This window comes from Sylvia atricapilla, chromosome 1 (genome assembly GCF_009819655.1).
Source record: "Sylvia atricapilla isolate bSylAtr1 chromosome 1, bSylAtr1.pri, whole genome shotgun sequence".
Taxonomy (NCBI): domain Eukaryota; kingdom Metazoa; phylum Chordata; class Aves; order Passeriformes; family Sylviidae; genus Sylvia; species Sylvia atricapilla.
This window is the reverse complement of record NC_089140.1, coordinates 121,707,175-121,779,263: the sequence shown is the minus strand read 5'-3', so window position 1 is coordinate 121,779,263 and position 72,089 is coordinate 121,707,175. Positions and strand designations below refer to the sequence as shown.

Below are 72,089 nucleotides of genomic sequence, written 5' to 3'. Positions count from 1 at the left end.
TCAGAAATCCTACAGCATCTAAAAGCTGCAGACAAGTTTTTCATATGGAAGCTGGCAGAAGTACAGAATTGTCTTTAAGGCTATTAAAGGTTTTCAGAACACACTAATATATTTTTATTCCAAAATCCTCTAGTAGATGACTGGTCCTTCCTCTGGACAGCAATATAGATATGCTGACACATTACAAGGATTTTCCTCCATGTCAGTTCAATGCTTTTCACTTAATAACCTAAAACAAGTAGAAAAATGTTACATCAATGTTGGACTTGATTTCAGAGTCTGTTTTCCAGAATAATTATTCTAAAATTGATTCTATGATAACATCATCTCAACCACAATGAGCATCTAAACCTGACTTCAAAGGCATGAGACAAAAATACATCATTTTCTCTAGTAAACTAAATATGGACCCAGGTTTAATGCTCTAGCTCTGAGGGCATGCTGCACAACTCAGCCTGAGTATAAATAATTTCCTGTGTTTTTTAAATCTGTATGTCTTTCCTCTCAAAATACCTATTCTCACTTCTCACTGGGAATAACCTCTGAACAATTATTTTCCCAATATTTCACCAAAACAGTATCTAAAAAGGTCCTATCAACTGTTAGGAAGAGCAGTGCCAGAGCCCATGACCTGGCCAGAGAGTAGCTACACCTGCAAAAACAGTAACAGTACAATTTGGTATATAACAGGCACATAATACTTCAATAGTTTACATAATACATTGCAATGAAAATAGTGGCATATTAGTGTTAGATTACACACAGGAGTTATGGAAGACTCTGTACCTCCTCTCCCAGGATGTCCAGGAAGTCCAAAGTATCCTAAGTGTCACCAAAAGTGAATAACTACACTCCTTGGGAATAAGGCAGTGGGTGTGCACTTGGGGTGAACTGCATCTCTTTTGTGGCTTTATTAAACATGTTGAAGGATTCTCTAATGCTTTTAGTGGGACCTGGCAGGTATACAGAAGTCTCCATATAGACACCTAAATTTGTGTCAGTTTAATTTAATCTAACCCACAACTAGAATAAGTATTATCCTTATAAAACAACCTGCAATTATTCAACACAAAAAAAATATTTTTCTCAAGAGAGCATCCATATTTTTTTCAACTATCATTGAGCTTCTATCTTTGTCTTAGTTTCCAACTTGGAATTTTTTAAAAATTATTATTTACTTGAAAATTATATGTATATAAAATATGATCTATATGAGATATAATATATAATGTATAATAGTACATATAATGGCAGAAAGCAACACTGATCTAGAGATGTCCCAATCCTTCTAATGAGCCAAATTGAGCAATATATTCAGAGGTTATAGACTATCATAACTTTACTGACATTTGCAATTCCTTTACATTATAGAAGTGCTGTGTTTGAGCCTGTTTCCCTAAGCTGGAGATGCTAAGCACTTTAAGCATAAGCACAAGATCCTTGGTGGCATAATGCACCACATCCATCTAAACCACAGTTTTAGTCCAGCATTTTTGTGTAACAAATACTTTCAGATATCTGGCAGGATAAAGTGATCAAGATATTAGGCAGTTAAAAGCACTGATAGTCATCGGGTCTTCAATTAATCTAGATTTTGTCAGGGTAAATTTGGGTTTTTTTCCTCCACATACTTGTTCTGAGTGTCTAAAGAAATAAAATTATACAGCCCAATACATCTTTTTGGACAACAGAAATTCTATACCTCGTGTGAGGCTAAATCAAATGAATACCAACCTCAAGCCAATTATGCAAAGATGAATAGGTTGCCATATGGGTAACTGACATAGTAATTATTTCTCTTACTGGAGATACTGAGCATGTTTACACTCATTGTATGAGAAGTACGGCTTGCTGCACATGTTGGTTTGGGGTTTTTTGAATTCTTTTATGCCCATAATAATAATAAAAAAAAATCTTTTAAGACAATTAAAATATAAACCAGAAGTTGTTTAAAAAATTAATATTTAGCAATAACTCTCTGCACTATATCTCCCTTATATGTGTGTGGAGACAGTTCTAATATGAAAAAAAAATATCTGTATCATACACCATATCCTTAAACATTTTTTTTTAAATTGCAGTATTTTTTTAACATGGCTAAAACTGGTAAACAGTTTGTTATATAAATAATCCTCATAGAAAGCAATTTAAGAATGAAATTTATGGCAATATCATTAACCCTCTGTATATATATGTATGAGAGTGTAGCTACACAAAAGGAATTGATTATTTAGAATTATGTTAATATTTATCATCGTGCCGAATTAGTCTAAGACCCATGAAATACTTAAGCCCAGCCTGAGAACAGTTAATACAAGGTAAGTGGCTTTAGACACTCACATCTTTGTAGATAAAGGTGAATTTCGCGCACGAATGTAAATATACATTGATTTTGCCATGCAGTCATTTAAAATGTATAATGAATTATCCTTAGAGACTACAGAAAACAACTGCTGTGATTTAAGAATGGAACTTATGGGTCTTTACCAGCAATATAAAATAAGAGGCACTCTCCAAGGGAACAGATAGTATAAAAATTCCAGAAATAGCCAAATAAAACATGAACTAAATTATTCTTTCTTGTCTCCCATACAAAAACAAGAAAAAATGTTTTGAAATAAAAACCTCCTTTAGCTTTGGTTTTTTGTTTATATAAAGGCATACAAGCAGGCATGCAAGCAATCACTAGGTAAGGATTTATGTTGAGATGTATGCAGAGAAATAAATGTGAGTCTCACAGAGGGTACTTAAACAAGTTTTAAAAATATATTTCTTATAAATTTTCTTTCCTACCCTAGAATCTATTTAGTTATACTCAAAGAAATACATAAAATGGTGCGAAAATCTGCTTTTGTAAAATTGTCCAGTGTCAGGTATTGAATCATAATATTTGTTATGTCTTTTAACCTTAGTCACAGCACGTGAAGAGGCAAAGTAGATTCATGGATGGACATTTTTATAACAGTCCTTTCATTTTTCTTATGGAATGATTAAGATTTCAATGATGTTTTAGTATATGTTTCATTAATATAAAAAGGGCAAGAGGCAAAGTCAAAGTTTCACGGTTTGATTGCCCTCTCCAATCAAAATGTTCAATAACTGCAATGAAGTGAACTCTGCTAACACTGCTCACCTTTTTTCATGGGACAATAAAAAGACTAGAGATGATGTTTTGCTTATTAAGACTAGTAGTGCAAGCAGTAGTGCAGTCTTTATGCTTGGTCTCTAAACAGGGTGAATTTCACCTGCAGGCAACCTTGGCCTTTTGTACTAGCAATTATATTATTATAAAATATGAGTTTTGCAGATGAACTAAATCCCATCTAGAGTGTTCACCCAGAAAAAGCAGCACTGCTGTGCCTTGTTCAGAATTTTTCTATTCCAGAGCTGGCATCCAGGTGTGTACTTGAAAAATATATTTTATTTTACATCTCCAATAAGCATAACACAATTTAAAAGCATAGATGCCACAGAGCCTTATTTAGAAACTGCTGCTTTATTAAATTTAGCTACTGTTCCCCTGCAGCTTTACATCAATATTGACTTCAAAGTGCTAGTAGCTTTCATTAAATTGAATTATTTTCTCCTTTAATTTGAAATGTAATGAGGCAGCTACTAAATGAAGCTGTTGACAAGAACAGAGGCTATTAAAAATTACATGGAAAATTGTGAGTCATAAGCAATGATGGTTAGTGTTCAAGGATGGTTTCTGGATAAAATTGCTCAAAATTCACAAAATAATTCACATTTTTTCTAAGTCATCTCCACTGTGCATCTAAGAAATGTGAATTCTACTGGATTAATTATATTTCTGTTCCATTTCAAACAGGTTCTATAATGATACCCCTGCTCATTGTATCTGAGTACCTTCCAGTTGAGCGATAAGTGATACAATTAGTATCTGCTATCAGTAACTTCTGGTTAATGTCATGTGTTCTTTTATTAAGGGTTAGACTTGATGACCTCGGACGTCTTTTCCAATTTCAGTGTTTCTACAGTTCTGTGGTTCTACCCAGAGAGAGAAGCAGAGATTGCTACAGAAGCATTTTTTTGTTTTGATGTGCTTTGTAAATGCCTTTCACTTTCCAACGGAAATTTTCTCAGTTTGCAAACAAATGTGCAAATATGATGTTCTATAAAAGTGATTAAGAGCACAGCAAAAAGAAAGTAGAGGAAGAGGATGAGTACATGTATTCTACAATGATTTGCACATAGCAGCATTCACCACAACTGTAGTTTTCAACATAATAAAGCATTTATACCTGAACTTTATTTTCCTGGATTCTGTAATACTTTTCAGACCTGCAGTAATGGGAAACTGAGTCCTGTTTTACCAGGTGACAAAAAATTGCCCTCTAAAAATAAATAATCTGAGCATACTCTCATTTGATCTTGCTTCTGTCTTGCTTGTTTAATGCCAAAATTGACTTTATCTTTGCAAGTTGTCACTTGATTGTAGTATAGCAGTCCAGTACTATAGAACTTTGTACCAGTAGCTCATGATCAAATTGAACCAAATGGAGAAATTCCCCACTGGTACTCTTTGGATGTCTCCCTTTGCAAATGGTGCAGACAAGAGGCTTGATTTCCTGTGATCTGTTTTCAGGATCAAATGCCTATATCACATTTTTGACTGCAGGGAAGTTTCTGTCAGTTCCCAGTTCTATTTCATACCACATATTAATAATGAGAAAATGGATTAAAAACTTTATGTACACATTGGAAGCAGGGCATTCTAGATAGCACTTTGGTAGATGGCTTCAACCTTGTTTCCATCAAAATGCGCATCTTTGGAGCTCCAGTATTACACTTCAGAGTCTACAGAAAGATTCCAAGTGGAGCTATAAGGAAAATTCACACCAGAAATAACCCTTCTCTGCACTCTGTTAATGCAGCTGTGCCCTTTGTGAATATTCCTTTAATAAAAATTCAATTTATCATAATACATTGTCTAAACAATTCACTCATACATTGTCTAAACAATTCAGTATTTCTGGAGAACCAGAATTCTTCTATAATTAAGTGTGAAAAAGAGTTTTCAGAGATTAAGAGTATATATTTGCCATTTTTTAGCTGATAAAGAAGAGATCTATTGTGGTAAATAACTACTGTGTCCTGGCCAGGAATTTTGGTTTTTTATGAAATTCTTGTGCTTACTATTTTGGGTGGCCAGAACATAGTGGGCACCAATGGAGAATGTCCCTCACGTGAAGTAATGCAAGAGCAGCAGTGGCCTGACCAGAGCTGGTTTTGCTGCCCAATAACTTCAGGGCAATACATCACCTCTCCTGTCCAAGTGATCCACATAACTGATAGAGACCAAAGTGGTGAATTAATTCCTTGTTTCGGTTAGCTTGCTTGTGTGGCTTTTGCTGTCCTTATTAAAATGTCTTTATCTCAACCCTCAAGGTGTCTCAGTTTTGCCTTTCTCATTCTGTCCCTTATTCCATTGCAGGGGAGTTAGTAAGTGGCTGTGTGGTGCTTTAGCTGCCTACTGGAGTTAAACACAACATACACAAAACAAATACAAGCTTTAAAAAATCAAATAAAAACAAATGTTTATTTAGATTTTCTTACTCTTATTTTTGTTCCCATAAAAATTTAAATTCACGAAGAACCCCCAGTGCTCAACAGCAGTGAATGTTGAGTAAATCACTCAATTGCCCACGTATGGATTCAAATAGGCTATTTTCAACATTTCTTTTAGAAAATGTAATATTCTTTATCTTGCTTTAAGAGTTTAAAGTGAGGTCAGTGTCTTGCTCAAAAGCAAGGATCAGTTGGTGCTTTTCCATTAACTAGTGCTAACTAAAACCTCTAAGAGAAGCAACTCCCCACAGCTGCCCCCACCCCAAGTATTCACATTAATGTTTAAAAGCCCTATTTAGTAATGTGACTGCCAACTCAGACCACTCAAAAATATTTGAACTAAAGGCAGTAAATGTTGTACTATTAACTAACTCTCAAGACCTTGTCTGTTAAACAAGAAACCTGTTCATGACTTCTAAATAAACTTGTATCACAAACGAGTCTTACGAGGAGGTATTGCATGCTTGGCATTTGTCTCTAAAAAAATCTCTGAAACTGGCACTGAGCACAGTAGTCAGTAAGTATCCTTAGTTTTTGGGCTGCAAGGAGACTTAATTATGAAAAATGGTTCTTAATTAAATATTTCATGGGTGACAGCCAACTCTACTACAACTAAATGAATGTACATGGCAGTATTATTGACTCTTCTTTCCAAAAGACCATGTTAAATGCTTAGTGTACAGCCCTGTATCTGTAAAGGGCTATGGATCTGACAGGAATTTCAATGATTTTTCAGTAGCTGCCTCATTCAGCAGTGCAAAGTAATAGAGCTGAACACAGCTGAATGCCTGGTCAATGCACGCCTTCCAACCTTATGGGTTAAAGTACCAAAGGGGGAAAAGAAAAACTGTCAGTAGTGTCTAATCTGCCTTGCAATGACTTCAGTGAGATTGCAACTTCAGTGCAATTTGATAGTTTGTATTATTTATTTGTTGAAGTTTCTCCGTATTAGAGGGGTTTTAACCAGAACATCAAAAATTCTTGAGAAACTTTATATTCAGTGAGAACTCAACAAGCTTGTAAAAAACTCCACCCTTCTGCTAGCTGGACATGACATGAAAGTAATTGGTTCATTGAAAGGGTCTGGTTGAATACACAATATTTTTACACTTGAACAAGTAACTGCTACTCTCATAGCACAATATATTCTGCAAAACCTGATTCTTTGTCATATATATCCTCCTTTTTTTTAATGTTATAAGTCATAGGAGGTTACAGTGTAGATAGAATGAAGAGGAGAGAAAGGAAGTGCAGATTTATATATGGAACTATTTTCCTAGTCTTGCATGAAGTACAAGAAGATACTAGGAGGTAAATATTAATAACATACTTGGTCCAGTTTCAGAACAAAAGCACTCTTCAAGGGACTCTGTTGAAAAATTATATCCTGCAGAAGTTGCAGCAGATAGAATGGGAAAAGTCAATCTCCAAAAGCAAAGCACTTTTACTGAGTAATCTTTATTAGGAAATTTCTTATGGCAGGAAAAGAAATTATTTCAGATTTAAAACTAATGCATTTTGAAACTGCTCCAGCTCCCCATGAGCTTGTTGCCTTTTTGTGGTCCTCCATCTGAGCACAGCCTCTAGGGAACAGCTGAGATCCTTTTCTAGACAGCTTCAAGACCAATACACCTGTGGTCTGACCATAGGGGATGAAATCTGGCATGATGCAAGAAACTTTGCAGTCCCAGTGTCACCATGCTCAGCCTAATAATGCCTTGCTCCCAGATAGGTTTCCAGGCCCTGCCCTGCCACCTCAGGGAGCCTCCACTGTCCCCAGCCTCCTGCATCAAGGAATTTTCTGGCTCATGAATGGCCAACAGTCTGAAAGCCCAGAAGTTGACGATTTCCAGGTGGTTGGATAAAAGGGAGTGGTGAACACCAGTGACAGCCTTTTGACCCACCAAGGTGTATGACACCTTTTCTATCTGAAGCAGATTTGCTAGAATTAGGGAAGGTGTGTCTTCAAATGACACACCTGATGGACATACTTATCCCTTCCCAAGGTTCTTTAAAGTTTGCTTTTGAAGTTATTGAAGGTAATTTTAATTATGCCAAATTCAGGAATCTCATTCTCAGATAAGGGTGGGAGAAATAAATTAAGATACTAGTAATTCAAACATATCAAGATAAATGTTTTGTTGTAGCCCATAAAACTTTCCTAGCCAAGTTCCAGTCAAACGTCAATTTTCATTTCAATAACATTTCTTCTTCAATAACAAGTAGTAGTTTATGCAGAAACTGTAAATTTTTCTTCTGTATAAAATTTAAGGGGTATAAAGAGATCATTATAAAGCCTAGTATACTTTTCCCCCCTCAAACATTGTTAGAGGCTCATCTTATCCCACTTACAAATGATTTTGACTTCATTCAAATTTGCCTATTCACTTTTACCTCTCATATTAATACATCTGTTTTTGCTGTGCATAAGAACTTTATAGCTCTGATGTTATTTTTACTGAGCCTGGCAACAACAAATCAAAATTATATTGGATTGCTTATACATTCAAATAGAAAGGAAACACTGCCTGTGGGGATAGAAATAATCATCTGCAATAGAAACTACTCCTTCAGGACCCTCCAAATATAGAGGATGCTAAACAATAATATGTGGACAAAAGACGGTGGAAGTGATGACATTTTAGAAAAAGCAAATGTTGGCATGTGAGTGCAGTCAGTAAAGGAAAAGGAAATAAGTAAATTTTAGTTCAAAACTGATCATAAGCTCCCACTTATTTTTCAAGCAGGGAAAATTTTTGCTTTTGCCCCTTGAAAGTGGTGGTGTGCTGCATTCATTGTTTTCCAGTGTATGTCAGTGTAAATGATGGGGCAGTGTCACAGGTTGCCCTCAGAGGTTGTGGAGCCTCCAACCTTGAAAATATTCAAAAGCTGTCATGGTCCTGGGCAACAGGTTCTAGATGGCTCTGCTTGAGCAGGGGACCAGAACACCTGCAGAGACCCCTTGTGAGCTCAGCCTTCTGTGATTCTGTGAAATGTGATGTTAATTGTGCTTATATGAACTATAATATTCCATTTAAAAAGTTATTACTGAAAACCGACAACCATCTTGGCAGATGATAGTATATTTTTCCAGTGTTCAAATGGTTTGATTTCATACAAGTAAATGCCAGGCCAATTGTTAGCACATTTTACTTACTTTCTGGTTAGAAAATGAAGTACCTTATCCATTCCAACAGAATGCAAAAATTGTCACAGTTATTTTAATATAGAAATAAATCTTCCTCTCTGTAAATATCTCCCTTTTTTCTCTTTTTCTCTTATTTTCTTCATTTTTCTACTCCTTAATATCCTCCTCATATTTATAGACATGTATCTATATATATATAGATACACATACACTGGTTTCCTAAAAGGTTGATGGAAACAAACAAGAAAAAATATGACTATCACATTGTTTCATAATGTAGTTTAAATATGTTAATAATTTAGTAGCTATTTTTCCCCAGAGTCCCATACTAAAATGATGAGGTTTTCAAAATACCTCTGATCTTATCTAGCGCCTTCTACAAGGGACAGATTTTTCAAAGGACTAGGTGCATTCAGTAGTTTTACTCTGATTTTATGTACCTACTTGTAGTTCCTAACCCTGCACCCCAGAAATCAGTTTTGAATTTTTTTCAGTAAATGTACAGCTTAAGCACCAACAAACATATATGAGTACCCACATGTGTACCTATTAAATAAAAACAGATCATTTTTACTTAATTCAGGGTAGTTTAAGACCCTTTGCATCATTAGACCTTTGCCCTGATTAGAAGAAAAAAAAGAGGTGTGTGTATTTTTTCTCTGAGTGTTCCTGAAGCAATGCTAAGGAAGAGAAGCTTGGATTCTGCAATACCATACATATTCATGGGATGTTATCTATATTCCACCAAATAATAGCAAATATTAAATCCACAAAAATAATTTAAAGACGTTCTTGTTCAGTCCCCCTAAATATTCGCTAGATGCAGAGAAAAATATCAGAGCACTCCCAGGGGATTTGAGACATTTTGGGGCCTGGCAAAATATCATCTAGAACTAGCTCACCAGGACACGCCTATAAAAAGTTCCTATTAGTTTGTATGAGACTGCACTACACACCTGGTTTTTTTCATTACCCATTATATTCACTGTGCTTAGCTTAAACTCTGGCTCTGAGTACAGCCTGCAAAAATGGGTTGTCTGCTGGGGACCTGCAGGGATTGCCAAAAGAGCTTCTTTCTCATTCAAAGAAAATTAATGACAGTAAAATTACTTCATGGTGCAAGCTAGAGTTTCTGTCCCATCCATGCAGCAAATCCAATTCTCTCCTGCTTTATTTCCTGAAACCTTCATGCTGGAAGAGATACACTCCATTGTATAACCAGATATTTACGAAACATCTATTTTAATAGCAGTAACTTTTAAAAAATACCATAAATTTAATGAGAGTTTTGTTTGTTTCCTGCATTACCATTTTGTGGTGTTGACCAGGAAATGAGCCTGGGAGCAGGAAATCATGCATGCTCTCTTGTATAAATTTATGGAGGTGACAGACTATGAAACCAGTTTAGATGTCTTTTTAAAAAGCTTTTCCAGTGTTTATTTTCTGTGTGGTTCTGAAGACTGTAGCTTTAGAATTCCAAACTATACCATGAGTAAATTAGCAAATATTCCTTGAAGTCAAGATCGCTGGCCTGATTGATACCAGCTAAAAATTTGGCTTGAGCTTTTAAAAATCACTGTGAAAAAATGTTGGTGGTGTTTTTCTTGACTAAGATTGTTTGCCAAAGTGGAAAATGAAGCAAAAGCTTCAGAGCTAGAAGAGTTTCAGCTATGCAGCTCAAAGACAGCTGGGACAATGAGCCATTACAGTCAGTTGCTTCTTCCACATGACAGTGAAGTTAGCTGATCCTTTTTTACTAAATCTGTGTCCTTTAAACCAATAAATCCTGTTCATTATGCCCTGGCAGAAAGAGATAATGGGAGCTTTTGGCTGTGTCAAGCACAGAGATTTTCTGAAAGCCAAAAGAACTGTAACTTCATCTCCAAACTTGAGACCATGCCAACCTTGGGACCAGCCCGCATAAGTGAAGGCAGGGAAGCTCAAGCTTTACCCGGGGCAGAAAGGCCTCTTGCAATGAGACCATTCCCTGTTTCATTCCTTTGGTTGAAGTAAATGGTACCTTGCTTGGAGATCTTCCTGTGTCTTTGTGTACTATTCTTATTCATAGTAGTAGAGGATAACAAGATTAGAGAGCTTGCTGTGCAAAAAAGCTGGCATACAGAGAGATACACCCAACTGGATCATGGCAAAGCAACCCCCCCAAAAAATCCCCCAATAATTACAGGTATGGGACTGTTGAGGAAATGTGTGTAGTGGAGAGAAAGGAGCAAGATCTAAGGTTAAGCCTCCCCATGGAATTATAAACACTTCTACTCAGGCTGTTTGAAGTGAAAGTCAGTCATTCTTATATGACAGAGAAGCAAAGTAACAATGTATCTTGAATAATCTGTACACTTCTTTGCTAGTATTTTTTTCTCTCTGAAATAATTTCATTAATGTTCTATAATTCATGCTACTTTCTCAAACATTTCTAAACCAAAGTGCTTCACTTCCTCTGTTCCCCATTGAGCTGTTCTGGTGAAATCAGACAAATAACGTGGTTTTGAAATCAGATCATTCACCAGACTCAAATCTCTCTGCTTAGTTTATGGATATAAGGTAGAAAAAAATGCTTTTTACAAAGTTTTGTCTTATCTCATGGTACTGCAAGACTTCCCACTTTTACATTGTCTTCTGAGTTGTGCCTGTAGCTGATGCAAGTAGGAATGAATAGACTTACACAATGCTTTAAGTTTGATTATGTCTGTCAGTGATTATAAGACTGAGTAACAGCCACCTGAAACAGCAAAACTGGTCATCACTTTCAGCTTACTGTTCCATTTTTGTAAAGGACATGTTCTGAGGTGGATATTTTGGGCTCCTGATAGTGGTAATTTGAGACACTGTTTCGAAACAGATGAAGGTCACAGACATACATCCAGCTTGCAGAATCATATGATGAGACTGAAAAGGTTTTTTTATGGAAAATAATATGAAAATATTCCTGCCTATATACATATATACATATATATATATATATATATATGTATATTTATATTTATGTATAACATTAAGAATAGTGTTTACCAGTGTCTGTAGACTGCCCCCACCTAAAGAATGAAAAGCATCAGCTAATCCCTACTAATCCCTGCATTAAACTTCCTGATCCTGCAGCCACTGGTTGAGCAGATTAATGGTAGACTAGTAAAAAGCACTACAGGCAAGACATAAAGAGGATACTTTCTGTCAATAGATCAACACTGTTTCCCTTAAGACCCTTGCAGAGAAGCTTAATGAATTACGGCCTTGATGAGCAAACTGAGGTAGATTAAAACCTGGATGAACAGCAGCACCATGAGAGTCATGATCAGTGGCACAAAGTCTCACTGGAGGCCAGTGTTCTCCATGGATCTGTACCGGATCCAAGCCTGTTTAATATCTTCATTAACAATCTAGATGAAGGGGGACAGCATATTCTCAGCAAGTTTGCTGATGACACAAACTGTGAGGAGTGGCTGAAGTGCCAGGTCATACTTCATAGTCCTACAACTGAAGTGGAACAACTCTGTGCACCAGTATATACTGGGGGGCACCCAGTTGGAAAGCAGCTTTGAAGAGAAGAACCTGGGGGCTCTGGTGGACAGCAACTGGGACATGAGGCAGCAATGTGCCCTGGTAGCAAAGGCCAATGGTATTCTAGGCTGCATCAGGAGGAATGTTGCCAGCAGATGGAGGGAGGTGATCCCGACCCTCTAGTCAGCCCTGGAGAAGCACCAGGGTCCAGTTCTGGGCTACTCATCATAGGAGAGACATGGACATAGTAAAGAGAGTCCAGCAAGAGGCCACACAGATGATTAAGGCACTGGGGCTTCTTTCCAATGAGGAATGGCTGAGAGACTTGGGAATGTTCAGCCTGGAGAAGGCTCAGAAGGATCTTGTCAATGTCTATAAATAGCCAAACGGAGGGTGAAAAGAGGACAGAGCCAGGCTATATTCAGTGGTGCCTGTGACAGGATCAGAGTTAATGGGCACACAGTGAAACACAAGGGGTTTCCTCTGAACATCAGGAAACAAATTTTTACTGTGAAGATGACTGAGCACTGGCACAGGGTGCCCAGGGAGGCTGTGGAGTCCCCATCCTTGGGGACACTCAAAAATTGTCTGAACATGGTTCTGGGTAACCAGCTCCAGGCGGCCATGCTTGAGCAGCGGGGCTGAACTGGATGGTCTCAAAAGGTACCTTCCCACCTCAGCCGTTCTGTGATTCCATGATCATGCTCCACTTGAAAGTCCCAGTGAAGTGGCCTGGCTACCTTTTTATAAAGATCTCTTCATATCAAAGCACCTAGTACCAACACCAGACATCATTCAAAACAGGCAATGTTGACCCTTCTTCCACTAAAAACATTTGAAACATTAACATAGCCAAAATTTTATGATGATGTCATGATTTTTTAACAGCTAAAGTATTGTAATTATTAGGGAAAGAAAAGCTACCCTTATTCCAGTTTTTGAGGATCATCACAGATATTGGTGTGATTATTCTGTCAAATGACTTACACCAGTTTAACTAAGAAGATAATCCAACCTCTCATTTAGGAAATTTGCACAATTATATCTAGCAATAAAGAGCTTGATTGCTTCATAATACTTTTTGCTAAATTTCCTAGTGCTCAAGAACTGTCTGTTGTCGTTATTATTACAATACTGAAGATGCCTTTGTTATCATGCTTCCTTGTACATGCTCCTGCTATGGCAGGAGTCCTTCCCCCCCTCCCTCTCTCTGTGATTTCACATGAGCATTTCCAGTGACAGAGCCCTGCAAGGAGCCTGCCATCCCTCTAGCCCTGCTGTGCAGAGCGATATCACCACAGACATCCTCTCAAGATTTTCTCTTCTTTTGAAACTCCCACCTTTGACTAGGAAGGAAAAGAGGCATTTATGCTCTTGCTGAGACACAAAGCAGCTGGGTTAGGTGGGAGGAGAGACACTGCCTCTATTTCACAGCCACTTCTGTCACTAGACATGAGTTATAAGAGTTGGGTAGCAACTTCAACTGTGCAGATACTTTTTGTAACTCTGAGGTCAACTCCAGAAGTTCTACTGAATAAGAAGTCCTTCACTAACACAAATCAGTCAGTCAGTAAGTTGAAAGATGCTATTTCCTTTACACTGGCTTTTGGGAGAAACAAACTGCATTCCACACAAGCAGATTACTTTCCTTGCACTGTGAGGATAACCCACATATTATTGCAACTTTTATAACTTTTTAACAATGTATATTTTCTGGATTTTCACGCCTAACACAGTGCTGCCTAGAAATACATATATCAGGAGGGTAGCACTGACCAAACTGGCACAGATACATGGTGAACTAAAGATTGGAAAGAACAAGCGAAAAGTTTTGAGTTGAACAGACTACAGGAATATAAATTCTATTTTAAGTTCTTTTAAATTATTTTAAATAAAATCACAGGTTGGCATCTTTATATCTACAAATTTAATTAGTTAAATATCTAACTCCAGAAATTAAGAGATTGTTCAGTTTAGAAGACATGAATATATACTTGCTAGGCAATTCAGGAAACCTATCATGGCAAAATTATAAAACAAATAACTCTCCACACCATCTTTGGCATCCATCACCTCCTGACTCTTAGAAAAGCTCTTAAAGGTGGAAGATCCACAATAGTCTTTATTTCATCAGAGAATATTGAGCTGTAGCTCTGTATTATAAGCAGTTTCAAGGCATAAGGAAATATTCCTGAAATATGAGGGATATTTCTTATTTCAACTTACAGCTAGCACTAAATGACTTCAGACCCACATTTGTTAAAATTGCAAATCAATTTCTTGTGCCAGTCCTAAAAAACAAGGAACTATAACTCAAATGGATACTCATTCAAGTGTTTTCTTGGCAATTAAAAAACCCAAAAAAACAAAAAAAACCCCAAAAAAACCAAAAAAAACCCCACACCAAACAAACCTCACAGGAAAACTGAGTTTGAGTACTTGTGAGTGAACTTTAAAATTTGCATCTCATTTTTGTGATTCTCATTCTCAGTCCTCCTGACCTCAGTATTTGCCTAACTAAAAAAAAAAAAAAAAAAAAAAAGAAAAGAGCTTTGAGATGTTACTAAAAGATTTTTTGGTTTGAGATAGTAAAGAGACAGTTTTAAGGTACTGAGATAAATCTTTATTAATATTTAATAATAAACTAATTTTATTAATATTTAATATTGATTAATATTAATAGGAGCATCTACCAGTTCTACTCATAGACCATGTGATACAAGCACATAAGTTCATCTCCTAATATATCCAAGTGCCCTGTTTTCCTTAAGAGGCATTTCTCATAATCTCTGATATCTCAGCTATTCTAGCTTTTACTGCAAATTTGCCTCACCTTTCCTATTTACCTGTTTCCATGCCTTTGATTTATGTTAAATAAGAAGCTGGTCTGGAATCTCAGCCTTCTCAGGAGCCACAGACTGACATTTTCACAGGAGTGGTTCTGAGTTGCTGTTTTGGTGCTGTACTGATATAAGAAAAATAACAGCCTAATGTCTTCTGAGAGACTTTGGTAGAGATTATGATTTTCCTCAAGTATATGTAGGTGTTTTAACTGGACTGTACTTCGCCAGGACTTGTAATGAAAACTACAAATTGAATTGAAGTATTAGCAGAAAAGAAAGATCAATACTTTTATTTTGTAGATGCAACCGTGCATCTCAGTCAAGGTTTGACTTATGTCTAGGACGAATCTTTACAAATTACAAAACAATAACAAATCAGAAATTAATTGCTTTGTAATTTTAGAAAACAGATTTAAAATGCTTTAAAAGCTGCAAGAGAAGTGTTCAAATTTAAATCCTTTTAATATTAGTGCCATGCAAAAAAAATCACAGCATCTGCACCATCTGCACATCACTGAACGTTTGGTATACTATGCATAAACCTTTAATTACTGGCAGGAGGTCATGTCTTTATTAATAAGCCACCAAACCCATCTGTCTAGCTATTCCTGTTATTTTAAATGGCAAACCAATCTACTTTACCCTACAGCTCTTATTGGATAAGAGAGAAGAGCTCAGAGTATTTCACAAAATTATTCCTTGGTTCAATTTTATAGCTGTGCTGGAATAGGACTATCACCTCCTGTACAGTAAGCACTAAATCAATTCATACAATGCACTTCTTTGTGTACTGAACTGAGCTAAATCCAAAATCTGAGACTAAGTCCTTTTGCATAAAATGATTGCTCTGTTTCTGTGTGCAATGCAGCCTGCAGCCTCAAAGGTCTTGGAGTTGTTCTGACACAATGAAAGAAATACTTATTCAGAGGACATGATCTTCAGTAGGCAAACAACCACCAACAAGAAACAGATGGATTTCAACAGACAAATACAGAATGAAGACTGAGCTGACTACAGGGAGATTTATTTAGCAACTGTTTCCAATTTATCTTTGGGATGTACAGTAGCAGCAATTTATAAGAAGTCAGAGCCAGCTTGCTATTTACATTGCATATAAACAAGCCTAAGCGAATAATTAAGCCACTGAAATACTTGTTTATCAAACTGTGTAGGTTGTTTGGAAGCCCTACTACCTCCTAGCACTTCTAATTTCTTGAGGATTCTAAAAAATAATTAGTGTTACTACAAAGTCTTATGAGGTTCGCAGCTTGCAGATATGTAAGCCAATCTAAATGCAAGCTTTTGTATTTATTCTAAGATTATACTCTTGATATGGATATTGTAATAGAAAAGCATTCATTCAGAAGTAACTGTAAAAACATCAAATAAAGTTTTTTAAACTGCATAACCAGATTTTATAATAAATAAATTTCAATATTATTGCTAATATTGTTATAAATGATTATGCTTTAAATTAAATTTGGAGATTTAAAAGCCCAAGAGTTATTCATAATGGCAACAAAGTCTTTTATGTGCCTACTAAGACATACTGGTTTTTGCCGAGTGTATCTCAGTTTTTAACCAACAGCATTGCTGCCTCATTGTTAGCAAAGACAAAACCAATATCAGATAGAGCACTGGGCACACATATTGAATTGAATAACTGGGGTGACTACTGCAGTAATTGATGCAGATAGTAACACATAGGAGCATCATGGCTGTTTTGGTTGCGTGTTCTTGACTTTCCTCCTTCTGTATCTTATATTTTCCTGTGCCTTATTATACCAAGCTGGTCCGACTGCATGATTTGCTAGCTTCTGAATATTTAACACTCATTATTAGCACTTTTTACAAAATGCTATGATGGTTTAATGATGTCTCCCAGCAAACAGGCTAAGATGAACATGACAGCACAGATCATTGAACAGCTGATGGCAAATTTCAGGCGTCACATTATCATCCTATGCTAACATGGAGCAGGAATCACATTTTATTGTATTTTCACTTGTCATGTCAAAGACTTCTGCTTTAATAACAATAATATCAATAATATAAATAATGACCATATATAAAATACTATTTCCATAATTTATTTCCAACAGCAAAGCCTGGCTAAAGTTAAGACTGACAGCATGGCTTCCCATATTCACAATGCACATTTTTATAAAATCATGTGCAATTTTCTGAGTGTTAAAGTGTGCTGCCATTTGTATATCTAAAATTCTCTAAGATGCATATTATACACTGAATGAAACAAAAATCCTCAGGCTTTTCATTCCTTGCATAATTCCCTAGAGTTCCTTAAAAACCCTTAAGCTGTAGAAGGGTGACAGTACAGTATTTCATACACTATTTATATACATTTCTGAACAGAATATTGCACTGTATGAATAATCTTTTTAACTTCCAAATATTTACGTTTCTAAATCTTGCCCTTTGTATGACTACAGAAACTGCAGGAAATAAACCCTCCCTCGTGTATTCACAGGAATCTGGGTTATCTGGCTTTTAAACCAAATTCAAAACATACTTCAAAAGCAATTGCCACACAGAAGACACTGTCAATGTGAGTAACTTGGTTATGCCTCTGCCATATGAAGTAAAGCATCATGCATTCTCCTGAACACATCTATCAATACATGCAAAAAAAGCTGATGTTATTTTCCTCTTTCAAATCCACTGAGAATCCATAGACAGCTGACACTCTTGACAATTACATAAAATGTGAATCTATTTCTTCAGTTAAAAAACTCTAAATTTATACACAGCTTATCCCAACCTCTCTTTCAGACTTGGTTTCAAAATCACTTTAAGTAAAAATTTTAGGTCAGACTGTCCTCTATGTTGAAATCAAGACACAACAAAATCTGTGAACCCTTTAATAAAAATTCCTCATCATCCACATTAGGAAAGGTTTGTTTTTATGTTTCCTTAGTTTATGTCCAGCTAGTACTATGAGTATATATCCCAAGTTCCCCAAAGCCAAAGTATCCTCCCATAGCTCTCAAAATGGTGAGCAACTGTTAAAAGAATCATCTGTTTGGCTCTGACCACTTTAGTTATAAAATCAGCTACTTTGGCTGGACAGGACACAGCACAGCAGAGCAATGCATCAACTGGTCCTTAATGAACACCTCACCAAACAAATGGCCAATGCTTGACAAATGCTTGATTCCTCTCCAAATAATACCCATGTACTTCTTGGAAAAGATTCCTCATGAAGCAAGTCTTGATGGGAAATGCCACAGGATTTCGGGAAAAAGTTATTATGTACCCTTTGCTGCTTCATGTATGCTTTTAGGGGCCTACTGTATTTAGCAGGCTTACATTTCTTGGAATTTTAGCCCTTTCAAAAATTCTAAATGACAAATATTAGAACAGTATTAGTGTATTAATACATTAATGGTATCAATGTATTAATACACGTTTGTTATGTATAAGTTGTAATAATTCTTGTTGGCTACTTCTAGGTCTTCCATGAGAAGAAAGCTAAATATTACGAATAGCATTAATTGAGCTTTAATATCTTACTGATTATCCATCCTTTATTTCAAGTTCAGAACATATTTAAACTGCTCAGGTAAACAAACATTCTTCAGAATTTAAAAATTGACTTTTCTGTATGTTTTTTTCATCAAGTTTTCCAATACTGCCAGTTATTCTTTTGGGCTTTGTGTGAATTAGTTGTGAGCATCTGGCCTACAGTAACTTCTGCTGCAGAAAGAAATACCAAAGTGTAGCTCCCACTCTACAACTTTCTGGAAATGTCTTCTCATTGACTTATTACTTACAGTAAATACAGAAGAAAATTTCTCAAAAAGCCAGTGTTAGCTGGAATGTTTAGATAAGAACAGGATAGTCATTGCATGTGGGAAAGCAACAGAACTCCAAAAATTTGAGCAACAGAATATGTGAGGAGAAAGGGTGGTGAGCAACTTTCTTCTTGTCACTGTGTTGATTAGTAGTGATGCCTTAAGCTTTAGCTTTCATATTTTCAGATTCTATGCTACTTAGGTGTAGTTCTGAGCCTCATATTAAGTGCCAGTAACCTCTCTTCACAGAGTAGGTAGACAAAACAAATCCTTTTCCTGCTGAGGACCAAGGATAACAAGTACAACTTTCAGGCCCAAAAGCATAGACAATGGTGGACTGAAGAGAGACAACAAGAAGGATGAGACCTCACAACCTGAAACTGTAACTGGACAATTAAACCCCAATATGCAAATGGACCAAAACTTATAAAAATGTAAGATTTCATGACTCCTTAGCTATTTTGTGACCATTCTTAGTCCACCCTGGGTGTAGCCCTGGTGAGGCTCCTATCCTGCCCCAGGTGGATCCTGGACACCTTTTAATAAATATCTACTTTATACTCCAGCTCTGTCCAGACTCTGTTTCAGGTCAGCTTTCCCAAGGCATCAGTAGAGCTGCTCACAGCAATTATTTACACCTGGAAATGTTGGCGGTCTCTCTTTCTCCTCCCACCAAACACTAATTTTATTTTATGGCCCCAAGGGTCCACCAGAAATAAAATAAAAAAAAAAACCAAAAAATCAGGGGAAAAGGGCAGAAATTTGGTGTGGCAATTGTGTTTCCATGCAGGACTCCATCCACCCATCTACCCAAGGGAAGGAAGTTGTGTTCATGCCCAGAGGTGTGGCTGCCTTGCCCTTCTCCCCACAGGCTCTTGCTCTGCCTGAGGCATGCACCAGGCTCAGCAACCAGCCCCACAGCACCCCACAGGCTTTCCAGGGCTTCTGAGGAGCCTGCAGGGATCACAGGCTGGGCTGGGGACATCGAGAGCTGCTGCATGGCAAGGCCAGGCTGCAAGGAAGAGCATCCTGCCTGTTTAGAAAGGGGTAGCACTGCTGCAATCAAAACGTTTTGTTTTGAAAGCCTCCCTCAGTAGTTATGTGTCCTGAATTTCAAGGGTTTGCATTTTATGTTCTGATCATCCCAACTGCAGGTACACAAGATCTTCCTGTGTTACTGCTTTGGTGCTTTCAAGAGAAGGTGGTGCCAGTCTAACTCAAGCCTTTGACTGAGTTGGAGATTCATCACAGTCAAAGTCTACTCGCACTTTGGTTTCAATCCTGAAAAATGGTTAACACCAGTATTGCAAAATCTATATAAAAGCTTTTTTAAATGGCCCCCACTTGCAGAAAAAATAGGGTTATAGAAATAGACTTGATTTGACTCTGGTAAAACTTGAAAAAATTACACTTATCCATAAAACTTCTGATGCAATGAATGGAAATTTTGAGTCTAAACTGCCTTTACAGTTTTAGAACCTCAGACTATGGCTGTTTACAATGTTTAGGTCAGAAGAACAAAAACATATATTTAGAGTGGCTGTTAATTTCTTTGTCTTGAATCAGGACAAAAAAATAAAGCAAGCTGTGAAAGGTATTACAATGTAAATTAATTTTATTCAAAACAGGTTAAAAAAACTAACAAAGCTTGCCTAACTACATGAGGTAGTACATGTAGCAAAAGAGAAGGCGGAGTATAGTATTCTGAAATATGAAGAATATTAATATGTTTACAAGTTGGAATGAAATAAATTCAACAACAGAAACAAAATATACCAAAAATAAAGTTTAACAGCTTTTCAGTCTTAAAGCACCAATACACTTTTCATAGAAAGAAACATAGTATCACCACTACATGTTCTTCATATACCATAATATGGTAAAATTAATGTACCAAACTGTTCACCATAAATGAATTCTTTAAAATTGTGAAGCAACAAATGACATAATTGCCACTGAGCTTCATACCACTATACTTCCTGGCCTGCAGGAGTATTTTGCCAGGTTACAAGGAGCAAGGTTAGCCTTTGTTACCATTTTCTTTGGTTTCTTTGAACATTTACTCCCATATTAATGCTTAGCATATTGATAACATGTAGAGCTCATGGCTATAAGCTTGCAAATTTTTTTGTATGTGTGCAATTTTACATTTTTTCTGAACCCAAATTTAGGCAAATTAAAGGAATCAAATGGCAAAAATAAAGCATATGTTTGGGCAGAACTGCAGGCTTGTGCCTTAATTTCAGGTTACTGCACTTCTCAATACAAAGATTTTATGAGATCCTTCAAGGTTATATATCTGTTTCACACACCCATCCCAAGACAGTGGAATATCTGTGAAGAACTGGGCCATAATGAATTATGGTCATTTGAACTAAAGAGCTTAGCAGCATCCAATAAATACCTTATTAATCTATTTTAAAAATAATAGACATGAATGGCCCAGCCTCTCAAGAATATTTTTTAGAGGAAAACATGCTAGCATGACCTAGGGCTTCTTCCTATGTCTTATATTTCCTATTTTATTTCAAAATAGGTAAGTGTACTTGTTATGATTAGTGTGAAACTGAGAACAATCTAGTTGTTCATTTATGCTTTCATTGCTAACGCTACTTAAAATCATCAAAAAGTTATATATATATTTATTTTGCTTTAAGGCATGATTTATTTTATCAAGATACTGGGATGAATTCTTTTATGTACAGTGAAAATAAAAACTCAGGCCTCCCTCCGGTATAGTTTTAAGGTTACTGTTAGTGGCATATATAAAGCACCATATAATAATATATTCAGATGAAGAAAACAAAGAACATTTATGAGCTTTCAATTAACTGTATAGGAGTAACTGCTAAGAAAATATAGCAATATTTAACACAGGATTCAAAGTATTGTTATATCATTAAAGATTTTCAAATGATTTTTTCTCCCATGTTTAATTTTACAAATTTTTTCATTAAGATTTATATGTGATTTAAACTTTTTGGTGGAGTGCAGTATACATCTTCTGTACAATAATGTTACAGCTTTATACAAATTTTAGGAATCACAAGAAATGGCCTACATTAATCTTTTCCAAGGGCTCTTGTTTCACTTGCCTGTTTTATGTTTTACTTGCTAGATTCAAACAACGGCAAATACTCTGAAAGCCTTGCTTCCTGGAGGATTCTGTAAACTGAAACATAAAAACATTTCTTACGTTATTTTAAAGACCATAATACTCCAGTAACAATTTTATAAATTTTTAATTGTAAATTCTTGCAGCACTTCTTATGATAACTCATAAATTCTCTATCTATGATATCTTTAAAGCTGCTACAAATAAAGACAACATAAATTTCAGACTTTTTTCCAAACAGCTCAATAGGAACAAAATACAACATAAAAAAATTCAAGTAATCCTTTGTGCTGAAGGGTTCTAGTTTAAAGAATTGAAGCAAAATATAAAAAGTGTTTTGGAAACAGAGAAAACATAAATCTTATGCTTAGTATTCTAGCCACTGTATTTGGAGAGAACTTGAAGACCCAGGAGATCATTTGTTTCTTAGTAGCTTATAAGATGAAGAATAGATTTCTACAGAGACCTAATGTCTAACAAAACCAAAGGGAATGCCTTCTGAATGGGTAAGTATCCAGCTTCAAAAGAAAGTAAACAAAATTACCCAATTCCAATGAAATGTTAATAGAATATGTGTTTTTGCTTTAAAAGTTGGACCAGCATCTCCAATTTAAAGGCCCATTGTTTTTTCTTTAGCAAACCCTGTCCGAAGGTTATCTGGGAAGAAGAGGGAAATGGAGTTGGAGCTAGGGAAGGAACTATGGAGCAGGTTGGGTGCAACAGCATTAGAGTTCATCGTTTTCTGCTCCACAGAAAACTTGCATGGCACTCTTTTCCAAATTACTGACCTCCCAAACTTTACTAAGATGATTTATATGCAAATATACATCTTCATACATATTTTAAAACTTGTATTTATAGATAGTATATGATGTAAAGTATAAATAATGATCAAATTTGCAACATTCTTCCTGTCTGCCTCTCTACTCAAGAAGATTTATATGGAGAGCAAAAGTGTCAGTAAGGAAGCATTCTAAGGGAATTGAAAAAAAAAATCACAGAAATCACAGAAAAAATTAAAAAATATGTAAAACAAAGAAAAAGAGCAAGGAAAATCTGTATTTTATAAGTTTCCAGATTTTTTGAAAGATCTGAGAGAGAGAAGACATTCTCCTATCCACAATTAAAAACTAGAAAAAAATACTCAATGTTTTCCTACTTCTGAGTTTTCTACAGAAACCTTTTGAGGTTTTTTTTCCCACTTGGATTTCTTGGGAAGACCATAGTCTGTTTAGGTAACAATAATTTTTAGCCTAAGAAATATTCTTAGCTTTACAGGACAAACAGAGTGGTACAATGTCTTTAAAGTAATTTCTCTTTCTTTAATTAGAACCTGAAGAACCCTTTCGGGGATTAAATTTAATCTGCAACATATGATAACGTGTTATCATCACACAGTGCACAAATACACATGAACTTTCACAGCACCTCTATTGTCTTTCAGAAGAAAACTGTTAACAACAAATTATTTTTGAAAAAGGACATCAAAAATATGTTTAAGTGTTTGTGAATTCTAATGTTTCTGGGTATTAAGTATGATTCAGGATCACTAGTTCGATACCATGTAAATCACTAATGAACAGTTCATCAGGAACCAAGGAACCTGCACCATTAATGCCAATTTTTTTAAAATCCCTAAGGAAGTAAAGGTAATTTTCTTATCAAATATTGAGTTAGTTGCAACAAGAGGTTTACTTTATTTCATAAGCAGCTTTTCAGGGTAATGTTTTATGAGCTTAGAGGAGGCAGGCAGCTCCACTGCCACAGCTTCTCCAAAGTCACTGCACTGCTGTTACACAAGCTCTGTAAATCACCCCTGGTGGCCTGTTTGTTTGGCTTCCAGCACTGCCCCAGGTACAAACAGACACAAGACTGTGAAACTTATCGAGGTCAAGAGCAAAGAGCAACCTTTGCAAACACGCTCTGTACCTTTCTGAATATATCCCATTTTGAAAGGAAGCAACGTAGACCTTTCTTTTGTCTACTGGCATGACATCAACATAACCGCCCTGGTTGCGCACCACCCCAGCGTGCACGGCCGCCCGGCAGATACTGGAGATCTGAGAAGGAGGGAAGAACAAAGATTAGCTTTGCATTCATCCTTTCATTTCATCATTTTTAAGAAGAAGACAAATAAAGGTATTTAAACCAAGAATAGGAAGCATAAAATAATTATATTTATTGCATGACTAGTTGTATTAGTCTTACAGTATCTAAATCAGCTTCATGAGGAATTAGGCAATTTTATAGGAATGCAGAAAGAGATTTCTGATCACTTTCACCATGATGCGAAAATCATTTATTTCAGGTTATTTCAGTTCAAAGATCAGGAACATGTTTGAATTCTTCAGCCTTTCAAAATGAAAGGATCTATCAGCCAAAAGCTCAAACATCAGTGAAATGATCCATAAACGGAGCATCACAGTTTTCTATCCAGGCATGGGTAAATACTAAAAGCTAATTAGATGAAGGGTATAATGTAAGCATCAGACAGAAGACAGAGGTGTAAAATGAAAGTTCTCTGTGAAGTTAACAGTACTTATAGCTGTTTGAAACCTCTGTTTTCTGGTCATGAATTCCCCTCGTGAACCCATGAGGAATCAAGAATTTCTCAGTGACAGTCTTGATAATGGTAATTTAAATAATTGATTTAAACTTGCAGTACTCTATTACTCTTTCAGCATTTTAATAATTGTCAAAAGAAGGAAACTTCTTAGAGATTCCAGAAGGTAGGACCCAATCTTTAAAGCACAGCATAGCAAAGCACAGTTCCAGCTTCAGTCTATATCCACTTAGAGACAATATTTTCTGGTGGGAAAAGTTTTCAATGCAACAGGTTTCTCCACAAGAAAACTTAAAAAATTTAGCCAATATAAATATAAATAGCTGGCCAAGCAGGCCATGATTTAAACAAAAACTTCATTTCATCCAGTTATAATTGGAATCATTTGTATATGTTATCATATCCATTTTCAATCTCAATGCTATGCAAAATCAGAAATTTTAAATACCATTAATTTTCCTACTTTCATTCTTAGCCCAAGACTTGCCAGGGTCACTCATATATAGTTTGTCTTTTAATGTTACAATATTTAAACCAGTAAAGATATGAAACAATTTATGCAAATAATCTCTTGCAAAGATGCTTTAGAGTTTTTCTTTCCACACTGCTGGGTGCAGTTTTTGAACATGCCAGAAACAATGCTGTTTATATCCCTCTGTACTTTTCCTCCTCCCAAGCTGGCAAAACTTTTTTTTATACCCTGAACATGAATAGATGCCTTATTGTTAAGATTATTGCACCCCTTATTTATCCATACTGTGGAGTAACTAAAGAGTAGACTGATCATGTGCAATTTCAAATACCCAGGGGGAAAATGGCCTCTGCAATACAGGATCACAGTCAGAAGAAATATAAGATTATATTTACAAGGAATTAGCTACACTGAAGAACTAGAAGAATACTGTTCATTCTGTTCATTCCTAGTACAATAACACAGCAGTAACTTTGTTTTCAGTTCCCACTGGAGATATAAAAAAATAGGCTAGAGGTAAAATTGGGGAAAAGAAAGATCAGCTTTTTCAGCTCTATAATAGTAACCAAAATGTTACACTCTTTAGAGATAGGGATATACCTTCATAATTACATTTGAGGGTGTCTAAGATACTGGTTGTTACAACATTATTTGGAAGCTTCTAGTCAAGTAAAAAGGAAAGGAAAGGAAAGGAAAGGAAAGGAAAGGAAAGGAAAAGTCAAGGGATGAAGATTTTAACAGAAGAGGCTCACTACTTCTTGGAAACTAGCTCCAGCAAAGGATGGAGCCATTGTTAGGGTTGGCACAACTGGACCAATCAAATATGGCTGGACTAGTGTACAACATTTTAAAAGTGAAGGCAAGGCACTTGAATGGAGTATGTGAAAAAGGAGAGGTGAGAAGACTGGGGTTCATAAAGCCAGCTCAGAGGCTATTTTCAGATAAAAAACAAACTGATACCATGATGCTACATTTCAGATGAGACTGGAGAACAAATGCACATAGTTTTTGAATAAATGAACAATTAAAGGAGCATAATTTCATAATTATGAACTAGTTTGTAGGAATAGCTATGAATAGCATATAGTTTTATAAACATATACAGAATTATTTTTTTTAATGAAGAATTATCTGCCCTTATCTCTCAGGAACTTCTCGTTGTCTTGGAATGAGACTATTAGACATGCATCTAAATGGAATCAGATTCCAGTAGTGCTGCCACAGTATTTCCTGTGCTCAATATTATGTCATCCAGACCACACTTACTTGAAGCACTGAGGCAAGCCTCCTGCTGATTTAAGTAAAATACGATTTCACTATGTCTGTCAGAAATTTTAGCATATTATTTGTGGTTTACATCAACATCCTTGTGTCATTTTCTGGAAAACTTCTAAGATCTGGGGTTGTTTCTTGAATATTGATGAAGAAATTCCAAAGGATATATAAGGCAGTGTTTTTAAGTTAGTATGAACACTTCATACATCATTACACGGCTGTGCTTAATTACTATGTTGTGAACCCTTGTTACTATTTTTAACAGGTCATAGGATATGAATACCAAGTCAATTATTTTCCTTCTTCAGATATTCCACAAATAACAGTTTCTACCACAGCATAGCATTAGTCCACAAAGGCATTTTAAACCACATGTGTCTTTAACATACCATCATAGGAATATGGACCTGTTTAATAGCTTTCTACATCATATCCTCTATATTTTATCATAGCAGAGAATTATGAATACTTTTGTTAAAGTTTCAGGGAATATTTCCATATATGCTTACTGAAACAAAAATGAGTATGAGCAAAGTCCTCAAATGGTATAAAAATATACAAATCCATTGAACTCTTTAGTTGGTCTCTAGCCCCTGGAAGAAATAAGGTAGACACACTGAAAAATTCAAACGAATTCTGCTCTGCAGATACCTATTTATCTTGTTTACCACTATACTCTCTGTATACTGAAAACTACTAACAACATAATCTAGAACAGCACCTTCAGTGTAAATATCTACTCTAACAGCATCTGAAGCTGATAAGAAGACTCCCATGTCTGTTTTTTTAACTTGTATTTATGTCCATTTTTTTCCTAAAAGTGGTATGGCTGCGTACATTTCTGTATAATGAAGATGAATATTGGGACAGTACACCTAAAATAATTTTAAAGTATACCTTTAAAACACTAATTAAAGTCACCTGGCACGACCTCTCCAGCCAAAGGAAATACATATGCTGAGATTTCCTCCTGTCAAGGCTAAACAGAAGCATGTCTTCTTTCTCTTACAACAGTCTCTTCTAACTCACTGGGAAACTTTGTCTGTAGCCCTTAATTGCAACCACAGAGCTGAGAGAAAATCATCTTCCACAAACTGGACTTGCATTGAATCTATTTTCATTGCCCCTTTTATACACATTAAGGATCAAGTTCATAAATCAATTATCTTTCTAAACTGGAAGTATTATTCACACCCGTGACACTATTCAGGACAAGACACCCAAGTAATCTAATGGACATCAGTTAGTTTCAAAATGATGAGAAGTAAATGTTCACATTATTTTCACACATTTCAAAGAACTGGAAATTAGTGAAAATCATCATCTGACCCAGCTGGTTACTACTCTTTATGAAATTCATGAGACAGTTAAACCATAGAGTGTACTGCCAAAAATAGGAACTGCTTTCTCTGCCACTACTTCCTGGCTTCTCCACAGAGACATGACAAAAGAGGGGCACAAATTAGAAATCTCTTTTCAGACTTTCTACCCACCTCAGATCTAAATACGCTGTAGAAAAGACAGGGAAAAAACGTTGACTAGCAAACAGAATGACAAAAAAAAGTCTGTTAAAATAATATGACAGTGTGAGGTACTATATACAAATATAACTCTGCAACTCTGTTGCAAATATTTAGCTACCCACACAGATAAGAAATATTCGAAATAATTAGACCGTGGACATTTATTTAAGAGCAGTAATTTTTTTTGTATAATCTGACAGAAGTTATGCTTGCATCAGGATCTAAAGTGCAAGGGTTTAAATGAGTACACACTACTAATGTTGAACAAATGTTGAACAGTGGAAATTTTGATAAAAAATTTAAAGTATGGGTCCAGAGACTGGTGAAGCCTACAATCAGTTTTCAAATAACTCTCCATATCTTCAGCATCTGATTACCACTTACCTTAAATGGGAGCCTCCGAAAAAGAACTGCTGAAAACATTGTGTAAAAAATCATCATATGGAGGAAAACTGTATGTTAATATTTTATCTTATAGTTACATTACAATCATTTTCATGGAATTCTATGTCTCATTTTATAACATAATATAAATCCCTATACTTACATCAGAATAAATTCGTGTACCAATTACACGAGCGTAGTGTGGATTTGCCTGCATACAGTTGTGAGGACAATACACCCTGAAGGATCAAAAACAAACCACAAACAGTTAGGAGGAGATTCAGAGAATAATGACAGCATTATTAAGTATAAATCAAGTTGATTATCTATACATATGGGTCCATACTGCTATTTAAAAGCTGTCAGTTTTCGAGTCTTTGACCAAGCAGCTGAAAGCATTGATGATGTCTTTGAGGTTCATAATGAAATCCCTAAAATCATACTTTAATATGTCTGGTCCTCTTTCCTTTGGATAAGCAGATGGTGTTCTTGTTCAACATATATGAGGCAAGTAGAAAAGTCAGTGTATAGTATAGTACAGTTTTGTATAGTGCCCTATACAAAACATACAGTCAGATATCTTCTCAGAAGAGGGAGATCTGACTGAGGACCTGCTTTGATACCGATGATCTGGTGAGACAAGCCAGTTTAACAACTTATAATGAAGCTGAACATTGGCATACCTGGCTAGAATGAAAAAACCTTGGAAAGTAATGAGACTCCTAGCTGATTCTGGGAGGTCAGAAACCTACTAAAATAAACACTGTCTTTATTAACTGCACTTTGTTAACATTTGAAGAAAACTTTCTCTGTGATTCATGTCTTCTATAACTTCAAAATGCACAGGAAAACCATGTGAGAGGCTAGGAGTAGTACAGAAGGTGTCAGCATCTTATTTTCCAACTGCGATATGCTACAAGTAAGAACCAACAGCTGACTAAGTCTACTCTGAGCTATTATGGAGCTACCCCAAAAACAGGGCAGTCCTGGCCAAGTGATCTTCTCTAAAATGTTATCTAGGCTCCAATCAACATTTAGGAAGTCAAGTCACTTGGGCATGCTGGAGTCTTGACAGATAGGTAAATAAAACATGCTGGTAAGAGTCAGTAAGACATTTTTGTCAGAAGGAAGCAAGAAGCTGAAGAAGCCTGTGGATTTATGAGTTGGGAGGAAGAGGGAAAAATGGGGTTGTGTAATCAATGCCATGGTTGATTGCTGCTTGTAATTCCCAAGATTATATTTTCAGAATTAAGAGCATGCACAGAATCTTGAATCAATCACTGCCACTGTGAAGTTCCTTAAGTTGACACATCAGAATTATGTAATTTTTAACTTTGTATTTATTTTCTCATTATCCTAAAGACAAAATCTATTTTTCTCTTAATGAAGCTAGCTTTATTTTTTTAATAATGAAGAAAAAAAGACAAATATAGAAGATGGAGATTGTACCCATCCATTCCTGTGTTCCACTCCTTAGCTTACTTCTCCACATTTTCCAGCTAGAAAACAGGAGTCATAGCCAAACACCAAGTAAGTCCATGGACCCAAGTGCTACATGGAGGGATGTTTTCCTAGCAGTTTTGGCTTTGTACTTGCTTCCTGTGCTGGCTGTGGGATTGCTATGAAAGTAATCCTGTGGATATCTCCAGCTTAATTTGTGGTAAATCATGCCACAGTGTATTTACCTGTGACTCATCTATGGTTTTAAGAACTGTTACTGAATTCCTTTGCCAAAATATTGCGGTACAGGCGCCTTTCAAAGAGTTAAAACACAGGCTTCAAAGAAATGGTACAGGAAAGCCAACCTGCACACCAGACCTTACTTTTACCAGATACTTTTCAAATTTTTTTAATCCAGTTTCTCCAGAACTCCCAAGCAAATTGGTAACTTCCATGATAATTGTCTGAATTTTATCCTTCTGTATCTGTTTCACAGGTAAATAAATTGAAATAAAGTGTACTTTTCCCAAGGTGCATTTATACAATAATGGACAATGAAAAAAAAACCCCACTTTTATGAACAGTCTTTAGTGTAAAAATTAAGATTTGCAAAAGGATCTTAATGAATAAAAGAAAAAGATATTTTTCTAATGAAAAATCCTTTCAATTTCCAGATCATCTTCATGTACCTTGCCTTCTACTGAGATCAAACACTAAAATATCACTTGAACACTTTTGACTTCATTTTTACAGCTACTGTTGTCACCTTTCTCAAAAATTTAAGATAAAGTGATTAGTAAATGGCAGAAACTAGAGCAGCACTTTAAATTAATAACATTTTATGAATTTTACCTTGGACAGTGTGAGGCTGGTTTTTGAAACGGGCACAGTTGTTCCACTGTGGTTTCACATGTGATAGCCTGAACTGAAGAAAATAAAACACAAACAAGTAAATGTGTGCTATTGAGAAAAAACAGAATAGTATTGAGCTTGTAAGAAATAAATACTAACCTGTCACTTTAGAGACAGTGAAGGAGTTAGCAGATTGGTATTTTCTGAAGAAGAAATATTGGAAATGATCAGTAAATAACCTATTTCAATGATTTCTTTTAGCTAGAATAATTTTTATTAGAAAATATGGAAATAAACCCAAGAGAATGTCCCCAGTCAGTTTTTATTCACTGCACACCCTTCTCCTCAGTTGGGAATATATTTGTTGCAATGACACATTTACTTTATACTCCCAGAGAATCTGTTTCAAAACCAGGAATCTATGTTAAACTCTTTCAGGAGTTCAATTTGATATGAGAACATGTGATAGGAACCAATTAACCAATATATTCCAACAGCATGTGGTTGCTCAGAAGCTTTAATCTACTAGAAGAGTTCATTCACCTTTTGCTAAAGGTACATTCTTATAAACAACTCCAATACTGAGAAGAGTTTCTCCTCACAGCCTTTCTGAAATGCTTCATTAAGTTTTACTTTTGGATTTTGCATCTCCTGTTATCATCAGGATCACTAAAAACCCAGTATAACATGTAAGAGTTGTTTTTTTCCCAGTAATTATATGGCATTCAGATGCATCTGCTTCCTGTTGTTATAAAAAGTCAGGTACATAGATTATGTTGTTTCATTATAAATTGACGAACATTTCTATTTTGTTCCCCTCATCTTCTATTTTCCTCCTAACTCCTGGGATCTGATTGTGGTCTACCATGTCAATGTTCCTCTCTATGCTGGGTTAGACATACATGTTGAAAAGAGAAATGATGACAGGTATCATAGCCTGTATCATTTGTTTGCACAGCACAGAGTGAAAGCACACCCTCTGATAATGACTTATCTCCTTAACTCTTGGGTTGACATGTTAGCCAAATAGATCACTCAGAAAAATTCTGTTTTCTTTCAGCTCAATATTACCCTTATGAGCTACACACATACCACTATTACATGTATACTAACTCTAGACAGAAACAAAGACAACAATGTAAAGCTCTGAAGAATACATTATAATATAATGAAGTGTAATTTGCAAATACCAATAATATCTTAGATTCAAATATATTAATATTAATGTTTTTCTATCATTGGATAATTATATATGAAACAGCCAAGCATTCTCCATTTCTATCCATTGCTCTTCTGAGTTTTCCTTCACCATGTCCACAAGTATTTGGAGCTGTTTTCACATACCAGTCTTAGGCAAGGCACCTCAGCAGTGCAGTAAACCTCCAAATTAAGTTTCCACAGCATGGAATATTATTCTATCACTGGCCAGTGTAGAAATCATGCAAAATATTTGTGCACAATGTCATATGTAAACTATGGAACTGTGATGAAATTACTGAACCATACAGGAAGAGGTGTATTTTCTTCTTGTTCCATATGCACATTAAAAGAGGGTCATTTACAAACACCAACTTGTAATATTATTGCTTTGTTAACTGTCACAGATTGCTCTGTCCATGTCCAAAACATTAAAAATAGTCTACCAGTATGTGCTAGTTTTTGACAATAAATATATACTCTTATCAATTAATTAACTGAACACTCTAAACATTATTTAACTACAAACACTAACTTACTGCCCAAGTTATTCTGTGAATGTCTACCACTAAACACTGGCCAAAGTTTCAAAATGGATAGAGTATCTCAATATACACATGCCTTTTCATAGCATTTTCATATTCTTTATGAGAAAAAAGAAAATTGAAACATTATTAAAAATCTGATATTTTTTGTATGAGATAAAAATAAACAGATGAAAACTTTTGTATAAGTTTTAAGGAAAAACTTACCCAATTGATTGAACACCATTTCGGTAAGACTTGATAAAGTAATTTTTCCTCCCTTGCCTAGTGACATCAACCCAACCACCTTCATTGTCTAGGATGCCATAATGTATGGCAGCTTTACAAATACTGGATTGCTGAAAAACAGAGCAGGGAAAGCAGATCCATGTCAGAAAAAAAAATAGGTTTTAATCACAACATGTCATTAAAAACTTGGTAGAGAGTGTTTTACATTTGACTTGGTCCATGTAGGTCTTACTTCAAGCAAATAAACCACCACTCAGCCTTACTCAGAGATAAACGATTCTCATTTACACTATACTTGCTCACAGTAGCTATCATTTCCTATAGTGTTTTCCCATTCTACAGAGTAAATTACATATTCTCAGCCAGTATTAAGGTTATACACAAGCAGGTCAATCTAACTAAAATTATTTATACAAGCATACTCACAAATTGCACCTTCACATATTTGCATGTAAATATGTGGACACAAAAATTCTACTTCTGTGCATGTGTAAGTATGAAGTACATTTGTACAGTATACACAGAATAGCAGATGAAATTTAGATCACCTGAAGCTTTCTCAAACATTTGGTATAAGCTTTTACTCTTGGTGAATGCTGACATCCTCAAAATCCATTCTTAATACGATTTTAACTAGTATGCCAACAGGAAAGACATTTCATTATACACTCCACTAGTACAAAATCTAATTTAAAAATATTTACCATTTCATAATGTACACTTCCAATAACTTTGGCTTTGCTATCCAAACAGCCAGCAGGACATTCATACCTAAGAAAATTAAATACAACTAGGTTTTAAATCCTGGGATTACATAAAGGAGAAATATTCCAGCTCACATACAAATATAGCCTTTCAGAAAAATCTCAAAATGACAACTGTAAAATTTACCATACCTGTTGCAAGTTGTTCCTTTGCACTGATCTCTCAGCCTTACTTCACATGAAACAATCTGAGCTAAAACAAGCAAAAAAGCAAATTCACTGCAATGAATTTGATACTAGATAATTCAATTTTGTTGACAACTTGCTAATCAGGTAAATTCCTTACACATTTGCTGCGTGCTTATCACTTCATTTTTCTCACTGTCCTCAGTGCCTGTGGAGGCTGAAGGTTGATGTGTTCTTGGCCGGCTTTGCACAGTTGCATCCTGGGCTTTGGATTGCTGACGTTCAATCTCATTGGTTTCCTCTTCTGGTTCATGGGGGGAGTAAGGTCTTCCTGAATCCTCTGTTTCAGAAAATGGGGAAAAAAAAAAAAAAAAAACAAGAACAAACTCACAGGGGAGAAAAAAAACACCTCAGTTTTTGGATGGAAACATCCCTTACGATGTTTTGGTAAAACAGCTTTGTTCTCATAAAATGGTGGACAAAAGGAAGAAAGCAAGGCAAACCCTCCACTGCTTCATAACATAGAGAACTCAAGATTAATAAAACACCTCGTTTGTGATAGTAAGAAAAGATATATTTTTTTTTCCGGCATGTGTATCACAATTGAAGTATGAAACTGCTCTTAACGCTCCTGTTTTGATATCTTAATGCCATCAGAAGACCAGCTGGACAATCTCATTACACATGGGCAAAGTTTTACCAAGTTCATAGATAGCATGCAATTAAAGCTTTTTTCATAGTAACATACACCAGAAAATGAGGCCCTCCTATTCATGCATAGTGAAAATTCTGAAACATTCATAACTGTATCTATATTTCCTACTTAGAACCATAAGAAAGCTATTTGGGCACACACATGCAGCTTTCATATGGTCCATTGAAATCTCAGAAGTTATTAACAAAAATTGCTGAATGAGTTGTTCACAGAGTAGAACAAAAAAAGTAGCCGCTTCATAATATGCTGTGTTTCACTGCTATTCCAAAAATTTTAAGTTAATAATCATCCTAGCTGACATTTTCTGTAATTAATAATGTCTCCTAGCTTTGTTCTTGCTTTTTCACATACACCACACAACTGTGGCACTGAGAAAATATTTCCCTATAAACAAATGACTGCATAGACTTCCAGAGTAATTACAGAAAGGCATATAAAGAGCACACAAAGAGTCTCCATCTTTGTGTACTAAAACCCCTGAATCAGCACTTAGCAGCAGAAGTTCAGAGCCATTATCATACTCCATTCCCTCTGGTGAGACTCAGCCTCACGTATCACAAGTACATATTCCCCATTCATCAGGGACTTTGGGCACACACATAATATATTTTATTCCACTATGTTAAAACACAATTAGGAAAGAAATAAAAAAAAAAAGTTAGATTTCTATTCCCATTTATAGTTGCAACAGTGGAACAGTACATACCTCTATAACAAAGGTTTTCTCTACAACCTCCTCCAAAACTAGGGGGACACGCAGAACAGGGGCGGCCAGGTTTGTAAGGAGCATGACCCCACCAGTTACCCCTTTATAGAAAAAAATAGCAAAAAAATGCCTTAATCAATGAGCATATTAACATATTAAAAACAGCACTTAATATATCAAGAAATAAATTATGAAAACCAGCAGGCACATCGACCATAATACTGCTCTGACATTCCCAAGTTACAAGCAATAGGATGAGATGAAATGGCCTGAAGTTACACTAGGGGAGGTTTAGATTAGGTATTAGGAAGCATTTTTCACTGAAAGGGTTGTCAAGCACTGGAACAGGTAGCCCAGGGAAGTGGTGGAGTCACCATCCCTGCAGGTATTTATAAGGTGTGTAGATGTGGCAGTCAAGGACATGGTTTAGTGGTGGACTTGACAGCATTAGGTTACTGGCTGCAGCCAATGGTCTTAATGGTCTTTTACAATCCAAATGATTATGATTCTACACCAAATATGCAGGATCTAGCTGAAAAGTCCATGAAGGAAAAAAAATTAAGAACTGACATAAATCGCTGTAAGATCTTTTCAGATGGACATAGCAGCATAGGACGAAATCCCTCCACTTCATGAGAACAGGCTCCCCTCTCTCCTAGATGGAGTATCCCACAAAATTTGATCTTAACCATGGGTTAAGATCACATTCCTGTTACACATTCCTCCTTTAAGTCACAATGGGGAGATACATTTATTTCTCAGAAAAACATCACACTATAATAAAGGTCTCTGATACTGTATATATACTAAAACAGAGGCCAGAAAACTGCAGCACCAGAAAACTCACAAGAGTATTTGTGCAGCCGAAGGCTGTTTGGGAACAATGCTCTATTTTGCAACAGTACAAAAACCAGAAAATCCAGACTGATTTCCTTGCAGATTATTTCCTGAATTACTATAAAGCATCTTGCCCCTTCAAGATATTTTTGGGTGTCAATCTACTTACTTAGGAGAATAATTGCATACAAGATAAACTGCCTTTGGCCAAATCTGTCCCCAGATGTTCATGTTATGACATAAATTAATTGCACAACCAATTCTGCTACTTGTAGCCCAAACAACCTATGGAAAAGAAGAGGAAAACATGGAAACCAAAGATGATCAACTTAAAATCAAAACTATCTTCAATATACAAAACACACATTACCAAAGTGAGACATTTCCCTCTGCTATAAATGGCTTGAAGTGGCCTAATTACAACCGTCAAGAGAGAAAAGTTTTACCTTGATGGAAAAAGACATGGCTCTCATTTTATACAACTACTCTAAGCATATATTTGAAATCATTCCGCAAATATAGCAAAATGTAGCAGAACATTTACAGAACATGATCCGAAGTGCTGATTCTTGGAATCACAATTAATTGATAATGGTGCGTTAGAAGTTATGGTCCCGTGTGCTGGAGTTCCCAGTACAACCTAAACACCCAGAGGGGTTTGGATTGGTTGGACTGAGACAACAGATATTTTTCAGCAAAAGGAGGTAAAAAAGGATAAAAACATTAATAAAAATACTCATATACTGAATAGAGCCAAGTCACGGATTTTAAATTAATATGGCTTCACGGCATTGCAATCTAAGGTGCCGATGCTTCTTCATTCACCTTTCATTGCAGATCTCAAAAATAATCAAAATGGGAAAGTCTGGAATGTTCAAATTATACTAATGACAGGTGTTGAAAATCTATTCATTTAAGGTAAGACAAATCTGTAGATCCAGTAGGATTTAAGAGTTGAAAGAGATAAGTACTGTGAAGGGTTAGTGCCACAAAAAAATCTGTATATATGTATTAATCTTGCATGTAATAGTAATTACAGGTTATAAATACAGAAAATAATATTATGGAGGTAACTTTATTTTAAAAGTAGATACAATTGTAAATTATGCTAGTAAACATAAAATAAGTGTTTAAAAATTAATAATTTTTAAGTTTTCCAATGTTATATCAAAAATTATGAGTGGATCATAGCATAGTCTGAAGATCATGTATTTCACGTTCACTGAAACCATGTCTGGTACCCCTCAACAAAAATTCAGGCTAGATACACAGATTTCAGAAGTATGAAGTGAATCATCACTATGCAATTTTAAAATCTTCCTGAAGTTAAAACAAGGTCTTAAAAACTACTTTCTGATCTGAGGAATTCATTAAGAAAACTTTTTTTTTTTTTTAAATGAGCTATTTCTTCAATATGTTACAGGAAGGGCTATCCAGATTATTCAAAGTGCACTGAGCAGTAACACTCAGTTTAACACTGCAGTTTGTGAGCTTTATCCACAATCCTTCTGATGTTTAGGAGGATGAAATCCAAAGATTTGTATGACAACCTTACTTTATCATTGATAGCCAGTGCTTGTAACTATGGAGTCTAACAAAGCCCTTTTTGGGTTTTTGTGCTGTGCTATGCACTGCAAGTTTAGTGTGCTCTAAGTGTCAAACAGCCACCTAGCTGAGAGTCTCTGCCACTCTTTTCCATACGTGATTAAAATCAAACACATCTACATACCTGGGTGTAATGTGTACAAACAGGACCAGAGCATCTATACGGACAATATGGATTGCATTCATGAGGATGGGGATATGTGAAATCTCTCACTTCATCATACCATGCTTGGACATGAAATGTTGGAGGTCTGTACCTAGGAAAGCCAGCAGCAGTGTATTAGATCATTCAAAACTTGTAGCTTCTACCATATTTCCTTTAAGTAACATGTAAATTTTCTTAGATTTTTTAAGAATCTCATATATTGCATAAAACAGGATCTTAAACTACCTTCCCCAGTGTGCCCCCAGATTCTGCCCAATTGATGGAAGAAGACTTGCTGGTCCATGCTCCCAAAGACATGTTTCAGCCCATGACTCTGCAGACCTCTCCAGTTCTGTGTCCCATGTCTGAAATTTAAAAGAAAAGAAAGAGAAATCTTCTTAGAAATATTTGATGTGAATCTTATTCTTATTAAAAAAAAAAAAAAGTCCATTTTTTCAAAATTTTGAAGCTTCTTGTACTGAGCCAGAAGACTAAAAAGTAAGAATTCAAAAATGTATGCTGCATTTGTGTTACGTAAGGAAGAAAAATGCTTTCACCAAGAGAAGAAAAGTTTTAATCCCTTCACAGCATTCCCTTTAGAAATCACGTGCAGCCATGCTGCAGTGAACAAAGCACAAATATGAAACTGAAAGGCTTAGTTCAACTTTCCAAGCTAAATTAAGTGCATTTTGTGTCTTGTGAGATTGTTTTTCAGTAATGGACATTTTTCTTAACCAAAAGGGTATTATACAACCTGCTTTCAAACAAGGCTTTATTTCATCTGAACTAACAGTTTATGTGAAACGAATGAGATTTCCTCTTCCTTTTCTATAACCACCTCTTCAAACACAAATTGTGAAAACTAGAGTAATGTTATCATACATTGATTTTATGGACCGGTTGGCAAAAAAAATGGACATGCATGATAGTAAAGAGGCATGCTTAGAAGAAGTAAAAAAAAAAAAAAAAAAAAAAAAAAAAAAAAGATTACAAATTGTTGCTTATCCCTAATTTTTATTCTTTAAGAGAGATGAAAGAACAAAATTGCACTGAAAGGTAAATCCACGTTTCTTTCTTTCAAAAGTATACTAAGACATACTGTTCTTGAAAAAGTCATACCATATTGTGAATGCATAGTTTTAACTACACTAAGCTGGTCCATCACTCTAGTGCTAAGTATCCATAATTTTGATTAGATTCTGGAATTTCCTGATAGTTGCAGAAATAGTTTCCAGATACCTGACTCTCTAATACCAACACTCAGGTTAGGAAACTAGAATATTTGCAGGAAGGAAACACATCTTGATAGAACTTGAAGTATTTCATCATACATTCAGACTAAATTTCATTAATTAAGACTCTGCTATCTAAATAGCAGTAAATCAATATTTCCAGGTTCAAATTTCCATGCAGACACTGGAGATCATGTCTACTAATTTTTGGCACAGATGAAAGGTAGAAAACTCCTTAACACAGCCAAAGATTACACAAATATAACAGACAAATTCCACGTGCTAAAAGTTATTTTTCTATGGATTTTGACATGCAGTTTTCAAATTATTAATCAGATAACTCATTAAAAACAAGTATGTTCTTGGTTATGCAAGACTATTATTATGTAAAGCCTTTATTATCATTCAATTTAATCCTAGAATATCTGTTCTTCCCTTCTTCAGAAGTCTGTAATGTGTTGGATTGCTTTTGTCCATTATTATTATTATCAGCAAGTAAAATATTTACAGGGTATATTTTGACTCCCAAAATTCAACATTTATTTTGATAGATATACTCAAATAGTATAATAATGACAGAATAAATCTTTTAACCCACCTACCGATACAAAACCCACTGACTTTAGAAAACTGTACAAATTTTCCATTCACTGTCCTGGGCCATTATTTCTGTCATAAACCGAAACTTTTTTTAATCTCCAGAAGAGGATATTCTAATCTTAAATCATGAAGTTTTATATGACAGCTTGTATAATTCTCTTCCTCTTCCCTTTAGTTGTCACACAACCATAAAATGTTCTTCTCCCTATTGTACCCATTGTAAAAAACACATGAAGATTAACACACTTCCTCCACATATATACTTTGTCCTTTTAGGTTGTAGTAAAGTTACTTCATCTTCTACCACAAAATCACAGGACTATAATATTTTAAAATAAAAGCCACTACAATTTGTCTTCGTTCCACACATTGTATGATGTTAAGTCACCTCAAAATCTTATAATATGTAGGTTTAGCTCCTAGGATGAACAAGTCATTATATTAATACATTTCCCAAATAATTGCTCTTAAGAATGGTTCTGCCAGCTGAACTCTGAAATACAAATTTAAAATAAATTAGACTAATAATAGAACAAAATTTTGGCACTTGCTCAAGTGTCAAAGGTAGCCTTTCCTACCTCCAAGGCTAGCTACTTCTTATAGCTCTTATGTCCTTCAGAATCCAGAAGATATTCCCTTGCAAAGCATCCCCCCACATTTTCCATTCTTAAAATAGCAGTCATGGTTAAAGGAATTGTACTATTTTTCTAAACACGTAAGTTTAAAAAAAATTTATGCAGCTATTTTAACTGAAATAATGATGCTTTTTTTTTTCTTCAAGTTTAGAGTTAGGCAATCACTAGTAGCTTCTTGAATCAGCTCTTCAAGCTTGAGAAGTAGTTACCTTTAACAAAATTTTCTTTAAAGAGTGATGAAAGCTATGCATGACAGAGCCATCCAGAACTCTGAAAGAACAGCTTTTGGATGAAAAACTTAAATTCATTCTTAATCCTCTTGACAGATGAACACCCACACTCCAAATACTGCTGAAATTTGTTATGATCTTCAAAGAAAGTTCTATCTTCTTTAACTGTTTCTCTGCCTTCATCCACAGTATAAAATATTGTTTTTACTCCCTTTACCTTACCTAGCCAGGGATAAGCACACTTCCCACTTTCTGGGCCTCATCATAATGCACTTTCCTTGAAGCAGGTTAATTTATGGTTACCAAGATATAACTTAGTTTCTTTCTCATTTTAATCACTTAGGTATATTTTAAGATGTGAGTAAGTATCAAAAGTGTTACATATTCAGATGTAAAAGAATCAGTCAAATGTAAATTGGTCTATAGGGCAAAAAAACCCAAACCCCCTTAACTGCAGCTTTTATTGTTCAATGGGCTCATTTTCTTATCAAAGCCTCCACTTCCTGAAACATCTTCAATACAAGTTAAAATTAAAAAAATTATAAACAAAATATAAACAAACAAAAAACCCCAAACAACTAAAACTCAACTAAGAAACATCAATTTTATAAAACGTTCTGGAAGAATGTCCAAATGTCCCAGTTCCAAAGAATTTCCTAGAGATCAGAATCACTTTCTTGATTACCAAAGACGTCAAAGAAAAAATGCAAATAAAACATTACTAATCTCCTACAGCCGGTAGACAAAAAAGAGATAAAAGTGCTAGAAGTCACAGTTACTTGTGTCTCCAAGATCTACCAAGACAGAAGCCATAAAACACAAATTCAAATCAATGTAGAAATTAAAAGGTTTCCCAATCTCCAGGATCACTATAATGACCTTTAATAAAAAGAGGGAAACTTGATATTCAAGGATCGTTTTCTCCAGGCTCAGGGATGAGGCATCCTGATGAGCAAGAAGAAATCAGGCAAAGGGGGCAAAAGACCTGTGTGGATGAATTAAGAACTCCGGTCATTACTCAACCATAGCCAGGAAATACACAGCAGATGGAAGCAGGGTCAGGCCACTTGGAAAGAATATAGAGAGGTTGCCAGAGTAAACAAAAATGAGAGAAGGAAGGCCAAGGCCCTTCAAGAATCTAGTCAGGGGCAACAAGGACAAAACTAAGGACTTGTTCAAACGCATCAATAACAACAGCAAAACAAAGCATAGTGTGGGCCTGTTACTAAATGGAGCAGGACACAAAAAGGCAGCTACAGAACACCTTTGCATCGAGCTTCACTGACAAGATCAGTCCTCAGGAATTTCTGATCTGGGAGACTAGAGTAATGGAATGATGGGATGATGACTTCCTCTCTGTCAAGGGGGATAGAGTCAGAGAACACCTAGCCAAACTTGACATTGAGAAGTCTATGGGCCCTAACAGGATGCATCCACAAGTCCTGAGAGACCTGGCAAACGCAATAGTGAGGCTGCTCACAATCACATCTGAAAGCTTGTGGAGATCAGAGTGGTGCCTGAGGACTGAAGAAAAGGAAATGTCACTCCAGTCTTCAAAAAGCACATGAATGAGGACCCAGGATATTACCACAGTCAGCCTCACCTCAACCCCTTGAAAGACAATGGAGCGCTCCATTCTGGAGGCCATGTCTACCAACGTGAAGGACAAGGTGATCAGGAGTAGTAAGCACGGATTCACTAAAGATAAATCATGCTTGACCAACCTTATTTTCCTCTATGATGAACCAACTACCCAGCTGGATGAGGGGAGAGCAGTGGATATCATCTACCTTGACATCAGCAAGGTTTTCAACACTGTCTCACACAACATCCTCATGGGCAAACTCAGGAATTGTGGACTGGCTGAGTGAATGGTGAAGTGGGTTGAGACCTGGCTGAACAGGAGATCCCAGAGGGTTGTAATCAGCGGCTCCTCTATTTGGAGGCCTGTCGCTAGTAGTGTCCCCCAGGGTTTAATAATGGACCCAATATTGTTTAACATTTTATCAATTACTTGGATGAAGAGGCAGATGTATCCTCAGGAGGCTGACATTGACGACACAAAGCTGGGAGGAGTCTCAAATACCCCAGAGAGCTGTGCAGCCCTTCAGAGGGACCTGGACAGGTTGGAAAGATGGGCAGAGAAGAATATATGAAATTCATCAAAGGCAAATGCAGGGTCCTGCACCTGGGGAAGAAAATCCCCAGGTACAAGGGTACAAAGAGACTTGAGCCAGGCTCTTCTGGGTAGTGTCAGGCAAGAAGCAATGGGATGAAACGGATACACAGGAAGTTCCACCTGAACATAAGGAAGAACTTTACTGTGTGGGTGTCTGAGCATTGGAAGAGATTGCCTAGAGAGCAACCTAGAGACATTGCACAGTCTTCCTCACTGGAGATATTCAAGAATCATCTGGATGCTATCCTGTGCTATAGGATTACCCTGCCTGAGCAGGGAGGTTCAACCACATGACTCACTGTGGCCCCTTCCGACCTTACCAATTCTGTGATTCTATAAATGGTATCTTAATGGCTGATCAACTACTTGGAAAACTATCTTAAATTTATATCTGACTACTCCAGTAACACAGAAATTACACACAGGTGCTAGAAACATGAATACATATAAAATTTCTGAAAACAAATTAAAACTTGTACAAGAAATCTGTAAGATTGCAATGCCATATCACAGCTTACTCTGAGAAAATTAGCTTAAAGGTATTTTTAAAGGCCAATTCTAAAGTTATATGTAGGCGGAATTTGAAGAATTCAGATTTTCTACTGAATTATCAACATGCCTCATCATTGCTTCAGAGATGGGATCAAGAACAGGAAGAAGTCACTTTACATTTTCATACCATCTTGAATTTTGTTCTTCTCTTTCATTGATTAAAATAGGAGATCCAAACTTCTCTCCTAAACTAATTATTCTAATTGAAGTCATTCATATGAAGAAAAACGGTGTATCTTAATTCTAAGGATAAAAGACTGTTTATTTTAAAGTTTTTTTATACTAATCCTGTCAGATTAGTTCTAAATATAATGCATTTCTCCCAAAGCAGGCTAAATGAAACAAACATGTAAAATAATCTACCTAAGTATTTAAAATATACCTCTTTACTGGAATAGGAATCTTATTCTTGTGCTTTTAATTGCACTCCCTTGTTTCACTTACATCATGACAAGCTTTGGGCTTCAAACAATGAAAGTATTTCCATAAACAAAGAAAGATAAACATCTAAGTTTTCATATTCCTCCAGATCAGAAACACAATTAAGAACTTCAAATAAATACAAAAATTATTAGCGATCTTCAAAAAGCCAAGATGCTCGGCATTTTAAAAGAAGCTAGAATAAAAATGGAAGAATATGAAGAGTCATGGCAACCAATTTATTTTACATCCTACCCGAAGTAAGCATTTCTCAAATTTTAACCACAATGTTATCAGTGATATTTAAATCTGGCTACTGAAATAGGTATTGAGCTGGCCCGAATTAAGCCTTAAGCTTAATTCAAAAAGTTCTTCCACTGAGAATACCCAGAAAGAGTCAGTATTTTACATATTTAAACTAATTAAACAAAATTTAATTTGGACACTTTTAAAACCACTTAACTCTTTGAAAGAAACAGTAAAGTTGAAAAGAAATCTCTGCATAGCTATAGGCAAAGATCCTTTTGTTTGCCAAAGGATGAATTAAATCTTCAAACACCATTACTTAAAAACATAGGAAATTTCTTTCCATAAAAGGGGAGACTATAATTTTTTGAAATACAGGTGTGCACAGCACCTGATTTCTCATCCACTAGTTCCCTCATCCATGCTCCGATGTGACCAGGTTTCAATGACTTTGCTCTATCAGATTTCCCTGGTAAATACAAGGTATTGAAGGGAGCACAAGATGAATGCGCAATGAGGCAGCTGATTCCCAGGTCTAAAACGCACTTTGATTGGGATTCATTTGTTACTACACACAAGGTAGTTCAACTTGTTTATCAAGAAAAGGTATTGCTCACATTGTCAGAAAACTACATGAGATCTATCCTTTGGATAAGGTTTCATCATCAGGGTTGGCTTTCTACATTGAAAATATCACAAACTGCTCAGAGATATGAAGCTCCTTGAAACTACTCCCTTTGTTTTGCAGAACACTGCTAGAGTGCACTTTGAAGTTGTTCATGGGTATTCATTCCACACCGAAAGACACAGCAGAAAAAAAAACAAATCCTGAAACGCAATTAGCATGAATGTCAGGTTCTCAGCATCAATTCTTTTGCTCTACAGATCTGTTTGAATGGCACCACAACACTTGTCAACACAGGCATTTCTTTCATCAGTATCCTGCTAAAACTAGTGCAGCACCATCAAAGACACACAAATATGGCACTATCATGTTTCACAAATATTCTCAGACACTTCCCTGGCTGAAGCCAAAACCCAGCTGGGCAAGTTAAACTGAATGGCAGCAGCAGTTACTGCCTCCAGCTGCTGACTCTTCTTCTACCCCAGAAGATTGCACCTCATTTTGCAGCAGGGATGTTGCAGACAATATGGATCTTCTGACTGCTTCTGGTATTACAACAGATGGCATTAAAATAAACCACAACTAATACCAGTTTAGTTTGACAGACTGGACTGCAAATTTTGGAATTTAACCTCTGTCAACACGAGGTTCAAGTAGAGTGTAGACCTAAACCATTGTTCTGCTTATTGGAGGAGCTGTAATTTCAGTGAGACTACCACATCTTAAATTAAAATTCATCAACAGCCAAACAAATTTCATGGGGTAGGATTAACCTCCCCTGAATTTAAACAGCCTCAAAGCAGACACCTATATCTGTGCTAATTATCTAATTAAATTTTGCAGTTATATAGACAGATAAGCATCTATAGAGGGAGATAATTTTAGCCACCCACCTTTAACTGAAATAAACTTTGTGTTGAAGATTCTCATTTTTCTCTACTAATTAAAGACTGGCTCAAATGCAGACATGTACAGCACAGACATCAAAGGCTCAGTGAATCCCACCATTTGTGTTGTGTGAGTGTTAAATCAAAAATGCACATTCTCATCCAAGCCACACCAGCATGAATCCACCTATTACACCAAATGGTATTGCAACAAAACTGAAAAGGCCATTAGCTCAAAAAACTTTTTCAAGTAAAAATAATTTTTAAAAAATCCTCAACAATGGCAACATTTTAATTGGAGATATTTTCACATATGTTGGAAGGCAGAAAAAATCATATAGAATAGGACTACATGTATATTAAAAAAAGCTAAAATTTAAGCTCAGTAAAGATGGAAAAGTAAGTACAGTGGGCACCACTGAAAGTAAACATTTACCATGGCATGGTATAAATACCTCATTGCTGTATACATTCTAAATATAGGGAAAGAGTGGGAAAGTAAATACCACAGTACAGTATGGGTATTTATTTACTTTTTAAAAGAATCCACTGTATTAAGACTAATGACACTGAGAAGGAAAGAAAAGTAAAGATGAAACATAGGATGAGAAATGCCATGAGCAAATATGCCAGAAATATAGTTGAAAACTAGAAATCACCTGCATGGCACCAACACAGAAAAACAGAAAGATACAGTTAAAAAATACTTCAAGAAACTGATCCTGACCGTAGTCCATCTAGCCTTTTCCACTGAGCCAAATATGTGTATTATCCATATTTTTATAATTTAAAATAGTTACAGTGTTTTCAGAATAATATTTAATTTAATTTTCTTCTGGATTTTTATAATTGTAAGAGTAAAGAGGATTTCTTGGTATGCAACTTAAACTTCCTGCCCTGCAATGATAGTTGGTGCTTTATTGTCACATTGAAAAAAATCTCCCTTTCCTGCAACTCCCTTTATTTATTTCCCAGATTAAACAAATTCAGCTGCTTCAGTCCTTCAGTCATCTCATAAAGCACATATTCTGCCTTCATAATCAATCTTAATAATAATCTCTTCTACTCTCTATAGAAAGGGTAGACCATTCTTTCAAAATTACCAAAAAATGGACATTTGCATTTCAGACAAATTCTCATCAGTTTCACCCATGGATGACTTCTTTTACAGATTGGGGCCACATATTATGTTTTAAGTCAGTGCAATCCTGCATCTTTATATTGCAGTTTTACCTCTACATTTTTATCTCCTGTATTTCACCTGTTTGATTTCTTCCTAATTCCATACCTTGCAGTTAAGTTTCACCACGTTGATCCCTGGCTAATATTTCTACTTCTCAAGTTCTTATTTTGATCATGTTCTTTAAAATAACCCCATACTGTGCCCACATTATTTATATATATATATATACACACATATATATAGACACACTTAAGTTTTCAGATGCACTCTTCTCTCACACAAGTCAGAACTGTTTAACCAAAACAGAAGAGGTTCAAACAGTATTGAACACCTTCAATCTTCCTCCAGTTTAAAAGGAGGTTCTGTCAATTTTCTCTCACAAAAACATCAGGGCAGAGAGTGTCAAGAACTTCCCAGAGTCAAAATATGGCACCTAATTCTTGCCTGATAATTTAAAAAGTAAAGTGTCATTTAAAAAATAGAGTAGGTTGGTTTGACATGATCTCTTCCTGATGAACAGCGACAGGCAGTTTTCATCAGCTTGTCTTTCAGTCATGCTTCAGTGAGACAATCAGTACAAAGATGCTGAAAGAAGTCCATGAAAACTAATGATAATTAGCACATCTCAACAGTAAATAGCTTGCACTCAACTGAGATGCTTACCTCCAGTCATCTGAGTCAGAAAAAAATGTGACCTCCCCAAAGCCTCCCTTATGCAGCAGTGACCACAAAAACTCAGGAGTACTGTAACACCAGGGAAATTCCCTTGAAAATAAAACCCCAACAATACTAACAAGTATTGATACATTCTTTAAGCACAAAGAAAGAACAGCTAAAACTGCCAAACTTTCTTTTACCAACAAAGTTAAGACGGGCATTTTCTGCTGCAAAACTACTACCTGGCTAGAAGTGAAATGGTAAGGAACTTACATGCTACCATGTGGCAGGCTGGAGTTTATAGAGCTTTAAACCGGGCAGAGATCCCTGAATAGACCTTGAGGTTTCAGCTACTCTTTTGGAAAAGAGTAAAAAGCAGGAAAACTGTGGCTTTTGCCTGGAAACAGGAAAGTGGTATAAGGCCAAAAATATTGTTCCCAAACACTGAAAAAATTGCACCAATATTTAGAAGTATCTCCTTATTACAGCTTCATGTGTTTGAGCTTTTTGTGTTGAAGAAGTAAAACCACGAATAGGAACCAGCAGACATGACTAATTGCATTTAATTCTCTGTGTACTCTAAGCATGTTTAAAAACCTTGCTGGAATATTCAGCTTTCCAAGGTGTTCTGAAACAGTGCATTTGCTTTGCTACTTTTTAAAAGCAGTGCATTAAGACTGTCTATTAGAACATGACTGAAAATCATCTTTTCACTTTTATATTCTAACAGAAATGGAAGAGAAGCAACAACATGGAAGCTGATCTTTATTTCTCTAGTTTGTCCATTGTCAAATTATGAATTGCACGCATTCATTACAAATAGAATTCATGAATATTTATAGCTAATCACAAGCTGACCAGAGCACAGGTCCTTACCTCAAATCCTACTAGTGATTACCAGGTCAAACTCACTGTAACTGATTGCTTTCATACAGCAGTTTTAGAGATATTACAGAATTTCCTGGACTTTGAACAGGAATTAGCCATGGTATCTCAAATATGTGTCAAACTAAATGCTTTTAAAAGGTGACCACTGTGTTTTTACATAAGTAAATTGAACTTACTGCCAGAAAGGATCCATTGATCATATGTGACCTGGCACTACTGTCAGAAATATTTTCAAATAGAATCTCAAAAAACCATTGGAAAATGTATTAAAGGAATCCCTGACCACTTGAAGATCCAACAGAGAATTCAGGACAAATCTATTGTGATGTTCCAGGCAGCCAAATTCTGGATTTAACAGCCTCATTATAAGAAACTGTTTCATAATAAAGTGAAATTTGCCCATCTTTATATTATCAGAGTCTTTTGAATTGATCACACTTTTTCTATGATAGTCATTCATGCCAAATCTAAGGCTGATTATATTGATGTAGAACAGGATAACTTCATATCTAACATTTCAATGAAATAATGTTAAGAAATAAGTATTTTTTCTCAATTAAAAAGAAAAAAAATAGTTGAAGATTCTGAGGCAAACATCATGAAGATGACAGGCAACATGAAGCTACTTTAATAAATCTCATTGAGCCTTTCTGTGTTCTGTTCATATTTCATATTTAAGCTTATATTCTGCTACTACTGATTAATCTTTAATGATCTTCTTTAATCTGGGGACAAAGACAGCAAAAATAAAAGATGAACAGTGTCTGTCCTGTGTTGCTAATTATTTTATTTTGGGAAGGCTCCCTTAAACTTTGAGACAGTGAGTCTTTTTGCTGCTTTCCACTTTCAGTTTCTTTACTTGGAGTTGCTTAGTTGTTGTTGGCATTACATCAATAGAAGTCATACCACTTTTTTTCTTGGCCACTTCACATTGCACAGTCCTTTGCTAAAACTGCCAGGGAGAATAAGAGGATAAGTCAACGTCACTGTGCTCTTTGATGCAGAGTCAGTAGCCTTTGAGCACAGGCAAAGAAGCTGAAGCACTTCCACCAATCTTTGAAGTGAAGCAGAAAAGTGGAAAACCAGAGGGAAAGCAGGCAGGTTCACTGTGAATAGAGCTGCTCTGTTCTTGGCACCCAAGTGCTCTTCAGCCACTCAGGGAATTCCACAAACCAAAGCCCTCTGCTCAAAAGGAACAGGAATTGTTTTTAATCAAGCATCCCTGAAGAGTCTTGGCAAGATGGGTAACATACACTAAACAGAGATATCAAAATATTTTGTCAGAAAGGTCTAGGAAATTTAAGAGGGCACTTCAGAACAGAAAAATTCACCAAAACATGCATGTCCATTACAAGACGTTCCTTTATCTTTCCTAATGCAGCTTCAATTCTCCTAGGAATACTATAAAAATAAAAATAATAATAAAAAAAAAACCTCAGCTGGAAACTTACAGATGCACATAGAGAAGAGCTGTTATTCCCTGACTTAAATTGATCATAGAACCTAAATGCATCACAAAATAACAATAAAATTTATTCTAATCCCTATTCAGTCACTATGATGCCATGAATAACCTTTTACTATCATGCAAGAGCTCTATCCATTAGTGGGTTCATATAATGCAAAGCGGTTTCTATTTAACTATAACAAAAGATTGTCAATAGGAATTTTTTTAAAAAAAATCTAAATAAGCAGTATTTCTTTTTTTTTTTTTTTCCTTCTGAGGTCTTCCTGAAACGAGTGAAATGGAGAGGGAAATCTTCAAGGCTCCCAAAATACAAGGTCTTTCATAGAAGTTACAAATTAGTCATGGTTTTGAAAGGAATTGTATGGTATCAGTGCTTTCAACACATCACTGCCAAGGTTTTCAAACTAAGACCTTCAGAGGTATTACACCAACAGTATACCAAACTAAGAAAAAAAATATTTCTTTCATTTCTTTCCCCCTCTATTTTGTTTTGTGAGCAAAATATGGGTCCAATACCGCTGCCAGATACACATCCAGAATTTTTCTGAAGAACCACACAGCTATACCAAATAAATATTCTAATCTCAACTGTTTTAAAAGCACCTCTAGAACTTTGTGTTTTCCTCACAAGTTTTACAAGGTAAAACTTTATAGAAGCAAGTTAAGGGCTTTGCAATGACATCCCTGGTATTTATTGGCAGGATCTTGCCAAAAGACTAGAGATAACAAAATAAGCAAAGACTTCCTTGCCCTAGAAGACACTGGTGTCTCCAATTACAGTAATTACAAAATGCAGTGGATGGCTCCAGGCCAAGAAATACCAGGTTGAAATGCTCTGCTATCTATCAAGCTGAAACCTGAATACTCTTAAGTATAGCAAAGGCACATGCTTGGAATGAGGACCTCACATGAATCATTTGACTTCTTTGTTTGGGAAAATATGTATGAAATCAATGTACGAAAAGAATGGTTTAAAATAGAATGTATTATAAATTCATTAACCAAAATTACTTCTGTGAATATTCTTCTTGGTGAATCATTTCATTCTGCAAACTACAACTGTTTGGAATGTAGAGGAATTAACAACTTCCACTATCCAAATAATAATGACTATTTTTAATAAGGCTTGACTGCAATAATCATGAAAAAAGTAAGTTTTCATTGATATATTCAGATTTACTAAGGTGTAATGTTATCAATGAAATTATTGGGAATTTTTTTTTTTGCAATTTCAGTTCATGATACACAACAAATGCTTTCAAAAAAAAAAAAAGAAAAAGAAAAAAAATTTAAAAAATTAGGAGTTCAGGAAGTTTTTCAGGTTTCATTAGGCCTTTACAATCTAGTAAGAATTTATTAATATGCAGCAAGCCCTTTCTAACTAATAGGAGAATATGGAGTCTATTTCACATGAATGCACAACAAACCATATGAAAAAGCCTGATGGTTCCCATCCTTAAAGGAAGGATTTTTCCTTAAAGGAAGGTCTTTGGCAAGAGAGGCTGGGCAGGCACAAGCAGCTCCAGCACAGCAGAAGACCAGGACACCTGAGCAGCTCCAGAGCACCAGAGCCACAGCTCCCCTGCTCTGGTCAGACTGAACGGTGCCAGCAGCTCTTGGCTACATTTTCCAGGACTCACTCAGGTGTCTTTTCCATCCTTGGGGTGTACCCCAAGTGCATCATACAAGGTCTGCTGGCAACAGCCTGGGGGGACATGCTGAAAGCATGACATTTCACACAATGCCCTAAGCTCTGTTCAGGTGCTTTAGAAGGGGAGCAGGGAAACCTCATTCCTCTCCTCTATTTCCAGTGCTGTTAAATTCATGTGCATACCAAAAAGAAAATGTTCCTTATGCTTTTCTTTAAAAGGAAGCAATCCAGATTAAAAAAAATATACAACAGGCATTTGCCATGCATTTTCATAACACACTGTTCATCATAACCTCAAAAAAAGATTTTTTTTTCTATTTAAGTCATAATGTCAACAACCCCAAAACTCTCTCAGCTTTGAAGGAGGAGGTCTAGGAAAGAATGATCTAACATGCAGTCATAAGATCATTTAAGGGCACTGCAGAAGAGTTTAATGAATTTTTGAAATACTGTTCCCTACAGAGGAGCTTGCATGCATGTCCTCACACCAGAATTCTGCCATACAGAAGAAGAGCCAGAAGATGAGGTGGACGATCCAAATAAGCCTTAAGATACAATAGCTGAAACTGAAAATACTGACAGTATCAAATGCCAGGACCAAACTATATCCTTCAAGAACCTGGAAGAACTTTCTCATTGAACTTCCAATTATTGTACAGTACACAATCTATTGTTACCACATTAACAAAAAAAACCAGCACCTGGTTAATAATATTTTAAAAGCTTCTAGAAGATCCTGAGAAACCACAGACCAAAAACCAACGTCCACTGGGATGATTTATAGGGTAAGTTAAAAAAATATGAAATATGCTGATAATTACTCCCAAATATATTACACCTGGAAAGTGTCAACATGTGTCAACATGTTAAGTGCAGTTAAATTTTACAAAGAGTTCCTAAGTTACTTAAAAACTAACAAACAAAAAAAAACTTAGACTATCATAAGGTAATGAAAGAAGTGATAAATGACAGAAAAGTGATTTAAGAATACAAAACAATTTTTCAGATTCCCTGAAAGATGTGTCCATGGTCTCTGCAGCATACCTTCTCCACAATAGCCCAAGAAAAGAGAATGCACTATAGTATTCACTATTTAAGATAGGTAAAAACAGAATAGGAAAAATAAAAGATAAAGACAGGAGACTCATCAATGCTAAGTGATAGGATGACAATATGATCTATAGGATTCAGTAATAAGGATATTGCTGGAGATAACAGCCAACTATATATACACAGCAGTGTAGTAAATGACCTCTTAGCACATTTGAAAGATCTTGAAGTCATTGTGAATAGCATTGTGAAACATGTCAGCTGTAGGACACTAAGTCAAAAAGTAAAAGAATGTTAGAAATTATTAGAAAGTAAAGAAAATAAATACAACTATAACAATTTGCAGTATGCCATAACTATCCACAGTTTGGTTTGTCCCCTTTGCATTAAAAGGAAAATAGGATAATCATAGAAAAATGGAACAGCTTTTCAGATAGAAGAGTTTTCAAGTAAAGGAATTAAGATTCTTCAGCTGAAAGTCTTATGATCACTGAGGAAACTGTTATTTCTCACAATAAAGAAAAATAAGGTATCAAATAGAAAACCAAGTTTAAAGGAAAACAAATGTACTTTTTCACCCCCTGCATAATTTAATTTATAGAGCTCTGCAAATTGATGCTACAGATTAAAAAAATGCAAGTGGCCTCAGAAGCTTTCAGATTCAAAAAGAAAATTCCATGTGAGAGTATTCCATCTGACACAAAAAGTACAACAGCAGATTGAGGAAATCCCTAGGCTGCTGTTTGCTGGAAGCTGGGGTGCTTCATTGCAGAAGTTTCTCTTTTCACATGCTTTATTCTTATCCTCTTATCTTAGGAATCCATTACTGCTCACCACCAGAGCCACAGTACTTGGGAAGATGAACTTTCCATCCAGTAAGTTCAGCCAGACAGCCATGAGAACACTTTGTTCATTAGACCTAGCTACTGTGAATCTTACTGCACTGTAACTTTAGGTCTCTGAACTATGACAGCCCAGTAATGTTTGCTTTTTCAAAGCATATGGGAAGAGTGTACAGCTCAGTAAGGCAACTTTTTCATTTTCCTTAGGTTGGTTTTTTTGTTGTTGTTTTTTGGTTTTTGTTTTTTGGTATTTTGGGTGTTGGTTTGTTGTGTTGTTTTGTTTTTTGTTTTTTTTTTTTTTAATAGAACCAACATCTTATGCTGCAGGCCTTATCTCAAAGGTAAGGTTGGACTTTGTCAGTAAGTAATAAAACCAACAGCTCCTGCCCAGTGTGGCTCTCCATCCCAGCCATTCCTTAGTTTGCATTCCGATGTTATCAGCACTGGCACTCATCTGATTCTGCCATGCAGGGAGAGTGTCATGACTCAGAATGAAAAAAAACTAAAATTACATTTTTAAAAATCAAATCTGATTCTTTAAGTACTTGGATCAGTTTCATCATCAACTCAGGTGAGTGCCATGAGCAGGACAGAGGCCAGAGCTGTCTGTTAGTCTGGGACATCTAAAGTAACCTAAACAGTGCAGTGAGAGCATGCAGCCCCCACATACTGCTCCAAGCACTCTGGATATCTTAAACTTTTTAACTATGTCACAGATTTATAGAGTCACAGGTTTATCAGGGAGGTACCTTGCTCATCTCCTTTCAGGTTCAGTGAGACATAAAACTTCACTCCTCAAGCAGAACTAGCTCTATTCACAAGGAAAGGGTTTAACTAATACAAAGGGCAATTTACAGGGACATGACTGTGCCAATAGTGGGAGACTTGTCTGCCAGCATTCCTATATTAATAAATCATGCCAAAAGTAGATAAAAGTATTTCAGCTACACTCATCTATCTCACCAAATATCAGACAAACATTAGATAGATGGTTTCCCTCTTCTGGAGCACTAATAATTATCTTTGGTAAGACATTGAAAGGAAAATCTTTAAGAGTACCATAAAAATATATGTACTGCCAGAAGTCCTATCCTTTCCTTGTCCTGTTCAAGCAGCATGTGGTTCCCACTGTCTTCTAAACCCTTCTGTCTCCATTCACAATACTGACTCCCATCTGCTTCCTCGAGGTACACTCTTCCTCCCCACTTACTAACAGGTTTAGACTTTTCAAATAGCCTCTCTTGGCAAATTTCTGTGCTCTTAACCTCCTTCCATAAACTTCTGATCCAAATCATAGCCACGGGTCTTAGCTTAATCACATCTATTCATCAAATGTTCTTTCTTTCCATCTCAATGCTTCCTCAACACATTCTTGACCACTCGGGTTCTCTCCATGCCCTTCTCATGGGCCCCTGTCCCTCCACAGGTATCTATCCCTCTGACCACACACTTTACACAGACCCTTTGCCTTCACAGGTCTCAAACCCCTGCCTATCCTAATCCCTCATTCCCTTGGATATCATGCCAAAACTGAATCCCACCCTCTTGAAAGCTGCTGCCCTGTTCTGAGTAACATCCTTGATGTTAAAATTGGGTAATTGCTTTTCCATGCTACTTGTACTCTCTGGCTCAGGCATCATTGGAGAGGACAGAAAAAACAACATAACCAAAAAGACTTGTTCCAGATGGAAACCTAACACAGAGTCTAAGACCAAGTGTGTGCAGTGCTGGAAGAATCCTTGAATAAAGATGTCAAAAACCTTACTTCTGTGAGTATATCCAAATTCTCCTTTCCAAGATATATAAGACAGCAAATGTAGTATGGCATCAGGAATGGAAAAAGGCACATAACTAGAAATCAGCTATGTTTAAGAGAATCTCAAGAAAAAGCCTTGCAGTATTTTAACATGGGAAAGCAGCTGTCTCCTCAATTCTTCTTTTACAAAAAGATTCAATAGCTTGTTCTTGTGTTTTCCAGAAAAAAAAATCAACCTGAGTGACAGGGAACCAAATGTTAACCTCTATTATGAAAAAGTCTGAAAAAGTCACAGAAGACGAAGTTTATGAATATGTGCAGACAATTGTAACTGAATGGGTAAAGGGGTCTCAGGCATTATCATCCCTTTGTTTGGAGATGATACGTGGCAACACATCCTGTGATTCCATGAACTAATTCTCTGATGGCTCTTAGTCTAATAGACTAACAACTCATACAGGTAAACTTAAGTTGCCTTTTAATGGGGGATGGACTAGAAAACTTTTACAGGTCCCCTCCAACCCAAACCATCCTATGATTCTACTGATGGTCTAAGCAAGCATGTTTTTTCCAGGACATATATATGCTCAGTTCAATTAGATCTCCAACCTGAAAGACATCACTCCAGTCTAGAAAAGATTTTTTGAAATGGAAATGTCGTAGTATAAACCAGGAAAGTGTCAAGAAATCTGTATAATATTTGTTATAAACAACTCAACCTACACCAATGCTATTTCTCTGGTGCATGAACAGATAAGTCAACAATATACCATGTGGACATAAGAAAAAGGTGCAGAAAAAAGAAAAGTTGCCCATTTTTGTCAAACCTCTAGACTTCTTAAAAGCTCTAATGACCTGATTTCATCTACTTAGCAAGGAGAGATAGAATTAGGCTTGAACCATGGCATTAAAAAAAGTTCAGAGATATGGGATTTAATGCCACTAACAACAGTCCAAATATAGAGGCTTCTTAAGGAAAAGAAAACAAACAAAAATTACATATTGCATTATTAATTTGAACACAGAAATATACAGCCCTCCAGCAACACATGCCAACCTAAATAGAAGACTTTCTTGTTGTAAGACTCATTTTGCCCAGAAATTCCATCCAACCTAGGAGCATGGGAAAGAACGCATTCATGCTATCTTGAAACCTCATAACTCTTCTCAGATGGTAACTTTTTAGGCCACAATTACAATCAACTTTATTGAGTACTGCAATTTTGGAAGTTGGTCCCTAACACTGAGGAACTGCCACTTAAATTTAGGAGAGCTATGAGAGATTACACACATGAATATAAGTAGAGCATGACACTTGATCACAAACAGGCATTTTTATATCACAGTTCATACCTGTACAAAAAAAAAAAAAAAAAGACAAACAACTGATAAATCCTTTAAATGAGAAAACAAGCAAGCTAAGACTGAAAGGATGCTGTTTTAGAAAGTGATAGCAACTATTCTAAGAACATTTTTTTCTGCATGTCACTATCCATTTTTCCTTACCATATATTCCATATTGGAAGCTGGTGGATACACCTGACCCCGTAATTTATTATGAAGATCCAAGATACTTTGCATATCACTGTCTGTGATAGCCCTTTTCCCTCTCTGCTTGGCGATCCACCACTCACCATCTTCATCCATGTACTTTTCCAAAAGTTCCTCTAAGAGTGTGGCATTGGGAAGAACCATTGCAGAAACTGCTTGAGCTATGAATAGCAAGGTAGTAACTCTGAGCCATTCCTGTACTACATACTTCATGATGAATGATCTCAAAATGCTCAGGAGTTAGCTCCAAGACAAAGTCTTTCTTCCAGGTTTGCTGGCTGTAAATGCATAAGAGAGAGTAATGTAATTTGTAGACTGAAAGACTGGCTTGTACGAACTTATTAAGCAACAAAATTTCTAGTTCATATAGATTCTGTAAGTGTTGTTCTAGGGGGAGAAAGAGGATGCTGCAGTTTTTACACTAAAAGTGAACACTGTGGGTTTGGGAAGATAGCTTATCTTCAGCCTTATGAACTTCAGTTTGCTCAAGTGGTTTTATATATTACATTGACACGCACATTTCAATGCCTGCTTGCAAAAAAAGCGTGCTTTTCATATCTACTTAAAAGCAGCCAGACATCAATGAAGATTAGACTGTAGATAAGGTCTCCCAGTATTGCAACTTAACAAAAGAAGGTTAAAGGCTTGCAGTCATTGCCAAAGCGTAAACTGAAATCCACAAATAACTTGATACAAAGTATCCCTTCTTAGTGCATTTCAAACTATTACTTTGACTAAAGCTTTGTTGTAGGATTTCCAAAACCCTAATGAAACTAAAGGTATTCAACTCGGACACCAAAACGGGGTTTTTCTAGTCACCAAGCAAAGGAAAGCACTGAAAACTCCCGGGAAAAGTAGCACCACTTCCAAGAATGCGCTATCCTAACAACGCCTACTACCCGACGGAGTACTTTAGGTAGGAAAGCCGAGGTCGCTCCTTCCCCCTGGGCGAGCACGCGCGAATCCCGCCACGCCGGCCCCCGCCGCCGGGAGGGAAGCACAAAGAGGCGCTGGGGCAGCCCGGAGCGCTCCGCAGCGCGCCGCCGCCGCCCGCACCCGGCCCCGCTCTCCGCGGAGCCCGGCCGGCCGCAGCGGCCCCGGGCCCGTGCTCCTTCCGCCGCGGGGAGGATGCTGCGGGGAGGATGCTGCCCCCGGCCGTGCCCTTACCCCTCCGGCGGCGGCCGCCCGCTCTCCCCGCAGCCAGCTTCGCTCGGCCGCCCGCCTCTCGCCACGCCCGCGCCGGGCCGGGGGCCGCGGGCACGGCCTCGCCCCGCTGGGAGCGGCGCGGACGTGTCCGGCAGCGGAGCCGCGGCGAGGGGCTGCCGCCGAGCTCAGCCGCCCGCCTCCGGGTGGCCACCACCGCCCCGATTGCTCCACGCTTCTCCCCACGGCTCCCGCCCCGCCGGGCATTTATCGCGGGCGGCGGTGACGTGCGGCGGACGCCCCCCCGGCACCCCGCGGGGCGGGACGGCCGCGCTCCGGGCACCGCGCCCGGCCCCGGGCCCCGCGCCCTCGCCCCGGCACCGGCAGCGGCGGAACCCGCACCGGCTCCCGGGGCGATACCTGGGGTCCGGCGGGCAGCAAGGGCTGGCCGGGACCGCTGCCTCAGGCAGAAGCTGGCCGCGGTCCTGTAAAAGCTATCGCCCAGAAAAGTGCGGGGGGGCCCCGTCCCCGACCGCCTCCATCCTTGGCAGCGGGCAAGAGGATGCTAAGCCGGCCTGCTCCTGCTGAGACACAGCGAAGAGAAAAAGCTGTGAGCTCCGCAAAATTCCAGAACATGTGAATATGGCTGGAGGTATCGGGACAGGAATTTTATTGTGGATTCAAACCAGCCACATGAGACTTCTCTTGACAAAGTAGAATTCAAAAGTTTGTAACCACTCATTTCTGTGCCAAGCAAGAATAGGCATCATACTTTCTGTTGTATCGAAGTCTTCTAGAACTGAAATTTTTTGCGAGCTGATGGGGTTGACATTTCATTTACTTAGTATAATTTGTTACATTGAGCTAAAGGTGGGATTGACCAACTTCCAGTCTTCACAGGACTGCTGTATCAGCTTCCAAAAGTTTTCTGTATTTTCATTTTCAGAAACTGAGAGGCTGAGGTTAAAATTCATCAGAATCCAACTGGCTTCAGACCAGCTCTATAAATGCTTCCAAATTTCTTGGGCCCAAGAGAAACAATGCCATGCAAGTAACACACTGCTGCTTCTTGTGCTCTATCTTAGTTCTAGTTATAATTTCCCTAAGGACTTTGGAACTAAATGCAGGATGCTATAGGTTCTCTTTTACTTATGCACAGTGATATGCAAAAATTCTTATGCTTTATATTGGTTGATCTTTATAACATTTTTTTCTTACAATCCTTAAATTGGATTTCTGCACTCAAGTATTGGGCACTAAACTTTTTTTATGACAAAACTGTGTGAGGTGAAATGTGCAGCTGGATATACAGACTAGATGCAAGTTTTTTCAGTGTTTATGCGCCAGGACAACTTATCACTTGCCATTTTGGGTACAGAAGAATGACCCATACTTACGGACTGGCCATGCAGTCTGTAAGAAACAGGAAGGAAACAAAAAATTAGAAGTATTTGCTGGAGTCTATATGTCAGATCTGGATTTTTTAATACTCATATCACTTTCATATTGCTATCTCTTGTTTCCATCCTCTTTAGGCCACTGGAGACCAATATGAAGATTCTGTACCATCAAGACATAGCTTAGCATTATCACCTAGTAAAGAGTATGTGTCATTTATTCTGTGGACTGGCACAAGTGTTATTTCACTATAAAGCAGCAGAATAGCTTTATTGTTAGACCTAGTAATGGTTGCACACAAGAAACTGAAAAATTTTATAAGAGTGAGGATATTTACGGGGTTCACATCAACCAGAAATTGCAGTAGTTACCCCTTTCCATCAGCACTAGATACTTTCTGGGCTTCAAACAGAACATAGATCAAATATCACTTACTGTCTTTGATTTTGAGTATTCATCATACTTTTAAAAAGCACTTGATCATATTTGGTCTTTGTCAAATTGAAGACATTGTTTTATCATGCAAGTTTTAGATTCATTAAAATAAATACTAATACAAAGAGATAGGCCACATTGAAATTGGTTTGGGTTGTTTTGCTATCAATTAATTTTTCAGCAAAAAAATAACCCTTTGCTCCCTATGATTGTGTCTTTTGAGTTTGATTTATGGCTGTAGGGTTTGTGGCCACATAAAAGTGTTATGACTTTGACAAATGCTTTTTTGACACATCCACTGATTTTTTGTATATTAATATAATTAAACATTGCTGGATCTCTTTTCTTAATCACAATGAGGGAGACCCTTTTGTCTTTTTTTTTTTGTTGTTTTTCTGGATTGGTTTAAACCTCTGCCAGTTGATATGTAACTGCCACCCGTAATTTAAGATTATTATAATATACAGTTAAGCACCATTACACCTCCTGAAACCAAAACCAAAAAAAAAAAACCCAAAAAAAAGTATCCTCCCTTAACAAAGGTGCATGCAGACAGTGCATATGCTAACAGATGGACTGAGTAACTGTTTTCTGAATTGCTGTAACAGCAACAACAAAGGTTGCAACCAAAAACCCACTTGAAAGAAATTAGTAAGAGGTCACCAGGTACATGCTGCACAAACACAGAGAATATGGAACTAAGAAAATCCTGAAAAGGAAAATTTTAGCCTGAACTTTGGCTAAAAGAGATTTAAAGTGTGAAGGGAAAAAGTATCTTCTGCTGTCTGAATCTTCCTGTATTTGATTAGAGCAAGTTCCAGCATTCATAAATAAACAAGTGGATGAATAAAAGATATTTTATTTCATCATCAATTTGATTTCCTAATAGAAAAAATACATGGAGTATGCAAATATGGATAATTGGGCTAAGAAAAAGTGACACCACCAGTTAAGGAAGACAAGGAAAGACTTGTCTTTATACATATAAAAATATATAACAAATCTGCTGAATTATAAGAGCTGAGCTTTTAATTGAAAACAGAAGGAAGAATCCAAATCCAGGCCATTTTTCTGTTGATTTTAGGTGTTTTAGTTAATCCACCTTGTGATTTTCTGCTGGATTTTTTAACATCACAGCATTATATTGACTAAAATAACCATTAAAAAGCCTGATCCGTTTCAGCAATTTGAGAACATCTTATTTTTTTACCCAAAAATTAGACCCACAAAAACAGTGTTTAGTTGTTACCTGGTCCTGACAGTAACTAAAAAGGCAACTAATAATCATGGGAACCTTTTTTGTGCCAGAAAGAGCTGCTGTACAGCTGAAGTTTAACCCCTGGAGGTGTACATTACTGAGTATATCACAAACCTGCTGTCAAACACATAAGCTCTAGTGACTCCCAAATCTGCACCCACATCTGCCTGTCTGAAGTAACAATGTGGCCAATTGTTTCAGACTCACACAAAAATGGCCAAGCAGGAGACATTTCCAGAGAGATGTCTGTATGGTGAGAGACCAGTTTGCAGATTTAATCTTTTCCTGTTGTGGAGCAGGTTCTTGAATGCTCCTTTGCTGAGATCTAATATGCCTACCATGTTGCTGAATGGTCTGAATTGATTTTACTTTTGGTGCTTCTTGCTTAATCTGTTTTTTTTTTTGTTGTTGTTGTTGTTGTTGTTGTTTTTTTTTTTTTGTTGTTGTTGTTGTTTTCTGAAGTTTTTTTTTTTTTTTCACAATTAAATATGCATAGAGCTAGAGAAGGTAAATATATCCATGTGAAAGTTGGTGACTAAAATGGATCAACTCTGCTCAAAGCCTTGCTTTAAGCTTTTGCCCAAACTGTCCCAAATGATGGAGTTTTTTATTTTCTGTTTAGATTAAAAAAAAAAAAAATTCTGGGGAGGACAACAAATGAAGAGATGATGGGTGTAAGTATCCCTGCTCTTCTAGGTGTGGTTATAATAATGCGCTAGATGATTCCAATGCAGCAAAATCTTTTGATAGATTATTTCAGCCAAAAATGTGTTTGCTACATCCATTGTCAAGGACTTTGTGAACTGCCTTCTTCTTTAGAAGCACAGCTATATTGGTAATTCAGAGACAGAACCCAGAGGATAAAAAAACAACACACACACACACACACACACACACAAAAAAAAAAAAAACCAAAAAAAACAAAACAAAAAAAAAAAAAAAAAAAAAAAATGGGGAATAGCTTTCCTTTGGATAGATTTACCAGAATAAAAAGATTCATTAAGATCCTGTGCCATCTATCAGTGGTTGTACAAGTGCCTGGACATAATGTATTTACCAGGTAGCATTTCCATGCATTTTCCTTTATCTTCCATACCTTTTCCTTTTGGTATTACTGTACATTCCCTAGTAAAGTTCGTGCTACATGCTGTTCATTCAAGTGTTGTTATATTTAGACATTGTAGCATCATAGAGAAAACTTTATTTTCCATTGGTTTTGGTATTGTACCCACAGTGTTCACAAAGATCATATTTTCCCATCCACTTCTGAGAAAAATATTTAAAGAGCAGGATTTAACAGACACTTGTAGCACATCACAGTTCCTGGTCTTCAGAAAAGTAACCACATCTAGTATCATGTACTATCCATTGCTAAGATAAAGAGCAAGATTGGCAGAAATATTTTTCTGCGCCATCTTCACTGGCTATTTTACAAAAGTTACTGAAAAAGTAATCATTAAATTCTGTAAAATTAAATAGTAAAATATAAATTCCTGTATAAAGATACAAGAAATCTATGAAATAAAGTCATGCAATGACTTAAGAACAATTAGTTGAGCGTAAGTATTTTATACTTGTTATGAATAATTGGAATTGAACTTTTACTTTTTTCTTACTAGTTTAAAAATTTTTGTTTTAAAATTTTAATATAGTAATTTCATGAGGACAGAACTATTATTTTATATCATTGTATTACTTTGAAAAAGGCATTCTTGTGTATTTACAGGGATTGGAAGCAATTATTTCTATCAAGGGGAGCTTCTACTCTACTTCTAACTGAGACTAAGAACAGTTTATTTCTTTAGTTTGATTTTGTCTAAGATCAACAATGAACAAAAGTTATCATCAATTAACATTCCTCAGCTGGTATGAAATCAAATAAAGATTTTAACCAATGGAGAAATGTCAGAGCTGCAGGCCACTGGGAAGCTGGGGTGCATGGAAGGCAGGATATCATTAAAAAGAAAATGGCATTATTTAAATTACTCTGAAGATACATTAAAAAAAAATATACAGGAAATTGTTCTGATTTCTGAACTGTAGTTTATTATAAACCTGGTTAATTTGGTCCACTTGCCTCTTAAGTGCATCAAGATCAAAAACTATTTTGTTTACCAAAAAAAAGCTCTTGAAATAAAGAACAATTGGACTCTTTTGAAATGGTCTCTGACATTAAATTTTAGCACAGAATCATTATTTCAATATGGCTGTTCATAAAATAAAAGACAAATACATACTGCTTTTTCCTTCACACACTATCACAAGAGATAATCAGCCAGCATCTGAAGGAGCAGGTTTCCATTTCCACCCCTCTCTAAAAGAATTTGAGCCTGATTGCCCATGATTAATTTCCCCAACCTGTACATTACAGTGAGTCAGAAGAACATTCTCTCTGTCACTTCTATTTCACAAAATAATCAAGTATACTTTGATCCAGAAGGATGTGTAGTAACACTTCTGTAACCCAGAGATGAGGGCACTTCTGGTGAAATGAAGTCACACTGAAAACCAATATTTACATTTAATGTATTTGAAATAAAGTACTAATTTGGGCAGGTTTATGGTACCATATATATTCTTATTGATGTAGTCTCACATTTGTGCTCACTCTCAAGCTCACAGCCATATGCTTTTTTTTGTTTTGGGGGAGTAGAGGAATTGTGACCACGTTGTTTTGTCTGCCTAGACTGCTATAGCCAGACAGCTCCAATAAATTCAAGGCTTAAGCGCAGAAACACTTTGTTCTAAATCCCTTTGCCACTGATTGATTTGGAATACAGCTGAGAACTTTGTTGGAGGTTACTGTCTCCAGCTCTTTCTCCCGTAAAATTAACTGAATTAAGTGTTGCCTTTGTGCAGTGTTGCTGCAGAGACAGGACTGGAGCATTTTGCCCAAAACTAACTTGTACTTCAAGAGAGGAGTTTTGTCGGGATAAGTTTGGAACAAAACTTAATATCAAATTTTATTACTTTTCTTATACTATATATCAAATGTGAAGAGCAGTTCTTCAAGAGCAGCTTTCCAGGAAGAGATGTGGCCCCTTGGGAGAGACTTCCAGCATGACCCGTGCAGCTCAAACTGTGCACAGCTGTGACACACACGGTCTGCAAGTATCAGCCTCACAAGTGTTACCCATGGTGATGTCTGCAGGGCCTCATCTCTACTCCATGTTGAAAATGGCTGGGAATATTAGAGGAGAAATGACTGGTGATCTTTACTGTGTGGGAAAAATGATACAGGCATCTGTGCTGAGCTGCTTTGGCCACTGAACAAACTAGATGGTCCCAATGACAATGAAGATGCTGTGGGTATATAGAAGCCACCATCTTAGGATTCCAAATATTATATTGCCAGCAAATTCCAGCTTGACCTTTACTGTGTGACTGCATGTGAATTATGAATTTTTCTATCTGAAAGGAAAGTGAATATGCATTTGTGTCAGACTTGATGTCCTATTATTGTTTGTGTGCTTTGTCCTTCACAGTAGCAGTAAGACAGATGGTTACAAACTAACTTCCTGTGAAACTGTCAGATTTCAGCAGCACTGTCACCCTGTCTCTGGCAAAAGCAGCAGTTACACACTGGAATGATCAGCATTGTGAAGTACCTTGAACTAATTTCAGTGCTCCAAATCCTGCAGGTTCAGAGCTCTTGGAAGTAAGCTGGGACAGACACATGGGTGAGGTGATGGGAAGTGTAGGAAATAGCACTGCCCTGCCCCAGAGCTAGAAATGGTGCAAGGCATAAATGTTTCCTGCTGACAGAAATGTTTAGGTCTGTTTTGTCCCTGTTATGTACATACTTATAGAATCATAGAATCATTGGTTGGAGAAGACTCTTAAGATCATCAAGCCAACTGTTAACATTGTACTGTCAAGTCTACCACTAGAAAATGCCCCTGAGGTCATTTGTTTGGTTTTAAACCAAACATATATGGAAAAGGACCTATGGAACTGCTTCTACGTAGACTGCTCTTCTTTACTCACAGTGTCCTGCAGCATAATCAGAGGATTTCAGATGTCTTGACTGGTCAGGAGTAACCTCTAACAAACACATTTTTACCCTGGGAGAGACTCTGCCATGTCTGTTACCCTATCTTGGATTCATCTTCTTCTTCCCACATCGTCCTGATTTTTAAAATCTGAGTGCCATGGTGAGGAGGGGAAGTGGAGAAGAGCCTACTTACTTAGGTCAAACTCATACAGCTGGAAGAGGACAACAAACTAGGCTGACAGTGACACCAACAGAGCCTCTTCGTGTGAGAAACGTGTTCAGGTGCCAATGCAGAATCATCTGTGTTAGCACCTGTAACATCTCACACTGTCCATGCCAATCCAGTGTGTCTTTGGCAGCAACCTTCTCCTCGAGATCTCATATATCCAGCACTTCTCCTAGAGATCTCATACATCCAGCACCTCTGTGTAGGTACAGATATTCATTGTCAGATCAGGCAGTAAAAAACAGTGTGATTTACAAGTGTTACCTTGCTTGGTTTAATCACGTCTTTTCAATGTGGGCAAAATCTGTAAGAATATTTAATTCTGATTTTAGGTTGGCATGAATAAGCATACTAATTCTACTATAATGGGTTGTTAGTAATCCTTTTTTTTTTTTATTTCTATATAAAACACTCATACCCTGTTGTGCAAAACAGGGTCTTTATAAATTATACCAGTATGGGCAGTTATGGTCAACTTATTAATTTATTTCATCTTACATATCACTTCAGTTTTCAATACCAACTCATTCTAAATTACAAAAATCAACATAGTGTTTTAAACAAAGATTTTAATATTATTAAATTTTGCTAGTGTATTCCCTGTAAATTTCTAGATAAGTGTAATTAAATACAAGTTTCCACAAGCCCATGAAAGGAAGGAATAGTTTAAAAATTGATTCATAAAGGAAGTTTTAATTAGAATTATGAAGGACAATGAAAGCAATGAACTTTGTCAGTAGGAATATGGCCCTTTCATAAGTAGATCTTTGAAGAAGGTGGTCATTAGCATATTTCTATATTTTGCCCGGGAGCACTTCAGCCAGACTTATTCAAGTTTCATTAATATTTTAAAATTTGTGGCAAAAATGTAACTTTAATTATGGGGTTGGATTATTTGAAAATTAAAATACTGCCTTTAGCTGTACTAAAAGAGCACTCAAAAGAGACCTTGTGAGAATCTTATTTCTCCTTAAATCCCACAAGATGGAATCAATTTCTATTTTAATTAATAGCTTATTTGCCAGTCATTTACAATTCAGCGCATAGCCTTGACTGTTAGCACCTCTAAATACTCATTCCTCATGCTGGGTAAATTATTTTCCAGCATCAGGAAAAGGTCTCTGCTGCAATGTCTTTTTTGAGGCAATCATTGCTTTGGGAATTGATGCATGTGGCACATCTGGTTATATCAAGGAGATACAGATATGAGCGTGGAAGACTGAAACCATTGCAAGGATACCATAATGTGGATGGGCTGCCACCCTCAGCAGCAGCAGCTTTCAGCTCTGTGCCTCCAGTGCAGGTGGTGCAGGAAGAACCATTCTTCCCTCATTTTTTCTTTAAACTATACAGTGCCAAACATTAATTGGAAATCAGCCAGTTCTCCTCTCTACTTCCTTCTTTCCCACACTTTCCCTCCTTCCACATGTCAGCTGTGTCCTTCCACCTACAAGCAACTAGACTCTGTACTCTCTCACAGCAAAACCCAGCCTTTTATTTTATGCCTCTTCAACTTTGTTACTGCATCTACTTACCTGCCTCGTATTGGGAAATCTGATGACACCCCAGGAGCAATGTCTTTACAATTCCTTAACTTCCTACCTCACCGCTCAGAATAACTGTGCATGTTTCTAAATAGATATATCATTTATTTACCACCTTTTTTCCCTGTATAACAAGTCTGTGCATTAAGAAAATTCTACATTCAGCAGCAGTATGGGCCTGGGTATGCAGATGGCTGAAAAGTATAAATGTGATATTTATTTATGCATTTTCCTAGGAATCTCCCATTTCATCAGTCTTCCATATTCTGACGTTCTGCATCCCCTAATCCAAACTTCCACTTTCCTCAAACCCACTGTCAAAACAGAGCACCACAGCCAAGGACTGGGGAAAATGCTGCATCCACAGTGGATGGCAAATCCACACAGCTACTGCTACAGCTACAGCATCGAGAGGGTATGTGAGGATTTGAGCTGCTGCTTTGAAGGAATAGCACCATTAAAGGAGTGCAGGATATACACATCAATATACTGACCTGTTTATGCTGTAAAACATAATTAGTTGCTTACAGAATGTGGGGCCCCAGCAGAGGAAGTTCAAGCAAGCAGTATAGTATAAGCTTTGCAAAGAAGCTTTCAGGTTTGCAAAGTCTATTGGCGCTCTCCAAAACGGCGTCGCCAACGTCAGCCAGGTAGGTGCCACTGCAAACACCACCAGGGTAAATACTGAAAGGTCAGCTCCCCTTTTGTGCCAGTTGTGTGTGCCTGTTCTTCAGCCTTTTCACTCTAAACAGACCGATATCTGTATGTGTGCAAATATTAAAACATACATTCTTACACTGGTGCCAGTGTCTGTTTTTCTTAAAGAAGCAGTATTCATATGTGCAAACAAGACAGTTACAGAGGGTATGGACTGCAATATTTACACACCACAGTTCCTTCTTGCCTTGGGAAAAGGGGAAAAGCAACAGGTCTTTCCTGATGAAGAGAGCTTTGGGATCTTGGCATCTTTGCAGTAGTATCTGACCAATCTGAGGAAAAGCTTTGTGAGCCATGTGGTCTTTTGCAAATGATCTTTCAAAGGATGCTATAAAAATTCAGTGCAGCCAAGTGGAAGCAACATAACAACATTTACTTGAAGTCTGTTCCCTTTGGGAAAGAAATTTGATGTGGCTTTATTTTAATTAGTTTGTGCTATTTGAGAGAGGAGGTGTGAAATGTTCAAACTGTGGTAGGACTCATGGTTGGGGTCCTGCAGGAGACGGGGATATGAAAGGCTTCCTCACATCATCATTTTGGCACACATCAAAGAGGATGCTGAAGCATCTGTGACTGTCACAGTATGAGTGTGCTGTGGAGATGTGTACCTGGTAATGTCACGGAGCAGCCCATCTGGGCTACTTGGGAAAGAAATCCCTGTCTGCAACTGCTACCACCAGGTCTGAAGCTTCCCCATGTGAGTGCACGGCTAAAAAGGGGAAAGTTTGATTTCTTCATTTCCTTTGTGCAAATCATATTGACTCAGTAATGGAGGAAAAAAGGAGCTATCCCTCACATATTGTTGATAGTCTGTACATCCTTTGCAGCTGGCAAATCAAAATACTTCTGTGTTTGTGTCCTTTGCTATTGCAAGGTCTTGTAATAGGATAGCACAAAATTTCTGGTCTCTGGTCTGTTATTATGAAAGTGATGTTTTAATACTTGGGGGTTTGTAATATATTCTGTAAGAGGCGTACAGCAGTTTGGTTTGGGTTTGTGCTTTTTTAAGTCTCATCATAACACTTGAAAATAGTAAAATGGTGAAATACTGCCACTTATGTGCAAAGTTGTCAGGGTGCATATTAACAAGGTTTTCTTAAAAGGTGCTTACGCCTGGGGTAAATACTTCTCAGAAAATTCTCAGAAGCTGAAAGTTTTTTTGGGAGATTGTGAAAACTGATCCTTGTGGTTTTGGTGAAAACTTGTGGATGACATTTTTAATGTATTATGGCCTTTTTCTCCTAAATAGTTCACATAACATGAATTTACAATGGAATTACTATGTATGAAGGATAGCCTATCACATACTCAAAATAATATTATCATAATAAAAAGCTACACAGCATTAATGTGGTGATCCACCTGCCTCTGGGCAGATTTTAACTCTGCATGTTTTCTCACCTCAACCAGGTCTCCCTTCACAATCACTTCCTGACATCAAGACCACCCACTCATTGAACATATGATAAGGTTTTGAAAAATGACCTGTCAGCAAGACTCAACATCTATACTTAACAAATCATGATAAAAATAACTGAAGTTTCTAAGGTTCCCAAAATACACATTAGAAAAAATGTTCCGAGGGAACTATATAATGCATTATTTCCAGATGTATAATAAATATCATGCTTTTTTGAAAATGCTAAGAAAGCAGTTTCTTCCAACATTTAAGACAGTTTAAGGTACAAAGGCTCATAAAGTAGACAGCATTAAGTGCAGAAAGATGTTTTGGAATTGTTAATTTCTATAGGGGTTTCTGTAAGGAAACTAAGGCCAGAAGTCCTCCTAATTATAAAGCTTGTAATAAGTAGCTTTAATTATCATGTAAAAATTTTCATGTGTCAAAGAGTTATTTAAAATATCATAATGAAAATATTTCTTTTATTTCACATTTCCCACAACCAGCTGCTCATTCACCTTTTATATCCTTCCAGATTCCTGCTCTCAGTCCGGTGCCTTTGTCAGTTCACAGAGATACCTCCATGCCTGCACCCAGACTTTTCTCCTGCACAAGATGCTGCTCCCAAATCTCTTTGGGAAGCCTTGATTCTTTCTTGGACTGCAGATATTGTTCAAACCATGCTTTGGACCTCTGGTGGTTCAGCTTTTTCCCTAATCTCATGGTACATTTGTAACACAAGCCAAGGCAAGCTGCACACTGCCTCCTGCCACTGCATCTCCTATGAAACAGGAAAGTATCAAAGTATCTCCAGTTGTCCTGGAGAACCCTCAGGAAGGCCAGCTGCCAGTTCAGATCTTGTAGACAACCATCTGTCCTTGATAGTGCCTAAAATATATCTAACCAGTACTGATACATTCTGAAGCCTTTCCAGAGGGCTTGTAGAAATAACTCATGAACAGCTACATACCATCTACTTAACACAAAGTTTTGCTGGAATGTATTGAATGTATTGTTTTGTGTGTGCAGTATTCAATACTATACCCTATACTTTGTGCACTTACAACCATCTTTGTTCACATTCCATATTTTTGTCCAGTTAGCCCTTTTAAAATATTTCCCACTATTTGCTCACCACAATATTGTTCCAGCCAGTTCTTGCCTGCTAGAATGGATTTTCTTGGTCTCTTTCATTCCACAGTTTTGTTTTACAACTGTGAATTCTTCCCTTTTGCCTTTCTTATATTCACTGTCTTTTTCTTTTCATTCTTGGAACAGAGCAGGCATTTGGGTTTTTGTCTTCTTACTTCAATTCCTCAACAATTGTTTTCCTTTTCCTTGACTTTATTTTTCCATCTTCTCTCCATCTGTCTTTTCCTTATACTCCACGAGTCTGACATGGTAGCTCAGGCTACAACATTGGAAGAGACCCAGGAAAACATGTCTCCTGCTATAAATGCCAAATTTAGCAACAACAGAAGACAGCTGCGTCCTGTTACACAGATCAGATTTTCAGAAAAAGTTTGATTATTAAATAGCAAGTACCTGTATTTTCTTTTTTCAATGTCAGCTTTTATCTTTACCTTTCAAGTAGCAATGCAGTACAATATCAATTTAATATCACTGCTACAAAATAGTTAATAGAGCGGAAGTAGAAGCTACCCAGCACGTAGGGAGGGTATGGAGCTGAACTAGCAGCTGGGGTGAAATGGCTCTCCTTGGATGAACTTGGTTCATTACAAACTAATTGTTAGCTTAACACACATCCCAGTTTACCTGCCTTGAAGGTACAACCACCTGTCACTGGGCACATACTCTATAATTTTTTCATTATAATTTTAAGAGTGAAGTAAGACAATTTTGCACCCATCATTAACAAAGGTATCCATGACTAGAGCCACTCAGCCTCCAGATAAACCTAAAGAAATAGTATAAGAGTAAGTTAAGAATGAAGAGAAGTTAGGAAGACTCCATTGTAACTTCTGGGATCAGTTGATGGGCTGAACCTGTCTTCTCCACCACTGGGATTTCTATTGGGTAAGAACCATATTCTAGGCTTGCTTATTACCTCAATCAGTTTTATTGGTGAACAGAGCATGTATTTATACTGCTTCGAATACATTTTTGCAGTCAGATACCATCACCTTTTTCAGCCTTTCCAAACCTTTTCAAATTTCCATACCTTAACCTGTCACACTTTCCTGTTAACAGTGTGTATATAAATAAAGTGTGTTATTCCATGCACAGAGAGCATTCACAGCAGTCCCTGGCAGTGAGTGACATACTTGATGAAGAGTGGAGACCACGGAGGATTGCCTCTTCTGCTGTGACCCTGAACATATTAGTCAAACCACCCTCTATCCACCATAACGGGACACAGACAGGCTGGTCAGCCACAAGGTGCTCACAGACCAAACAAACAAAAAGCACTTTAGGAAAGCCTCCCCCCTTCATGTGACAGTCCCATTTCTTCAGTCTCTCACTTGGCTACAGGATATAATATGGATTCTAAATTTAATATCCTTGATTGATTGATTGATTGATTAATTTATGGTTATTAAACATACTGTGGAATATCAGTGAGTGAAGAACTACAGCAAGCATTTAACTTCTCTGTAAGGAACTGAAAAATGTAGCCCAAATTGGTTTTTTCACGTTTTATCTTCATTGTCTGAAAGTATCTTCAGTGATCATATGCAGAGAGTAATGAACTGGTATGCTAGGTATAATATTTCTCCTGTTTTGACTTCCAGGTATGCCATTTAATTATAACCATTTCAAATATGATTTGTCTCTGAAGAAAATACCTAGATGTCTTACCAAGCTCTAAAAACATGATGGATAAAAAAGAATTTTTTTGGTAGGCATTTCAGTCCACTAAAAGAAACGTTATGTGGCACTGGTAAATTGATGAGCTAACGAAAAAGTTGAAAACAACCCATAATGAATCAAATTACATTATTTGTAAACCAAGATGTCCTGATGAGGAAAATTATTTTGATGAACCTATGTTTTTCCCTTAAAAAAAAAATCTGTAATAATATTTTGTTAGTGAAATAAACCTCCTTACTTAAAAGACTATCCTAGATCTCTGCAGATATAGTTTCAGGCAGACACTTGATTTTTGGGAATTAATTGTACTTATCAGAAAACTACAAATAGAGTCTGGATTTACAATTACCCAGTTTTTAAGCAATTTAATGGAGAACTCTGATTTGCATTTTAATATTTTCATACCTGCAACAAAAACTATTTTATTCTATGTCAGGGCTGTACTATAGTTGGTAATTCTTTGTAGTTGAAAATAAGTGAAACACTCTTGTCCCTGTCTTTCTCTTTTCCTTCCTGGACTGCTGAACACAACACCTCATTTGTATTTATTAGTTAGTGCTACTTCTCTGTCTTTTTATTCTGGCTTTCTACCTTCTGTTATATGCTTTTTAATTAAATTTTATTCTGTCCTTTCATTACTTATTAATGTTTTCATTGGCAAGCATTTTCACTCTCCTTACACAGCAGAGTCAATTTATTTCAATAACCTTATTTAGACCTAGTTATCAGCAATAACACAAATAATCCATTTGTTAATTATGTGAATTGAAGTGACAATTTCAGAACACATATTCCTAACACAAGGTCAAATGGTCATACCTGGAATGTGGCTTCTGCTTCATTAGCAAATGGGCTGACTATTAATGTGACAGCATCTGATAGAAATTATTTACAACTTCTTTCTAGGAACACGTGAGGTAGGTAGCTAAGCACGATGGTTTTCCTATATGTGAAGGAGACTTTGAATATCAAAATTAGCCTCCTCATTTTGGCAGGCCTCTAAAGCAGCCTACATTGACTGCACAGGAGCTCAAACTCCTAGTTTAGGCACCTGAAGTCAGGCAGTGCAAATGATCTTTTCTTAATGTCTCTGC

At 36.7% G+C, this 72,089-nt stretch overlaps 1 protein-coding gene and 1 non-coding gene across 3 annotated transcripts; both read right to left on the bottom strand.

Annotated features, from left to right (window-relative positions):
* Positions 1–20,502: 20,502 nt before the first annotated feature.
* Positions 20,503–57,264, bottom strand: CRISPLD1 (cysteine rich secretory protein LCCL domain containing 1). Of its 2 annotated transcripts, XM_066332472.1 has the most exons (15): positions 57,217–57,264; positions 56,005–56,327; positions 37,644–37,762; positions 37,377–37,509; positions 35,817–35,932; positions 34,811–34,911; positions 33,550–33,729; positions 33,396–33,456; positions 33,204–33,270; positions 32,479–32,609; positions 30,689–30,732; positions 30,530–30,602; positions 28,401–28,476; positions 23,950–24,080; positions 20,503–22,077 (listed from the first exon to the last, which is right to left on the bottom strand). In XM_066332472.1, exons 2-15 carry the CDS (start codon positions 56,260–56,262, stop codon positions 22,026–22,028), a joined length of 1,542 nt encoding a protein of 513 aa, XP_066188569.1. In that variant the 5' UTR covers positions 56,263–56,327; positions 57,217–57,264; the 3' UTR covers positions 20,503–22,025. The 2 variants fall into 2 exon arrangements, with proteins under 2 accessions (XP_066188569.1, XP_066188577.1); XM_066332480.1 differs by lacking the exon at positions 57,217–57,264 and having other exon boundaries at positions 56,133–56,218.
* Positions 27,565–27,660, bottom strand: LOC136372965 (small nucleolar RNA SNORD116). Its single transcript, XR_010745554.1, has one exon. It is a non-coding gene; the product is annotated as a small nucleolar RNA SNORD116 (small nucleolar RNA).
* Positions 57,265–72,089: the final 14,825 nt, after the last annotated feature.

Excerpts from the sequence above, each read along its gene's own strand:
- CRISPLD1 (XM_066332472.1), bottom strand. The coding sequence starts at position 56,262 with ATGAAGTATGTAGTACAGGAATGGCTCAGAGTTACTACCTTGCTATTC. Across the intron at positions 35,933-37,376 it reads TTTGTACACATTACACCCAG|GTTGTTTGGGCTACAAGTAG; the intron begins GTATGTAGATGT and ends TCTTTTCCATAG. Across the intron at positions 34,912-35,816 it reads GTATGCAATTATTCTCCTAA|GGGTAACTGGTGGGGTCATG; the intron begins GTAAGTAGATTG and ends TTTTCTATAAAG.